The sequence below is a fragment of the Conger conger genome, chromosome 2 (assembly GCF_963514075.1).
Source record: "Conger conger chromosome 2, fConCon1.1, whole genome shotgun sequence".
NCBI lineage: Eukaryota > Metazoa > Chordata > Actinopteri > Anguilliformes > Congridae > Conger > Conger conger.
In genome coordinates, this window is record NC_083761.1 from 7874372 (window position 1) to 7946460 (window position 72089).

General features: G+C 45.7%; 4 protein-coding genes across 5 annotated transcripts in view; 3 read left to right on the forward strand and 1 right to left on the reverse strand.

The window, feature by feature from the left end:
* Positions 1–6321: 6321 nt before the first annotated feature.
* LOC133122548 (coiled-coil domain-containing protein 85A-like) lies at positions 6322–37343 on the reverse strand. The gene is made up of 4 exons (XM_061232575.1): positions 36621–37343; positions 33825–34773; positions 9339–9396; positions 6322–6865 (listed from the first exon to the last, which is right to left on the reverse strand). The coding sequence occupies exons 1-4, from the start codon at positions 36864–36866 to the stop codon at positions 6847–6849; spliced, it is 1272 nt and encodes a 423-aa protein (XP_061088559.1). The 5' UTR covers positions 36867–37343; the 3' UTR covers positions 6322–6846.
* Positions 37344–39527: 2184 nt separating this feature from the next.
* LOC133122418 (amine sulfotransferase-like) lies at positions 39528–45171 on the forward strand. The gene is made up of 7 exons (XM_061232380.1): positions 39528–39632; positions 39816–39985; positions 41670–41875; positions 42424–42550; positions 42718–42812; positions 43403–43580; positions 44439–45171. The coding sequence occupies exons 2-7, from the start codon at positions 39820–39822 to the stop codon at positions 44564–44566; spliced, it is 900 nt and encodes a 299-aa protein (XP_061088364.1). The 5' UTR covers positions 39528–39632; positions 39816–39819; the 3' UTR covers positions 44567–45171.
* A 1072-nt stretch (positions 45172–46243) lies between these two features.
* sec23b (SEC23 homolog B, coat complex II component) lies at positions 46244–61585 on the forward strand. The gene is given in 21 exon segments (XM_061230348.1): positions 46244–47406; positions 48105–48330; positions 49869–49926; positions 50017–50103; positions 51192–51243; positions 51246–51269; positions 51272–51426; positions 52762–52844; positions 53228–53372; positions 53641–53799; positions 54303–54418; positions 55031–55154; positions 55295–55375; positions 55721–55810; positions 56154–56260; positions 56822–56975; positions 57471–57548; positions 57913–58074; positions 58846–58932; positions 59558–59779; positions 60841–61585. Coding segments are annotated over 20 exon segments (2295 nt in total). The 5' UTR covers positions 46244–47406; positions 48105–48109; the 3' UTR covers positions 60931–61585.
* A 10471-nt stretch (positions 61586–72056) lies between these two features.
* Positions 72057–72089, forward strand: part of dtd1 (D-aminoacyl-tRNA deacylase 1) — a 13426-nt gene continuing 13393 nt past the window's right edge. For both annotated transcript variants that reach the window (XM_061232081.1, XM_061232082.1), the window contains exon 1: positions 72057–72089. This exon is cut by the window's right edge and continues 134 nt beyond it. The gene's annotated coding sequence lies outside the window, so the exon portion shown is untranslated.

Here is a 72089-nt window from a genome sequence, read left to right on the forward strand (position 1 = left end):
ATTGTAACAAATATGCCTCTCAACTCTTCAGAGGTTCTGGCGGTCCACAGGGTGTGCTTGATTTAATTGCTACTCTGCACTTAATTGATGAATTAATTAAAGCTGTTGATTAAACAATTAGCTCACCACACCTGGTTTTGTGGGTGTAAATTGGTTGCTGATGTTGAAAGCTGAAAACAAACTAGCACGATACTATAGCCATCTTGGACACCTGTATTAATATGCTGAATACTGGTATTAATAAGGCGCCAAGTAACACATTTTAGCCCCATAATCAGATTACTGAATGTCTCAGGCAATAGAACCATTGTGACTGACTGAAAAGTTTCAGTGGTTGATTGGTGCCAAAGGAGGGCACATAAAAATGAGAAGAAGAAATTTCTTTGGAAAAGAAAATCTGTAAAGCCAGTATATTTGTGAAATGGGAAATCATGTTCCAAGTCCACCTGCCCACTTACACCTGCACATTTTGAAATGCCTAAAAGTAAATCTGAGCTTTTCAGACTTTTAAACTGGAAAGGCAAATAGCATTACTGCTGTCATATGCAAAGCTAGGATTTGCAGCACTCAAAATGTCTCACTGATGCGGGTTTGGATGCGCTGAGCCTTAGCCAGCAAGTATACTGCACATAACTATAGTGAGATGAATACACCGGGCATAATGTAGACCTATCTGCGACGTTTATCTTTGTGCGTCCCATTATGCGTGTCGGTTCATTCATTGGGAACGAGGCGAGATGGTAATATCGCACGTGTTTCAGCGTTGAAACGTCACTGGCGAAGCTGTTTTTTTTTTTTTTTTTTTTTTTTTAATAGCCTTCATCAGCCGGGAACACGGCCGTTAAGTTCTGCCATCGTCCCATGATCCCCGCTGTCACATCATTCTGCAAAGCCAATAAAAAATTACCTTTCCTCGGATCCGGGAAGAACTCAGCGAGTCGACGCAGAACCGCAATTAAGAGTCCCCGAGTGGCACTTGAGTCGTCTGTTAAATTAATGCACAATTCGCCGTAACCCGCACCCGTATTTCATGTTTGGAAGCGATTTGTTGGACGCGGATGCGCACTGCTGGCACGTCACCAGCGCGTCCCGCCTGCCCCCCCCCCCCCCCCCCCCCCCCCCGGAGATGCAGCAGCTCCGCTCTCCCATCACAGAGACAATCTGTTTATGTCCCGTATGTTTTCAATGTGCGTGGGGGGTTTGCTGTGAGTGGAAATGCACTTCCATGATCAGTCCAGTACTGAATCAAAACAGGAAATGTGTCTGGTTCAGTTTGTACTGCATAATGGACCATTTCCATTGAAACTAAATTAGGTGGGTTACAATATCTGTGGTTGAATTCTCTAGGTTGAATTATTAGGCCTGCCTTGTAGCCCCAAAATTAATGTAACCTTCCAATGTAGCCTCCACCAACCAACTTAAATGTATTATATACTGAATGACATGTATTAATATGGATGTATTATATACTATATATATATATATATATATATATATATATATATATATATATATATATATATATATAACAGCTGTTAACCGAACATTGCTCCAGGGGGGATTGTCCCCTGCTTAGTCTAATCAACTGTAAGCCGCTTTGGATAAACGTGTCAGCTAAATGCCTGTAATGTACTGTAATGTAATGCCTTGGTACAGAGTCCTGGAAGAGACTGAAAGTAGTCCACTGTAATTCGGAGCCAGATATCTTATAGTCCACGCCAACAGCAGGGACCTGTTAGTGGAGCTGTAATCTCCTGGCACCGGTAAGCCGATACCTTCTCCACGCGCGCCGGAGCTGTCTTTGAGAGAGGCATGACTGCGATCACCCCGAAATGGTGCCTCTGACGCTGGGCGCTCCGCTGGGCTGGGCGCGAGCCAAATCCCTACCGGTGCCGGGGGGACGTGAACCCCTACTGCTGAGGCAGGGGTGTGACCCAGATTTTCTGGCTACTTGCACCCGCTACGCCCCCCCCCCCCCCCCCCAAAAAAAAGGAAACTCAAAATCTTCAAATCTTCTTTCATGATGGATGGAGTAAACATCTTCAAAACAACCCTGGGTGTTTATTTATTACTGTTCTCGGAATATGGAGGCAAATCTTTAAATCAATAGTGACAGTTTTCTCATTAAATCAGAGGGAAGAAGTTTCTCCCCCGGGGGAGCTTACTATCAATCCTGAGATATTTCTTCTTACCTTTCTGTCCGTTTTGAAATGAGACGCAACCCAGCACATAAGTGCGCCGTGTACGCGTTCGTACATCCGTGGCAGTTCAGCTCAGAGGGATGGCTTCTCGCGGTCTGGGGCCCTACAGGGCCGGTGGGCTGTTCTGTGCGTATGTGAAGATAAACCTGACTGAGGGGAATCAGTCTCAGGCTGCTGACACTTCCAAACGGCGTGATTTATTGTGCAATCAGGAAGACGACAACGACAACAACAACAACACAGGTGTTCATCTAGCACCCAGCCCGGCGCGCAGTCCAAACGTTGTCTTCCGGGGACACACGACACATTCTAATAAGGCTGATCAAAATGGAGGGAAGCCGCTATGGTTGGCATTCATATAGCGCCTTTCTCCAAAGCGCTGTACAATTGATGCTTGTCATTCACCCGTTCATACACACGCTCACGCACCCAACGGCGATCGGCTGCCATGCGAGGCCCCGACCAGCTCGTCAGGAGCATTTTAGGGGTTAGGTGTCTTGCTCGGGGACGCTTCGACACAGCCGGGGCGGGGATCGAACCGGCAACCCTCCGACTGCTCTTACAGCCTGACCGATGTCACCCCCACCATGCATCGCCTGGGGTGATTGGTCGACCCGGGAGTGACAGGGAAACGGCTCTTATTATCCTAATATTGTCCCCCACACCAGAGCTCAGCCCGGGGGGGCTCATTATCCACAAAAGTTCACATTTTACTGGATAAATGTGCTTTGTGCTGAATTAATGTCAGACTTTAATTGAAGATGAACTTTTACAGATGGCCGGAGATTAAAAATGCTAAATCTTTTTTTATATATATCTTGGGAGATACACACAAGGAGTAATTAGGAGTCAGGAGTAATTAAGCTTAGAATTATTTGTGGGGCATTGTGAATAACCTTTAAGTAAGTGCAAGTTTATTAAGCTTTTAACAAAGCGTTTATAAAGCATTTATTACTGCTTCATGAGGCGAGCATTACTGCTTTAAAACTATTCATAAATAATCACACTGCTTGACGGCAGACTTGGCAGCGATAAAGTATGTGTAACATAAAATAATGACCCGCGCATGAATAATATCGCTCCATTTATGTTTTACGCACTGCTGCACAAAGTGGTGATGTGCATCTTGCCATGTATAATTATTAAGCTACACTCAACATAAAATATGGCCTATGTCATAGGCGTCCACTTTCATGCCTGTGTGAAAGACATTTAACCTTTTTGTTACTCTGCGCTGGTTTTTATTGCATATATACCATGTGTGTGATATGCAGAGCTAGTTGGGAGTGGAGCTTAGTCAGCATATAGTCATCATTCAGTTATCACCCATTGTTCTTATACCTGACTTAAACTCTTGCCTTGTGTCCTGGCAATGCCGTAGGATGCCTGTTGTTGAAAAATAGGACCCATAAGGCATACATTTAACATGTTAATGTATACAAAAATATACAAAACAAATAAATATATATTTCAATGAAAGCCTGCCTCTTTCATATATCTGCAAGTACACATAGTTTCATCACAGACAGCACGCACACACACACACACGCATACACACACACACACACAGTATGCGTGCTACGTTGTATAATATTTCCCAGTCAGCTGTGCATAAATGTGAATATTGATTCCCTTGCAGAGGAAGAAGACAGTAAATCTCAGGTGTAATTCGGTGCATTTGTAGACGAGCTGATTGGCAGCGGGCAGGCATGGGGGGGGTGGTGGATTGATTGATTTGACCTTGTGGGAATACCCATGCAGACAGGACAGTGTGTGCTGGGGGGGGTAGGCGTTCTGCGGGGGGGGGAGGCGTGCTGCAATGCAGCAGTGCGATTCCAGGCCCTCTGCTCTGAACGTCCTGCCGGCCATACGTCTTAATCAGGACCCATCTCCCCTGGCCCTCCCTGCAGCCACACACACACACATACACACACATGCACACACACACACACACACACAGCTCCTGTTCCCCAAGCACACACACACATACACATACACACACGCATACACACATACATACACACATACACACAAACACACACATACAGGCACACACTCATGCACACACACACACACACACACACAGCTCCTGTTCCCCAAGCACACACACATACACTGGTGCATACACACTTACACACACATACCCACACTCTCACTGACACACACATACACATACACACACATATACACACACAGCTCCTGTTTCACAGGCACACACACACAAATACCAGTACACACACACTCCCCACACACAGACACACACCTCCTGTTTCACAAGCACACACACCAGTACACACACACTCCACACACACAGACTGTTTCACAAGCACACACACACACACACCAATGCACACACACACACACATCTCCTGTTTCACAAGCACACAAACATAAACCGGTGCACACACACTTACACACACATACCCACACTCCACAAACACACACATACACATACACGTACACACACACACACACACATACTTTCCCATAGAACACACAGACACAGACACTCACAAATACACACACACACACAGCTCCTATTTCACACACACACACACACACACACACACACAAGTGCCCATACACACACAGACACATAAACACACATAAACCCACACACTTCCCCATAGAACACACAGACACAGACACTCACAAACACAAACAGACAAACACACACACACACACACACACACACACACTCCTGTTTCGCTTGAAGTCAGCTCCTCGTTTGAATGCATCTGTGCAGATCCCACCTGGGCCATACATAATGGAGCAGCGTTTTTCTGGAGCGCCGTCGCACTGGGGCGGTGGAGTCGGCACGCACCGCCGTTCCGTCGATATGTTTACCCTCTAAAACCCGGCACGGCAAGGGCCCGGCCGCCGCCTGCCAAACCAATATCACATCTCGCTCGCTTTCTTGTAACAACAGCATTCCGTTCAGGACCGCGTCCTGCAGCCACCTCCTTCTTTATGAGAAAAGAATGATTCATTAAAAACGCACACCGCAGACGCTTAAGTCACAGGCTGTGTCGCAGTGAACCCAAACACGGCCGCCAAAGGGTGCGAAAGCCTGAGTCTTCACTATTCAGACGGTGAACTTCTCCTCCGTGAGCCCCGGAAAGTTCTTCTCCCCTGTGAAAATGAGCTGGTCATTACTTCTCCTCAGCTACAACAAAAGGCCGCGGCAGAACCCCTGTCTGACTTTGTGTGCAATGCGCTGTTCGCTCAACAGCTCATTAAAATGATTGTCCTGCTCTAAGCACCGACCTAAAAATAAAGCAAACGCCCGAAAGCGGAAGATTCGGTTCTTCTTGCTGCCCACCAGATAAACTGGAAATCAAACCAGAACAGACTTCAATCTATCAGCCTGGCCCATACTGCACTGCAGGGGAAACAGGAAGTCTAGGGGATGCAGAAATGACCTCTATGGTGTCCCGTTCCTCAGCTGAATGATTGTGACAGTCCTCGTACACACGTGTGACAGGCCCCAGATCTCAGCCTGTGGTAATTCCCCTGACAGTAATGCATGGAATAATTTATATGCACTGGCACTGAGCCAGCTCTTAGCTTCTTAGCAAGAATCAAAGCCTTCAACAGATACGCTTTTTACATAAAGAGGAAACTTTATTCATTTGTACATACATTTCTTCATATAATAATGTTATAATAATACTGGTAAGTCAAAAATAATAATTATTATATTTAGAAAACTAATCCATTAAACTACTCTTTACTTTGACTTTTACTTTCTTTAAAAACATAAATTTTTCATTTGAGCTCTTATATATATATATTTGTCAACAAAATCTATATATATATATTTGTCAACAAAAATTAAAAAAGGGTCACAAAAAAAAATTACAAAGTACATGTAGGTGTTTATTGTGGGGGTGGAGACAGGCCTTTTCTCCTGTCCTGTCAGGGGTAGATGAATTGAATAGGTGGTATTTAATAGCCTTAGTAGGAAACAGCAGGAGAGCATGGAGTAATGTTGGGGGTTTTCATGGAAAATTATTTTGGTCTCATCACCACTCTCGAAATTATGAATTTCCACAGAGTGAGCAGAGAGAGGGGGGGGGGTTGGGTGGGGGGGAGAGAGGGGGGGTTGGGTGGGGGGGGACAGAGAGAGCAGTAGACTGAGACAGAGAGAGAGAATTACCAGAAGATGAATTACCCCGGTGTATAATCGCTTCGGTTGACTGTAAACAATAGGGTGGACTGTTTTTTTGCGTCCCACTTCAATCGTTTCCAACACTTCTTTGTTTTTTGTTGTTGTGGTTTTTTTTTTGTCTTCACGAGAGGTAGGAAACTTTTTCTTTTTTTTTTTTTAGTTGGCAGAGAAAATCCAGTGTCTCGCTCCATTAATCCACTTGGCAGTCGTGGGGATTTAGTCCTTCTCCTAACAGGACGGCGACGCCAGGCTCTTCGTTTTGATATGTGGGAATGGAACGTGAGAGAGAGGTATGAAGGTATGAAGACTGTGGCCCCAGCGGGAGGAGGGCTTCGATCAGCGGGGTCCGGCCCTTGTCCTCGACGTCGATGCGGTAATTCAGAGAGGGCCGGAGAGGGGGGGGGGGGGGTTCACCTGGGCCTCCGAGGGGTTGGGCGAAAACATCGCACCGCCAACCTCCAGGCGGGGCTATGGTCAAGAAGACGCGTCGAAGCTGGGGTGGACAAAGAAGAAGAAGAAGAAGAGAAAGAAGAAGAAAAGTTTATCTCCTCAGAGAGAGACAGAGAGTGTGAACAGAGGCGTTAGATGTTAATTACTGAGAGTGGAGATTACGGAGGACTGGAGACAGACCACGTACTCCTCACTCCCTGGCATTGCGGGATCGATGCTGCAGGTACCTCAGCGCTCCCTCGCTGAGGGAGAGGCCGAGTTTTGACATGGCCCCCGCCCTCGTCTCCGCATCAATACCAGGGAGATAAATTAGTAAAACCTGAACAGGACGTGCTGTTTCTGATGTTGAATACCGCGTCTCTGTTTGCCAGCAGCTTACTGATACGGCCTGAGCGTCTGACCATGCTGTCTGCGTGCACGCGTGTATATATATGCTCGCATGTAAAAGTAGTGTGTGAGTGCGTGTATGTGTGTGTACATGCATGTGTGTGTATAAGCCTGCATGTAAAATTAGAATGTATGAGCATGTACTGTATGTGTGTGTGTGCGCGCATGTGTGTGTGTGTGTGTGCATGTGTAAGTGCACATGTGAACACATGTTTCTGAGAGCGAGAACGTGCATTAAAAGCTCAGCAGCAAAATTGAGATGGGGAACTTTAATATCCCAAAGGACAAATTTGCTGCCATTGAGTCATTAAATATTAACACATCCATCCGGCCTGAACCAGATTTAAGGCAGGGGTGAGGAACGGGGCGACCTCCAGCTCGCTCTGTATAAACCCAGCTTGGCAGCCACGTTTTCTTTCCCGCAGACCTTACCGGACAGAAACCTTTAACTGCGTGAAGAAATGAAAGATAATGATCTCACCTTCTCTCTGAAGGGAAGGGGTCTGACCAAACAAATCAAAGCAGGTTCACAGCACGACTACACTCAGACAGTAAGAGATAACGATGTCTGAGGGCCAAGCCGGTGTTCGGCTGCAACGGTCGGTGAATGCTTGATTTCTGCTTTCCGTTTGTGCTATCTGTAAAAAAAAAATCTTGTGCATTTCACAGCAAATATAACTTTATTTACAGCAAAGAGTGTGGGAGGCCATGAAATAATTATGCTATAAAACTTGTTTATAGAGATCTTCTAGGTTATCATTAAGATATTTGTATGAAATTCACCGAAGCCAGAGAGGAAATGTGACTAAAGTGGAGGCCGCTGAATCGACTGAACTGATGATAAGAGAGTTTCTTTAAATTGGCAGGCTTGTTATTAATCAAGCGGACCGTTTATAGCACCACGAGAAGAATTATCGGCTTGATGGCAAAGGTTTAGCCTTCTAGTCTTCTTCACTGCAGCTACCGGAGTACGTTTGTGATCCTGCTTACAAATTTAAAGGTCACCCTCATTTGATTGAGACACAAGCACGAGGAATGGTCCAGACTTTGTACAGTGCAGTCCATAATTATTTGGACAGTGACATCCAGCGACAATTTTAAAATACTTTTAAAATGGCTCTGCACTCACAGCAAATTGGATTTGGAATGAAACAATCACGATGAGGTTAAATTGCTCTCAGCTTTCATTTGAGGGCATTTAGATGCATATCGGGTGATCAGGTCTTACAGCCAATATCAGGGGACAGTCCAGACAGTCCATTGTACTGGAGTACGGAACCAAAACAACAAATAATGTGTCTCGGTCCAAAATAATTACGGACTGCAACTGAATGATACATTTTAAGACTGTGTGCATCTTAGTTTCTTTTTTTTACTGGCAAATATGACACCAGTAACAACTTGCCAATAATAGCAAAAATGCTATGATCGAATAGAATGTCAATAAAACTCGGTAAAAAATGGTCTCCGAGACCCACCGAGCATGATGTTTGTCTCCTTGCCAGTTGAAAAATCAATAAGGCTGTTCCATTACTGAGCAGGGATCATGAACTTTGACTTTGACATTCTATCGGTTGCCTTGGGCAGCGTCGTGTGTGTGTGTGTGTGTGTGTGTGTCTTAGAGAGTGTGGGAAAGTGATGTAAACCCATGTTTCTGTGTGAGCGCGTGCATGTGTGTGTGTGTGTGTGAAGCATCAATTATGCATCCGTGGGAACATTAATCATTGGAGGGACAACTGGGAAATCCTATAAAAAAGTTATTGGTTGCAAGACATGAATTCTGTGATAAGCAACAATTCAGTTGAGTAAATCCCACAGAATATTTCTTCAGTGTCTGTTACACAATTTTCTATTTGCTTATCGAGTGTTTTTATTTCCCTGAGCTGTGAAATAAGAAGGGGATCCATGCAGAAATTCATGAAAAAACATGCAAAGCCTACAATGGAAATGCAACGATTTACCTTTTGCAAACATTGTATAATATAATCATTTACAGCCCGTTTCTCTGTTGAAATAAACTACTATTCCCTCTGCAAGTTTCTCACACAGAAATACAGGCCCTTACAGCCAAGGGTACCATTGGATATGTAGTTGTCCTACAGTACACATCTGTACTGGCGGTCTCTTACCTGTCCCAAAGCTTTACACTTCTACAGTTTGTGGTGCAGCAGCCGGCTGATATCAAGGCTGTAAAAGGAAACACAAGACCGTTGAGACACAGACACAATGGGCCGGTGTGAAAATAAAACATCTTCTTTTTTTTTTTTTACACTTTCTCTTGTATCCCGTTACAGTCATGAGGGAGGTCCCACTGGAAGCATATAGTAGTTCCATTTTTCATTTCCATTTCAGGCAAACGCATAGAAAAGGGAAATGAGGGTGTTCAGACTTAAAGTAAAGGTTGAGGTTGAGTTTGGGGTCAGGCTAAGGCATTGTGATATGGCCCTTTTTTTGGAGTTCAGGTTTGCTTTCGATCACATGCAGATTCATTGTAACAGACATTTAACCCAGTGGTACCCAAATTTTTGCACCCCACTGTAACATAGAGAGTATAAGCATGAGAGTTAAAATGATTGGCATTTATATAGTGCCTTTATCGAAAGTGCTGTACAACTCATGCTTCTCATTCACCCATTCATACACACACTCACACACCGACAGCGATTGGCTGCCATGCAAGGCACCAAACAGCTCATCAGGAGCATTTAGGGGTTAGGTGTCTTGCTCAGGGACACTTCGACACAGCCCGGGCGGGGGATCGAACCGGCAACCCTCCGACTGCCAGACGACTTCTCTTACTGCCTGAGCCATGTCACCCCGCCAGTGAGTTCTTCTCACCAAGTAGCACCATAGAGCCATATAGTACAGTACTCCTGATAATAAAAAAAACACAATGTAATCAGAGACCCACAATGCACTGAAGGCCAGACAAGATTATTTTTGGACTGTGGGAAGGTGAAAAGCCAAGAAGAACTCAGGGGCCGAGAAGGCCTCCTTCACATATTCACACATCCTGATGGACGGCGTAGCGATACATCAGGTCCATGTGCCACGTATAAAGCCCTTTCACATCGTACAGATATACGACAGCAGACTGTTTTCAACTCTTTCTTTGCTGTTGCGCTACGCACTGTACACAAGGATCAGTTTTGTAGTAATGCAATCACGTCATGGTAATGTTATGCAAAACACTGGGTACTGAATCACACTCGTGGGATGGAGGAAGTCATTATATTACACTGAAAGCAGAATATTGCATTGGCTGGAAACACAGCAAGAAAAGAACGGGCTCTGTTCAATGGCTGTGAGTACTGTTGATAACTGCTACTGAGCAGTTTGAACAATGAGTCAGTCAGTGTGTGAGGTATGCTGCCAACAATATGGCTTCTTGGTTCAGACCGGGGGCAATTGTTATTTGTTTTGTATTCACATACTTTGTCTACGCTTTACCGAGCTTGTCTGGTGTATTGGGACCTTTGAAAGACTCAGGAAAAGTGAAAGCCCCACCTTCTGGTCCTCTTGGTAGGCTCAATTGCACCTGGCAAGATCAATTGGGCATAGAAGAGTATCTGAATCCAAAACAATTATGTATTTGACCCAGGTGTGACTTTAGTCCCGCGTCACGTAAAGGCATATTTGGGAAGCGCCGTGACCCGAGCATTTAGACGTGAGAAGCAGGCAGCCGAAAATCAATTCAGCCCCCCGATTAGCGCGTCTGCTGTTACTTAACACGCCTCCTTAGCCCCGCTAATTTTCCGCATGATTTGTTTTCTGTGCCTGTCAATGCGAGAGTGTTTAATCACAGTGAGGTGACTTGCCCTGCGCTTGAGGCGATACAAAACATCATTTCTAATCACAACCGCTCCACAGGGATATATTTTTGGAGGGCAGTTTTCGTCTTCCGCGGTGAAAAAAAACCAGAAAGAAAATAAACGTTGAATCAGGAGTGTTCTTTTCTTTTATTCATATGTTGCTTATATGTTGTTGTCTATTTGTGTGTCCACACAGCTGTTTGGCCCTTAGGTCCTTAATCCCCCGCATTGCTCTGGGGGGGGGGGGGATTGTCCCCTGCTTAGCCTAATCAACGGTAAGTCATTTTGGATAAAAGCGTCAGCTAAATGACGCATTATTCTTCGGAAGAAAAGGCAGTGAAATGTTGAACTGAAAAGCGGTGGGTGTGTAACTTGGTGAGGACGGGGTCGTAATGTGGGCCAGCGTTTCCAGGCACCGCAGAAGAGTCCCGAGGTGTCGCTTCCTCGCTCTCTCGCCCTGGGAGTCTGACACGGCCCCCGACGGCCGCCGCGGGCGGACCGGCGGTTATTCTGTCTGGCGCTTCCATCAGCGTCGCGGGCGGAGAGAGAGCGGGGCTGTGATGTTGGCGGTTTCCCTGGAGTGGAGAGGCACTCGAAAAACCGAGGTGTGACACAGTCGGAGTGTGGCTCTCAGCCTCCTGCCTTCTGCGTCTGAGAATGATCCACACTCCACAGAGGAGTGGAGGGCCACACACACACACACACTCGTACACGCAAACACACACTCACACACAAACACACACTCACAAACACACACAAACACACTCACACATAAACACACACTCACACACAAACACTCACAAACACACGCAAACACACTCACACACAAACACACACTCACAAACACACATAAACACACACTCACATACACACAAACACACACTCACAAACACACATAAACACACACTCACATACAAACACACACTCACAAGCACACACAAACGCACTCTCACACACACGCAAACACACTCACACACAAACACCCACTCACAAACACACGCAAACACACTCACACTCACACACAAACACACACTCACCTACACACACAAACGCACTCACACACACTCACAAACACACACAAACACACTCACACAAATACACACACCCCTATGCTCGCACACACACAGGTTAGTACAAGTAAACACACATTCCCCAACGCTGACGCACACACGTGCACACAAATACACACTCCGACGCAAACTCACACGCACGTACACACACGCCGATGCTCACACACAACCCAATGTCAGCTAAAAATGTGTTATTTAGCTGGCGCTTTTATCCAAAGCGATTAGATTAAGCGGGGAACAACCCCCCCCCCCCGGAACAATGCGGGGTTGAGGGCCTTGCTCAAGGGCACAACAGCTCTCATCGTGGCTACACCGGGGCTTGAACCACCAGACCAGTCTTATACCTACAGTCATATACATTATTCTTCTGCAAAAGAGCTCAAGCGGTTTAGCCTGACCCACTGGCCGTCGCTAACTTCCAGGCACCGGCAGAGGTGTGGGTTGGAACAAAACAGTCAGAGGAGTAAGATTACAGCTGGAGAAGTGTGGGTTGAGACTAATTTTACAGCCAAGAGGATCGCTCTGTTGTGTGCAAACCGGAAATAAACACAGCAACGCACTACTCTGCGTGAGATGCATCTGTGACTGATAAGCGAAGGTTAAGTACGATGTTTGAAGCTGAGGGAACGCAGATAGCATCCAGGACCATGACTGTGGGCAGTTTAAGTTTGGCAAAACAATGTAAAAAAATGCTTAAAAATAGGCAACCTGCTACACCATGCTCCTTGTGGGCTGAGAACTGCTTGTTTTCCACCCTCCCTTTACCTGGGAGTCAGGTGTGTTCACCCTCCCTTTACCTGGGAGTCAGGTGTGTTCACCCTCCCTTTACCTGGGAGTCAGGTGTGAAGACAGTCTGGCCAATCAGTAGCGCTAATTAGCCGGGAGAGAAGAAAACCAGGGCTGGATTTGGATTCGAGGGCCAGGGCTGATGATCCCTGCCTAACGCAGTCTTTCCTCATAACTCAACGACCCTGGTCTTTCTGTCCCATGGAGCGTAAAGGGCCGTCCAGTTCAATCTCTTTCTCATTAAGCAGAGCGACGGTCGACAAAGCCCAAATATATATATATAAAAAATAAACACGGGGGCCTTGCCGCCGCAAACGCTGCTCTCCATCAAGCCTTCGCCTCATTGGTCGAGATTGGCGTCTCGGCCAGAGTCATTTCCTGGTCTCGCATGAACTCAGCCGAGAGTTACGGCTTCTGACAACCGGATGCCGCGGAAACGACTTACGATGTCGCCGTCGCCATGACTACGGCGGCAGTTCGGGGCGACGGGGCTACCGTAGAAAGCGCGAATTTGCGCGCCTAGCTCCGCTCCCCGTCTCCTGTCCTTGAACACCGCCCCGGGGCCCAACGGTACTTTGTTTCAGGCAGCTTGTGCGAGATTGCAGCATTTCCACAAAGTAAACAATCGGATTGCTTCTAACTGAGAACAGAGAGGCCTTTCAGACTCCCTGCTTGTTGTTCGCTTCATGGCCGTTCTGGGTCTGTAGTCGTACTAAACGTTCACCAAGAGACGGATGAGATTCTTCTTCTGGGTTTTGCACCTGGGTGTGGGATATGTTGAATGTACTTTCGCCAGAAATGCTGCAATTGAACTCAGGGATACATGCAGATTTACTACTGGAGAGTACTTAAGATTATATTAAAATACTTATGTACGTTTAGTTGAAAATACGAAGCATCTTGAATCTCACAGGAAAAGGGTTAGGGTTTCATACGGGGGAAAAAAAAAGATTTTTCAAATTGAAAATGCTATGTACGAAAAAAAATCATTTCAAATACAAATACTGACACAGATAACCACTTGTTTGAGGCGTAATATGAGAAATATATCTGATTATAATGTTCTAATATGAATATGCTAGTGCCAATGCTGCAATCACTACTGACGATTGAAAGCAATCGAGTTCAGCAACAGAACCCTGAATAAAGCATTCTAAAAGCCTCCTCTTCAATGGGTTATGGATCCGAATGGGTCTGAGGGCTTTTATGAATAAATCAAATATTTAAGTTCCGCTGGCACAGTTCCCAGTCTGGGCTGGGTCGGGCCTGAAATCGCTTTATTAATTTTCCCGGGGCTGGCTTATGGCAGTCAGAGCACAGTCATTTTGCTCAGATCTTCAGAAATCTACATCAATAATTCATACTACTTGAAAAGCACGCAGGCCCATTGTGAATGTGGGGGGGGGGGGGTGGTTGGCATTTATCAAGTGGTAAGTCCTTCCAGGAAAAACAACTTGCCATTAGCACGTAATGGGCCCATAAACTGACCACCTAGTCAGGCAAAGCGGAACACATTCCCAGAGAGTCAACAGTAATACCCAGGAGTGTAGGACACTAACAAACCCAGGGGAAGGAGAAAATCTGTACATCCGATGCAGCAGACGCGCCCTGTACTCTCATTTGCAAAGAAAGACGAATGATGAATTAAATTAAAAAGCAGTAAATTAAATTTTTAAAGCCGGCTGCTTCGGGTCTGCCGCACGTCTTTGGCGTGTTTCGCTCCTCTTTGGCGTGTTTTTAACGAGCGAGGCGGCGCTCCAGCTCGCTCTGAGCCCGCGGGCGCGCACGGTCACACCAAACGCAGCTCGCGGAGCGAGGAACAAACCCAGCTCACCGTCAGGGGCCGCTTTCCTCACGCACGGCGAGAGCCATCCGGGGGGGTTCCCTCCTCTCCCGAAGCACCGAGACGGCGCCCAGCCAGGCGCGGTTTCCACGGGGACCACCGCAAAGTGCACCCCCCCCCCCCCTCCCCAAATCAACCCTCCCACTGCGTTTATTTCTGGTGATGGGCTTGTCTTTACCCCTGATATGGGACCCTGAAAATCACGATGATTCACACTCAGTGTTCAGCTCCTATGCTACAGGTTCCACTAACAGGACATAATGATGATAATGGGGGGCTGGATCTTTAAAATGTCTCAGTCTCTCTTCCAGTGAATGACGTTCCACCATGTACTGCAGTATCCAGCTTTGAAATATCAAAACTGTGTATTTTGTACCTACTGTATATTCACTTTACTGTAACCTCTACATTTGCCAGGTAGCAATGAACAAAGTTGTGCAAGCAATTACATGTCTCTTTTGCCCTTTTACATGTTTTCTCTCCCTTCATCTCTCTCTCTTCATTTCATTCCCTCCCTCTCCCTCTCTCTGTCTCTCTCTCTCTCTCTCTCATCCCCTTGCACCTATTTCTGTCACCTTTTGGCTGAATCAGATTAAAATATTGGTAAGCCAGTTTTTCTCATTTCAAGATTTGCCAGTGTAATAATTACATTTGTCAAGCAAACATTAACATAAAACAATAATAGTACTTTGTACTTGAGGGGAAAAAAAAAACATTACAAGGCTAAAATTGTAATGTGCTCAGGCTTTTTACAGTGCGGTTATAATTTCCCAGAGTGGTTTCTTCCGTGGAAGAGTTGGGCACTCCTATAGTGGAGTGGCATGTGGAGGGAAACCACTTCCGGTCCCTGAACACCCTCATGTGAGGGTGCAGTAGAGCACACAGATCCCTTCTCTCCCAGACCTCACCTCCAGGCCTCAGCACACCATCCCCACACGGCCCATTATCCCACATCAGCAGAACACTTCCTGCTTTAGAGCCTGTACGTGCATTAGTGCATTGTGGGTACAGCATTACGGAAACAGGATGCACCACAACCAGGGGCAAGTCTGTCACACTTATGGTGCCATCCAGCCAGCCAGCCATCCATCCATCCAGCCATCCAAACCCGCTTATCCTGATCAGGGTGGCAGGGGGGCTGGAGCCTATCCCAGCATACATTGGGCGAAAGGCAGGAATACACCATGGACAGGTCGCCAGTCCATCGCAGGGCACACACACCATTCACTCACACACTCACACACTCATACTCATACTCATACTCATACTCATACTCATACTCATACTCATACTCATACCTACGGGCAATTTAGACTCTCCAATCAGCCTAACCTGCATGTCTTTGGACTGTGGGAGGAAACCGGAGTACCTGGAGGAAACCCACGCAGACACGGGAAGAACATGCAAACTCCGCACAGAGAGGCCCCGGCCGACGGGGATTCGAACCCAGGACCTCCTTGCTGTGAGGCGGCAGTGCTACCCACTGCACCATCCGTGCCGCCACTACTTATGGTACGCGAAGAGAAATAGAGTATACATTTTACCATGAACCCTAGTGGCTATGGTACATGACAGGGACTCAGAGGACTGGTGGTTCAATAAGATCTCAGCACAGCTGTTGGGCCCTCCAGCAAGGCCCTTAACCCCACATTGCTCTGCGGGGAAGGTTGTCCCCTGCTTAGTCTAATCAACTGTAAGCCACATTGGATAAAAGTGTCAGCTCAATACCAAATTACTTAAAAATGCATTATATTTTATTTTTATGCAAACGATATACAGAGTTTCGTTAAATACTGTTTTTAAGTAATTCGGCCCACGGCACCCCCCACTAATTCTGCTTCTGACCACAACGTATCAGAGCTCTGTTCAGTTTCATGGAGTGTACAGACGTTTATTTTGGAGGTGCAGTAACCGTGCATTGTGTTTTGCAGAAACACTAATATCAATGTGTTTGTTTTCCCAATCCCTGATTACCGGCATGATTATATAAGCCTGTCACTCCTGCCTAAGGGAGCGTCTAAAAACTCCATGAACCCTGCTTACAGCACAATGCCAATTAGCAAAGACACGCGCACAGGAATGCAGTAACAGAGCCCAGGGCAAGTTAAGACCTGCAAATCTCTCTGTTTATACTTCCTGCGCTGTCTTTTCCTGGACTACTTTCACCCACGAGTGTTTTTGGGAGCGTTTGCGGATATTAATGACCGACAGACAAGGCAGAGTTTCCCCTGCTACATAAATCGTCCTGTAAGTATGCGGTTAGAACAGGTGCCCCACGGAAAATAAAAAAATATTCGCTCTGGGAAGCAGAGAGAGCATAAATCACTAGCCTCATGCTCTCGTGATTTTACCCACATACCCCGGGAACCCCGCAGGGGTGAATTCTCATGTGTCTCTGAACACAGGGTGCCGACGGGTCTCATGCATTTTGCAAGAGGTATGGTTCATGCCCCCTGGCACCCAGTTCATCTGCTCTGAGCTGGGTCAGCGCTGTGCGCTGTGATTGGCCGGGAGGGCAGAGAGTTACGGTCCCGATGCTTAATGACCCCGGACTCTTGTGCCCTCTGCACTCTACACAGTTCTGTTGCCCTTGACAAGGGCATCTGCCCGGAGGAATGAGTTATTATCACGCCCCGCTCATAACCGACAAACAGAGCACCGCAACAGATCTCTGTTTGGGGGTTATATGGCAGTTGGTGTCGCGATGTCCGTTTGTCAGCTAGGCCTAAGCACCTTTTTTTCCTTTCTGCCACGATGAATTGATTTGCAATTGACGATGATGAAAATGATGGTGATGCTTAGCATATTATGAGTCAAACCTATCACTCTATAAGGTCTATGTCCCTCTATTCTGGTTAAGGACATTAGAGAGATCGCGTTTTGAGGTTAAGGGATGGGGATTGAACAAGGCACACCTCTGCTAACACCACTCCCTAACAAATGAAGCCGTCAAGAACAAGCCACGTTATATTTGATTCCAATAACGTAAGCCATTCCCAACTTTTAAAAAAAGACAACAAGTTGAGGCTAATCCGGAGTGAAAAATCGCAGTCCTTCTTGACGTAGCACCTATCTTGTGCAAGTCGACATCACGGACGAACGAAATCAAACCTTGATTTTGAAATCACTCAACTCCTCCTCGTTGAAACCCTCATCAAGCGTGCGGTTAGCCGCAGACCAGAGCGTACCGCACTGGCTCCGTAACAGCAGTGGTAGTAGCAGCAGTGCTAACAGACATCAACTCGTGGCTGCGGAGATCCACAGGGACCGGGGGGGGAAACGCTGGCGGCCAACCCCCCCTCCGAAGACGCTACACCAGCCAGGGATCCACAGGCCTCTGTTTCCGCCCTCCTCCTCAGCGACCATCAAAGGCTACACTCGCGGGAGCACGCCGCGGTCGTCATTACGCGCGGATTACAACCGAGCGGCCTATTTCTCAGAGATCACACACACGCGGGCGCCGTGCAGGGGGTAGAGGGTGTGTGTGTGTGTGTGTGTGTGCGTGTGTGTGTGTACGTGTTCTCTCACTCCGCTGAATGCCCCGAGCGTCCGCTCTCGTGTCTGTAATTCATGCTGAATAAATAAAGTTGATAAAAATAGAACTTTTTTTTACCAGCATATTTTTGACAGAAAAAAAATAAATAAAAAACAGAAATAATGAAATAATCCACCCACACGTGTCAGGCACATTCCCAGCTGAGCCTTTGTGTTCTCCTATCTGGATGTGGTCCTTCCTTTGTGTTTCTCTCTTAAAGCGAAAGGCAGCTGACAGCGGTCAAGCGTTTAAGACGTACGTGAGATATTCCTAGCTTGTGATAAAGAGAAAATGCTCTCATAGAAGAAATAAAGAAATGCAATGCAAATCAGTTAGAACAGCTAACAGCTGTTGGCCTACTTTGTGGGGTCTTCCTGCAGATGAAATATAGGATACCGACGCAGCAATGATTCGACAGCATGGCATTACTCTTCATAGGTCAACTGTGCATAAGAGCCATCGTATTAGCATGTTGCCATGGCGTTAAAGACTCTCTGCAATATTGTATGATGTAGTCAAACATATCCACTCTATACATCAGCAAATAAAATCCCAAAAAAAATCTGTTTTTTAAGCCAAACTAATTATTGATATCAATACAAATAGTGTCAGGTTACAACTAGACTTAACCTTTTATGTGTTTCACAGAAAATAAACCGGCCACATGCCAGAGTAATGATCGATATGTGTTCCTATATTTGTTCGAGTAACCTCGACCTGGATAAAGGTCGAGGATGAAAGATGCATCGTTCCTGACCTGCAATGGCATGTCCTACTCAAGCAGCCGCCATTGGTGCAGTGAAACACTGGCCTCCGATGACATCTTGACCATGACTGTGGGGCAGCCCATAATTGGTCAGGTAGTTTCGGTCAACAGTAGTTTTCCTCTCCTAATTGGGCAAGAGCAACTCCCCCAGTGGAAAAGCAGTTTCACACAGGTCCTGATTGAAAAAAACAAAAAACACAACACCTGACCTGTTCTGTTGTGTTTTGTGTGCAAACTATGCGGCCGTTACAGAGGAATTCGACGACAATCAATCGGGCTAGCGTAGCGGCAGGTCTTTGCGTGACTGTGGGGGGCAGCACAGAAAACATCGCTCTGACCGTAATGAAAAAGGACTGTTTTTATTTTTTAAATCCAGAGAAAAGGCTCCACTGGTGTGGAAAGAGCTCGTCGGTGTCTCTCTGATTGCCCGGACCCCCCCTGCCGACCTACCGCTGGAAAGTTTACAAGCCGTTGATTTTCATCGTAACATTTCAAGCTACTGCAGCGGTCAGCCCTTTCCTGGTGGGCTTGCGTGATAAAATGAGCAAATTAAGGAAGACAACTCCGGGAAGGAGGTCAGGAGCGATCGATAGCGAGACGTGGAGAAGCCAGGGGTTTAGCAGCACCCCCTCTGAAGTTCGTCACTTCCAAAGGCACTGTCCTATTAGCGACGAAAGAACACAGTCTCATTCACCCCTATTTTTCCTCAAAGGTCGCACGGCAACAGCCGATTTTTCTCACATTCACTCCCAAAGAGACAGCAGGACTGGAACGTGATAGATTTCTTAGTACAGCTGGGTCAGGTTTTTAGAAGACCTTTCACCCTGAAAGTCCTTGTGGTAGTGCCTGTTCCCCTGACCTATCTGTGAGAATGAATGACCAACCTTGTGCCACAAAACCAAGAGTAAAGGCCGGTCCACAACAAGAGCGAGAACTATAACCATAACCATAACTATAAAGATAACGATGCGAGCATCCACACTGATGAACGACAACGTTCTGTAAATAGTCTCTCGGCTATGTCATCTGCCATTTTGAATGTGATGCCCTGAAAATTCATTAGGATTTTGTCAGTGTTGTATCCTTCATGAAGCTGGACAAAAATCGCTCTGAAAGTGATCCCAATGACATCGTTTGTCACTGTGATAGCTGTTATAGTTGTGCTGTGGCCATCCATTTGAGTTAGAACGATTTTTAAAAGCCATATATAAATAGTTATAGTTATAGCTACCGTTCTTGGTGTGGACAGGCCTTAACACAGCCCCCCCCCCCCCCCCCCCCCCCCCCACTCCAAAATTCAACAGCGAAGCAAAAAGAAAACGGATGTACGAAATCAGCATGCAGCAAGCAAAGCCACGAGGGTACTGATATTGGCTTTCACCTCCAAGGCCCGACAGAGAGTGGAAGGAGGAGATGCTTCCCTGAAAGTAATACGATCCAAACAGGCTGGCCAAGTGGAAAGCACTTGATGTGGTAGGGAAAAAAAACACACAGAATTACAAATGACTGGTCTATATACTAGTCAAGTGACTACGATTATGGTACAAGGACGCGGGGGGTGGTGGGGGGTTTGAATACACCTGCTGGGTAAAGACCAGAATCAGAAATGACCCCCCCACCCCTTCTCCCCAAATTAGGTTTAAATACAAATTGATTGATGGGGCTGGCCTCCAATCACGTGGCTCAGGGAACGCTGGGGGTCACGCCCCATTCCCTTCCTGCGTGTTCGACAGGGTTTAAGCGGGAGAGGCGGAGAGCGGGCGTGCGATGCGCTAAAATGCAGCATCGCCACGATCCCCTCCCCTGCCCGCGCATCCTTTTCGCTCACACAGAGAACTGAAATCCCATCTCGTTTCCGAAGCTCGCTCTAAAAATAACCACAGGAAAACACTGCAACCTGAGCTCGGGAGGGGGGGAAAAAAAGAGAAGAAGAAGAAGAAAAAAAAAAAAAACACAGTTGCAAGTTCCTCGATCTCCTCGCGCTACTGAGGAAAATGCCGGCCCCTCAGGGAAAGGCAGGCAGGTGTTGTACGCGCGGCGGTGAAAACCCTGTGATGTCAGAGCACGAGAGCTGAGAGAAACACACAGAAATAATCACGCCGGCACGATACTGATCACATCCCTTTCGCAGAATCATTGCAATCTTTCCCGCTCTGTTAAACGGGCGAGAATAGAAACGGTTACATGAGACGGTTTATCTTTTTTCCAGCTTTTCCCACGGAAGAAAGCGAAGACAGCGTGAATTAACTGATAAAAAAGGAAAAACAATTGTTAAGTGAACCATTTGCTGCCGTTTATACATTTGCAAGATAATAAAATACTGTCTTCTAAAATATATCTTAATGGACATTTTCATTACAATATTAAAGACAAGAACAGTTATTTGTATGCAACCACGCAATGTAGGAGTCGCATTTTAGCATGTACGAGGTTGATATAACATGATTATAAACTAACTGCAAATTAATGGCTGCAAATTAATACTGCATATTTACCTCCCCTTTGTTACAGTCATGACACCGATACCGATTGTTCTGTCCTCTCATCCCAGCCCTCTGTATGTCGTGACATGGTGATTAGGAATGTCACGACATTAGGAAGCCCCTCACCCTTCTCCACGCCGATTTTCATCAGCGCGTTACGTTTAACGGGCGACCCGGCCGCCCGCCATTGTTTACATATTCCTCCCGCATCCCTGCCTCGTCTTTATAACTCTACAGCGGAGCCCCACGTCTCTGCTTCTGACATCCCGTCCGCGGCCCTGAACACAATTCTGTCAACACGTTCAGGCATCAGCAAGCCCTTCCCACCAGCCCCTGCCCCCCACCACCACCACACCTGCCTCTGCAGAGACACAAACAAATTAATAGATTTCGAAAGCAAACTGTTTCCCCGCTGTGATACACGCAATTATCTTTTTCCAAGCAGTTTCCCCCTTTCCCTGTTCTGTCTCAGCCCCCCCCCGACCCGTACTGCTTTCTTCGGAAGTGACATGCAGCGCTGCCTCCATTTGCAATGTCACTAAGGAGCAACTCATAGAACAAGGCAACAGATGCTCCCTTGTGCGACCACGAGAGGGTGGGGAACTTGCCTCGACCACCGCCGATGTGGACCACCCACCTGGGTGCTGCAGCAGCAGCTAATCCGCACCGGAATGCTCGCCACACATCAGCCGAGGTGGAGAGGGAGAGAACAACTACAGGAGGAGACGGCGACAGATGCTCTGCCCTGTGACCACGAGACTGTGGAACAGCTGCGCGGTTCTCTAAAGACAGGTAAATCTCCCGCAAAATAAATCCCAGAATCCGACACTCCCGTCCCCCTACCTGAGAACAGTTACCTGAATGGTGGTTTTAACAACCTGGCAAACTGCTATTCCCTTTGATTAAACATGCAAAAATGTAATCAGACGGGATCTCTATCACCCACGACTCCACTAAAGAAGGAAAAAAAAAAACAGTCAGTTCACTGGAGATTGTGCATTCAGTTTCACGGCTCGATTAAACGCGACTCAACGGACCAACTCAACTGCACGGCGATTGCTCTTTCTGGCGGTACTCCATTTGCGTTTCCGCTTTGGTCACAACAGTAAAGTTGACACGCATTATTATGCACCCCCCCCCCCCACACCCATACCACAGAGTGCAGCACAAGAATGAAATGGATGCTTCCATGTTGTTGTTAATGCAAGATGGGCTCCGGGCTCATAATTTATAGAGGTGAAAATAATGTGACAGTGCCATTAGGCACTGCCTCACTCCGTTCTCCCTCCTGAAGACTTCTCACCATATTTCACCTGCTAAGATGTATTATGTGATACTGTATCACACTCTGTTTGGAGACAGCAAAAGGGAATTTTGCCCCATTAGGTGAAGGAAATGTATTTGAGAAGAAATATATCTCTTCCCAACACATGACAATGTAAATGCCCCTCATAATGTTCCCTCCGGTCCAAAAGTGTCTTTTAGGAGTATTCAAAGTTGAGGCATGACGTGATTAATATTAATATATTCCTCTATACAGGTTCTGCTGGGAGCACAGAAGGTTGCTAGCCCTGTTTGGCATTCTTGCTGCCTTTGAAAACCAAAGGTGGTCGTCAGTTCCTCTCTGACCAGGACGGTACAGGCTCCAGGCATAACCGGTCGGGGAACTCAAATGAGAGCAATTGTCTTCCCCGGTCCTGCCTGTTGGCTTTGCCAGGTTTGGTATGAAGTCACAGTGTACTGCATTTTCTGGTCCGTTACCTTTATATTGTGCTGCCTTTCAAAGGGAAGCAAGAAGCATTTTTTAGTCAATCCTCAACCCACACAATCAGCCAATATGGTGGCCACACCTGTCTTCGACGTGACAGATATCACAGCTTCAGTAAAATGTTTACGGTGATATCTGACCTGACCACCTCAGTGTATTTTCTCACTCACGCCACACCATCAAAATTAACACACATTTGAGATAGATTCAACAAACATAAAATCAGATTAAACCTAATCAAACTATGTGTCATTGAACAATCTCTGCTAAAAACAGAACTCTTTATGACAATGTGCGAATGCTCCTCCAGCCTTCACAGTGTGATGAAGAACCATCTGTAGCTGATTCCACCGTCCATGACCTCAGCTTACTGTAACATGCTTCTCAGGGGCCTGTTCCACAAAGTTGGATTACTCAGTTTGCTGGATAACTGCACAAAGTCAAACCGGGAACAGCTCTTTTTATTTCAATCCATATTCCAGATTTTGTTGGGGTTTTACTCGGTGCACTTACATCATTAGCATTTGGCTGACGCTCTTATCTAGAGCGACGTACAGTTGATTAGACTAAGCAGGAGACAATCCTCCCCTGGAGCAATACAGGGTTAAGGGCCTTGAGTGGCTACACCGGGATTAGAACCACCGACCTTGCGTGTCCCAGTCATTTACCTTAACCACTACGCTACAGGCCGCCCCTGAGTTTATGAGGCTAACTCAGTAATCCTGCTTTGTGGAACAGGTCCCGGGTCTTGTACCATACGACATGTACACAGCCACGTGTGCGAATGCAAGCAGCAGAATGTGAACAGCCATCTTGATTCCTCCACCGTCTTTCCATCATTCATACTAGAACACAACAGCTTGCCTCAAGAGATTAAAAAAGATAGATTCTCTTTAGATAAACCCAGCAAAACCTTCAAATGCAGGAGTGGGTGGATGCAAATCTACACAGGTAACCAAAAAAAAAAATTGTTAGATAGAAAAGACCGAGGATTTTTATACAGCAAAACCAAGCAGAACAATTTTCTGCCTGTGCCTTCTGTGGTTAGCAATGTAAACTGCCAAATATAACGGAAAATAGCACTCTGTGTGCGTGGGAGAATTTCATGTACCATTTCCGAGCATCGCTGTTATATTTATTGCAACTATTTTCAATACAAAATCATCAGCAGTCAGATTAAATAACAGAGTTAGCTGACGAGCGAAAATGGGCAGAATTATCTCACATCACGGTGCACAACCTGGTCAGGCTAAGTACCACCTGAATGAAACAGAGTCGCCCATGAAATGAGGACAACACTGTCAGATAATGCTATACTTACCGACTAAAAGCAGACCCGACAGAGAGGCAGGAGAAATTACCATATCCTGACATCTGCCCTGAATCAAACCACTCACAGCTGGACCCTGCCCGTAGCCCCAGTTCCTTAAATCCATCAATAATGCACCGCACGCTCAGAAGTAAGGGTATTAAAAGAGCCTAAAAAGGTACGAATGATTGTCGCTGGGGCGGTACCTCGTAGGTACATAAAACTGTACCCCTAGCCAGCAATATATACTTAATTTGTACCTTTTTTTTTGCTTGGAAAGCGTGATAATTTGCACCCAAAGAGAACATTACTTCCAGGGTACATTTGGGAGATGTTATCCTTGAAGAACAAAAATGTGCCTCCACCGTCACGTTATTTCTGTGGGGGGGGGGGCAGGCACCAGGTTTCTCAGCTTAGGTTAAAACGAAGCACACGTGTCACAATGCATCACCAGGCATCGGGGGGGGGGGGGGGGTATCCAGCAGGATGTGGACGTGGCGTGTTTTTATTTTGCCCCAGCAGGGCACCTCTAGGTCACCTCTCGGTCCCCCCGGGGCGTGTCAGCTTCTATCTGACTGCGGGGGCCAGGTTCACCCTTCACGTACTCCCAGGACAGCCAAGCTGAGGTCAAAGAGCCCTGCATATTTAACCAGGGTGGCGTGTGTTCCTGGAGCTGCCTGCTGCAGACCCTCTGCCCCCCCCATGCATATGCATGTACGCATTTACATACTATTGGTCGAAGGCCGCCAAGCCTCGGAGAAACTGGAACCGGGTTGGTTCTTGAAACTCTGACGTCAAGGAGGGAGGGGAGGGACGGGGGGGGGTCATCAAAAAAACAATCCCTTAGGAAACTCCCTTTTCGAGGTGTCAATGCGGTTGTGGGTAATCCGCCCGAGCCCGCAACAGAAGAGCGATGATAGGGCTGTTATTTAGCGCTGTTATTTAGCGGATGCAGCACTGTTCCTCTGCCTCTCAGCCACACTGGCGATAGCACAACGCTGCTCCCCTGTGAACAACCTACTGCACATGACGACCGGCTTACCATTCACCTGAGCCTGCAGTAGAAGAAGTACAACATTTGTGGAGCTAACGTGCTATGTTATGGACCGAAAGGCACAACATACCTACATGATGACTGGCTTGCCCGCCTCATCCATTGTGCTTTTTCAAGGGAAAAGGTTGGGGTTAATCTCACCCTCAATGCATTCCTTTGAAGTAACAGCAGTGATTGTGACAGCAGCATCATAAAATGCTCAGTTAAGTTCTAAATTTTAATCACACATTTGTGATCTCACGACATTACGTTTTCGTATTGTTAGTTACAGCTGATTAGACTAAGCGGGGGGGGGGGGGGGGGGGGGGAGGGGGCAAGTGGTGCAATGTGGGCCTAACAGCAGCATGGATCTTATCGTGACTACACCAGGGGGCTTGAACCACCGGCCTGTAGGGTCACAGTCGTGTACCTTAGCTGCTAGGCTACAGGCTACCCAATACCGTGCTCACACCTTACAGGGTTAAGTAAAAGCATTTCCTGCACGCCGGGCTGACAGGGTCCCTGCGGACTCTGAACTCAATACCAAAACCAATCCCAGCAGCTCCAACGAGAGATTGAGACAGGGCCCCCGCAAGACAGCGGAATGTAAGCCGAAGCCGGCCCTAGCCCATAATGGAGACAGAAAACGAAGGCGGTCTCAAGAGGTAAACGAAAGTTTCCGTTTAAAGATAAGAGCCCCCTTTGTTATTCGCAAGTGCTATAAAGGCTATTTTCTTCTAAGATAGAAGGAGATGACAAGCTGGACAGGAAGGCCTACTGTTTGAGGAATTTCAGCAGCAACTCTTTGCAAGAATAGACCGTGTATCACTAATCTATCCTGTTGAGAATTTTGCCTCAACATTTTATATTTTCATCACTTTCAGGTATCACTGTGGGTAAAGATGACGCCCACCCTTTTCCCTATTACTTTGACAGAAGGAATCCTTGATTTTTATTGCAAGTCTTTGCTCAGAAACAATATTAAAATTCATCAACGGCATAACTGCATAAATGGGCTACAAAAATGAATTCTGATATCTTGCTGGGTTTTTTTACCCACAATCCCTTCTGAGGAAAATATTCAAATACAAACCGACCAGCAATAGCTTACACAACCCTCGGGATAGACCACATCAAGACATTTCTGGAAAAAAAATATTAATACGCTCCTGCCGTTTGAAGATTATTGATACTGAAAAATCCCAAAGGATTCTGGGATTTCTTAGGGACTCCTTCACGCTCCGCATTTCGTCTTCAGAACTGATTCAGTGTGAGGCTCCTGTCTAAGTTTAGGTAGTCCATCTGTGGGACTCCTTAATGGGCTCGACAGAGAGTGGAAGCAATGCTAACCATTTCTTTATATCCCTGGTTAGTTTAGCTAGCTAATGTAGCTAGTTAACATTCTGCAGGAATCAAGCTGACTGAATAGCATAAATGCTAATGCTGATGATGGCAGAAAATCTCATTTAATATGGTACTTAGTGAGGTAAGCTAAACACTTTCGCTGTGCCACTGACGCAAAGTTGTATTTCATGCTGTTTATGGCTGCAGCCTGCCGCCCAAAGGGATTCGCCTGCATAAAATTTTAAAAATAAAATGACCAAGGTTTTTTCCATCTATAAAACAAACCCACTATATCTATGAACGCAATATAATTCTACGCATCACATGAATTCTGTGTGGAAAACATGATTTTATTGGAATCACATTTTGTTGGTACATGACTGGGACCCGGAAGGTTGGTGGTTGCAATGTAACTCTGGTGACGTATTGGAAAGAGGAGAACAGACATCCATTATATACTCTCCTTACGACTGCGTGAGGAACGTTTTTCCCTCATCCTTGTCTCTGAGAATAGACCAAGCCTTAATGAGGGCTCAAATCAGACAGAAGACACTTCAGAACAGGACTGCTGCATGAGCTGCATCTGCCTCCGGAAATTATGCAACAGTAATCCATCATAATTTGAAACCTTTAACGGTTAAACCTCATTTGTGTCCCACGTGAAATCATTTTTAAGCATTCTGTTTTTCTCATTTCCTCGCCCGTGGTTAAGGATACAACGCAAGAACAGGAAATGAAGTGAACACTAATGTTGCCACCAACAGTACTGGCTCTCAATCTGTCCTTAAACCAGGCAAAACCCTATCTGAGCAGCAGAAATACTGCTTTTTTCATAGACCAGGGGTGCACAACAAGAGCTGGTCCATTTCAGGATTTTGTGGTCAACCTCTACTCATTTAATAAGCTCAATCATCATCTTGATCCAACATTTGAATCATCACCATCAACAACCAGCAGTCTGCAAGTTCATCCAAAATATTTAATTTTGCTTCAGTGAACCGTCGTAGTCTACATGCCATACTCAGACGAAAATATATATATATTTTCAATCCCTTCCTATTATGTAATCATTACTGTTCTCTCAGAATGCTGAAAAGTGGAAGAACAAATCTGAGTAGAACAAGCAGCACACAAAAGGGTCTTTAACACAAACACCCAGCGGTTTGCAACAAAGCTGGAGGTGACCTGATTTCACTGAGTCTCGGGGTGATTTAACATTTCACGTCTTCAGCTGGGTAATCTGGCTCTGTTCCGAGAAGGCGCCAGGTCCATAATGGTTCAAAGTATATCACTGACGATCAGAACTTTGCAGCTAGCTAGAAAACTGAAAATTGTTCACCGATGTTCACCCTGGCTACATAATTTCATAGCTGGTTTGTGACAGTATATAAAATAATAAGTTGCTTATGCTGCTACGATGACCTATTACTTCTACACTCTCATAAATAAAGTGTACATTTTGTACTTTCAGGGTACAGATTTCCCAAATGTACCCTGAAAGGACAGTAATGTTCTCTTTGTGTACAAATGAACTTGCCAGGTTGAGGACACATCCTCCATATGAAATTGACAGTGAATATAGTACATATAAAGGTATTGATGATGATACGGCGCCCCCATATCTCTGGTTTGGTGGGGCTACCAAAATATTTTATTAGAAGGGACCTTAATGAACACCCTATGGATCCCCCTCTATAAAATGGTTTGGCCCCAGTTAAATTTGGTGTCACCGAAGCACAACATTGTAACATATGATATTAACTGCTTTATCATTGCAGCCTGTAGTGTAGTGGTTAAGGTAAATGACTGGCATACACAAAGTTGGTGGTTCTAATCCCAGTGTGGTGTAGCCACAATAAGATCCGCACAGCCGTTGGGCCCTTGAGCAAGGCCATTAACCCTGCATTGCTCCAGGGGAGGATTGTCTCCTGCTTAGTCTAATCAACTGTACGTCGCTCTGGATAAGAGCGTCTGCCAAATGCCAACAATGTAATCATTTCATAATTGATTATGATTAATAAATATGAAAGTCATGTATGCTAGCTAGTTATAAATGTATTAACAAGCCAGGTTACAAACAAATACTTGCAAATACCAGAGAATGTCTGCATGCATGTTCATAAAACAAATAACTTTGCAGGTGATTGACAATTGATATTTCTACAGAAAATGTCCCTCAACACCAGAACACAGTAACATGCCGTATAAATGTACATCCCTGCGCACAAAACGTTTATGTTTACAATGCCCACTTATGTCTATGAGTACTAGACAGCACCGATGCAGAAATAACAATATCCTTCCTGTATGCAAACCACCAAGCGGAAACAGCAACAGAATGTTAATCCTCGCTACGCTAGCTCTTGGTTTTTTCCCCCTCAAAATTACAGTGAATTACAAAATATGGGTCACAGCCATGACCCAAATTGGCAAACATGCAGAGACTCAATGCCCGGAGCATGAATTATAGATTTACACTGATGTATATTTCACCAATAAGTCAATGGGCAATACAGACATGTATGGAAAGTCCACATCGTCCTATTAGACTTTCTAAAATAGGAGAGCCAACTGCAGTCATCTCTGAGCCTGTTAGTAATTGCAACCTTTATTGTTAATAATGCTTCGTTATGAGCGGAAAGCAATATTTGGTGCAAGTCGGTGTTGGTGTTAAGCTTTTGATTCTCATAAGCAGTACTGTGAGAAACAGTCAAGCCAACTCAATCCCAGTCACAAGATCTCCTTAGGAGAAAGCATTCCGGCATTCCAGCTAACTGCTAATGGAACGGCAGCTTATTCCGAAATGGGCTTGATTTCCGGATCAATTAACCGCAGCCCAAAACGAGGCCCTGTCACATCAGCTGAGGAGATAGAAGAAGAAGATAAAAAAAAGAAAAAGAAGAAAACATGAAACCAAGGAACCTGAAAGGCCTCTGGCCTTCGTTCCAGCCCATTCCGGGAAGAAAATGCCTTTTCATTCCTTAACAGAGCCTTTCTCCCTCTCTGATTGGCAGGGGGCAATTGACTGATTGATGGCATTTTCGTCACAGTGACAAGAGTGAAAGGGAGAGGGAGAGGGAGAGAGAGAGATAGAGGGAGAGAGAGCGGGGGCCCTCTTAAAATATGCAAATAGGCGAGCTATTGGCCTCAATGCTATTTTTAGGCCGCAAATCGAAGGGGAGCATTCTTTCAAGGTCACCCCAGCGTGGAGGAGCCCGCGATGTAATGCCGTCTGGCCGCGGGGGCTGAGGAGGCACAGCGAGGGGGGGGGGGCGGGGGGGGGAATTCTGTCCGGAACGTTCCGCCGAGCCCCCTTGCGCCCGAACGCCCGCACGTGCGCTTCTGCTGAGCAATTTTCACCTGAGAGCGTTATAATGCCTACGCGCCGGAGGTGTCCGAGGACGCCACTACCTCACCGCAGAACACTCCCGCGGAGGTTAGCGAAGCTGTCGTGCCTCAGCAAAATAGCAGCGCCCTTCCCATGATGCTCTTCTCCATCCCCTTTTTCTTTTTTTTCCTTTTTTTTTTCTCCCCGGGTTGTCGGCAGGGCTTAAGCCAATATGCCAAACATGTGATTACCAAAGCCGCAAACACGATTACACTAAAAGGGGTTTTTTTTCCTCCGGACCAGTGAAGATGTAAAGTCTTACGTCGGCTTACGTCGATGCTCACAACACGCACGAGTACCCCGGGTTCGTTTCCCTTTTTTTCACTAACACCAACGGAGGGTAACATCGACGGAGATCACAAAACCGAGAAGGGGTTTGCTTCACCGATTCCTTTCCCTGCTGAAAAACAAACAGCTCAAAGCTATGTTTTGAAACAGCCGGTAGCTGGTTGACTAGTTCAGACCAGCTCCACACTCAACATGGTTTGACCAGCTCAAAGCTATGTTTTGAAACAGCCGGTAGCTGGTTGACTAGTTCAGAACAGCTCCATACTCAACATGGTTCGACCAGCTGAAGCTATGTTTTGGAAAAAAAAAAACAGCTGGTAGCTGGGTTAATGATCCTCCTTTTTAGAGTCACAGAACACATGATCAGATAGCGGGTCCATTTGGTCCTTCTTTGTAATTGTAATTGAAGATATCTAACAGCCGCGTTCTTCCTGACAGTCAACAAGCAGCCTGAAATCTAATCACCGCGAAGCAAATGGGAGCTTCTGAGGCGGATTTAGACTCTCCCCCTGTCGAGTACAGCCAACAACTTTCTCTTAGCTTCCCTCGGTCAAATAACCGACCTAGAGGCCCTTTCGAAATGCCCTCCGTTCGACACTCTAATCAACCAGGAAGGACGCTAATAAAGTCGGGATTTTAAAGGCACACTTTTACGCCCCGGTTATAGGGCTTGGGGGACAGACTCGCCCGTGCTCAAGAAGTCCATCAGGCCAGACTAAGCGCTCTTAAACTGAAATAAAATTGAAAAAGCCCCCGTCAGTCATGGCGCTTTAAAGCCACCGATATTTGTGTACAACACCGACATCACAGCGCCAGCCCTGATTTAGGCCTCAAGGGCAGAAGCGGAGAATGAACGTGTTAAGCTGGAATAGCTGAGGCTCATACTGGCTTAAACTCTCCATTAAATAAAGGGCACTTATTCTGTGACACGGTGCTGTTGTGGGGACACGGCCACATGTTGGAAAAGCCAGAAATCTGTTTTCTGCAAGGGTTCAATGTCATTCTGAACGGGTGCGCACCTTACCCAACAACAACAGGGAAAAAAATAATCCAATAATTCTATCGAAACCTCTTACAGGATAATCAAGCGGGCAGAAACCAGCATTCATCAGCAAACAATTACAAATTTCCCTGGTGAGGTATTTCAGTCTCTAGCTGGTGGGTACAGGACATGCACACACACAAAAAGAGCACCAGCTGTCGCTGGAGTTGGTGTATTCACTGTTCAGTGTAGGCTACCTGTCAGGACATTTCTCCACATATCCATCTCCTGCCAAACAGCCTTTTCAAGATAAAAGGCACAGCGAGCTATAAGAGAAGCGTCTCTTCCACTAAACAATATGAACTTGAACATTTTTCACACCCAGAACACAGACCCTTACTCAGTTGTGAACTATAAAATGTACAAAGCAAAGAAAATAACCGTATATCTGTGGTACAGAGCTCACAGAAAACACTGGAAATAAAACACAGCAGGTCAACAGATGTGTGCCTCTTTGGGACTGACCCGGCAACTGTCATCAATTCTGATTAGCAGCTTTATACATTCAAATCTTCAAAAGGGGCGGAGTTGTGCTGGGTACCCACAGCTCCTATTGGACGTATCCCCTTTGTGTCATAGAACGGAATGAATACCAGAAAGGCCACAATGCCAGCTAGCTGTGATTTGTGTGCGATTATTATTTATTTTAAGGTAAGGTCAGATATTACACTGATTTAAGTGTATTATAACAGCCAAATAACTGACAACTTTTGTTCTCTCAGCATTTTTCCTTTTCAAAATGTAAGCTAACGTTTGTGAAAAGTTTGAATATGTTGGCTAACGCTTAAAACCACACTAGTAGCCTTTGTCCTACACACTTACACATGCGGGTGCTGTTTGGTGTTGCAGGCCACATTTTAAAGTATCTGTACCACTTTACATTTCAGTGTTGTAACAGTTTAATTACCTCAGTGCGATAGCTATACATTACACCTGCTGCATGGAAAACCCTCAGCCCCTACTGTTATTACACTTAGGACCTTTTATTCCTGTATCATAATTACCGTCGCTATGATGCAAAGGCAGATAAAGTTAGATATTAATCAAACTCACGACTATTTCTTTTCAAACAGTCTCCCAAGGCTTCGCTTCACAAATGAAATATGGCCTCATGAAAGAAACTTTTAAAACTCCCAAAGTCGACCGGTTTTGGGGGAAATTAGCTGTAAATGAACCACCGCCTCTTTGCAACAGAAGGCGAGTCCTCCAGCAGTTCACCTCCTGGAACCTGTCCTGTGGCTCCGGTCAACTCTACCACTCAGCATTTCTTCTCCGGAAAATCATTACCTATCAGCTTAGGGGAGCAAAACACAAGCCCGGCTGATACTTTGATATTTTCATTTTCCCCCTGCATCGTTCACATCCACAAGACCTGTATGACAGAGCCCTTAGCGGGCAGCTGAAATGGGCCTGCACACTAATTCAATCGCTGGGCGCAGAGAAAGCCTTCAGTGCGGCCTACGGGTCTAATGTACAGGAGAGGGTCCAGCCGGAAATGAGAACTCCCAAATCTTGTTCCCAGTCCTCTTTCAAGCCTCCAATAACACGGTGAACTGGGCTACAAAATCAAATACACGGTGAAACATTTAAAAGCAATAAAGTCTGTGAAATGAGCCTTCCTCCCCCTCTTGCTGTTAATTCTCAATACTGGATCTTAAAGGCACGGGCACGTCGATCTCTTGTCTTTACATTGTGTCACCTTTAAGTGACACTGGCTCTGTATGTGCCCCGATATTTCTCACCGTTGTGTTTTACATGCTTTTGAAGCTAAAAGGTTTAGGGGGAAAAGCAAATGGCAGGAGAGAGCTGTGCGTGTGTCCATGTGTGAGTGTGTATGTGTGTGTGTGCGTGTGTGTGTGCGTCCCTGTGTGTTCATGCGTGTATGTGTGTGTGTGTGCATGCGTGTGTGTGCATGTGTGTTTGCGTCTCTGTGTGCGTGCGTGTATGTGTGTGTCTATGTGTGTGTGTATATGTGTGCGTACGTGTGCCTGCGCGTATGTGCGTGCGGTGTGTGTAAGTTGAGCCACCAGCACAGACCTCTGACCAACAACCTCGCGGTTCCCAGAGGGGACGACACGCCTAACTCAGGAAGCACAGAATGGCAGCCCAGCCAGCTGACCCCACAGCGAGTAAAATGGCCGCACCCACCGTTCATGCCGTTATAGAGGCTCCGGTGATGCGTCAGCTCCTCCCCCCCGGGCCTGCGCTGCCCCGCCTCCCTGCCGGGGCTGCCGAACTTCACGTGCTCCCCTCCCGGGCCGTACTGGTGCCTGTGCGGCTCGGGGCTCCCCAGCCCCATGCGGCCCTTCTGCAGGTGGTCCGGCGTCCCGGGGAGGGAGCGGGGCTCCGGGCTCCCGCACGCGCTCCCCACGCTGCCCCTGTGTTTGGGGTAGTGGTCGGGGCTCCCCGGCCCGGGCCCCAGCAGCAGCTTTTCGGGGCTCCTCCGCCCCACGGCCTTGCCCAGCTTCTCGGGGCTGTGGCCCCGCAGGGACCGGTGGTCGGGGGTGGAGACGGAGCCGCAGCGGGGCCGGGACAGGGGCGGGATGGTGAAGGGGTAGTCCAGGCTGGTGCTCCTCAGCCGGCCCGGGTGGTGTTCAGGGCTGGGCCCCTCGCCCCCCACCCCGTGGCTCCCGGCTCGGGGCCTCTGCAGGTGGTGGTCGGGCAGCTGCTGCTTGTGGTGCTGGTGGTCCGGACTGTCCGTGCTCCCCGCGCTGGAGGTGCTGCTCCCGTCCCCCACGTCCCGCAGGAGCCCCGTCCCCGGGACCAGCAGGCTGCTCTGACTATCGATGGAGTTTCGACAGCCCGCCGGCACGCCCGCCACGCCTCCCCCGGCGCCGCCGGGGCCCCGGTCCTCGTCCAGCATCAGACACAGCTCCTTCAGCTCCAGGTTCTCCCTCAGCACCTCCTCCTGCCGGAGCTCCAGCTCCTTCAGCCGCTGCAGGTAGAGCGTCACCTCCTTGCGCATGATGCTGGCGCTGTAGCGGCCCAGCCGCTGCCACTCGCGCGACACGCGCTTGCCCTTCTGCCGGTCGTCGTCCAGGAAACAGCAGAGGTCGCGCAGCTCCTGGTTGTCCTCCTGCAGCTTCTGGTTCACGTCCTGCGCGAGGGGGGGGGGGGGGGGGGGCGAAGGGAGGAAACGGGGAGAGCCGTGAGCAGACGCTAACGGCGTGCGCTAGGCGCTGGGACAGTTTACCGGAACACCTTTCGTTTGTGACAGACGCAACGTTAAGACCCAGACTGACCCATCTGTAAATGCTGAGTGTCTAAGTGCAGAAAGCACACTGGAGTAATAAGATCTAAAACATTCTGTGTTGATAATTTGTGTAAACTGAATGGTAAGTGGCGGTTAGTTACCATCTGCAACAACTACGACTAGTACTGATTGAGGTCTGCGAGCGTGGGGGTGTGTGTGTATGTGTGTGTGTGGGTGTGTGTGTGTGTGTGCATGCGTGCGGGTGTGTGTATGTGCATGTGTGTAGGTGTGTGAGTTCATGTGTGTGTGCGTGTGTGTGTGGGAGTGTGGGTGGATGTGTATGAGTTCATGTGTGCGTCCGCGTGTATGTGTGCGTGTGTGCATGTGTATGGCGGTGCACATGTATGTGTGCATGTGAGGGAGACACGCAGCACATAACATCTTGGCGCTTTGCTATGACATCCACTGCCTCGTGCCTCCATGAGCCGGAAACTTCAGTTTGCTCTCTGTTCAACTTGCACTGAGCCGGCCCCTGGACATCATGTCTTCGGCTGTCTAATTAGGCAAACCGCATCGGCTGCGCCCTTCTAAACGTGTCAAAGATCCAAAACGCTTCATTTTACCCCGTCTGTAATGAACCACGTCGAAAAACCCGGGGTCCTCAAATAACCTCCGCGGAGGAGCGACGTCTGGGAGGAACAGCCAGTGTTTTCATGTGCTCTCTGTTTGTCACTTAGCGTGCGATTATTGTCAGAGAAAACCTGGCAAGGACGGCGGCGTCGGCGTGCAAATCTGTCTCTCGGCGGCCTTGATGGCTTTAAAACGATGCAGGATGTATTGCTAAGTCATCGTGAGGTCAACGGTTCTGTGCTTCAGCGGGCAACACGGTAAGCTGCAAACTCTGACTTTGTGGGCGAGGCTGGGGACATGTAATCGTGTTCTATAGACCTATCATATCTTCAGCATTATATATTGTATTTTTTATCATAACATGGCTACGGTTGTCAATTTTTGTTTGTTAATTTAACTCTAATTTAACTCTAACTGTGTTTATATGCAAGAAAGTAGAACCAAATGTACTATATTGTTGTCAAATCTACCCTGACTTGATTTATGATTTAGCCCAGAATATTTAACCGTGTGGCAGACAGAGTGACATGGCAAACATTGTACGTTTCACATGTACACAGCTTGAGATATACTGAGGTAACCAAATGTAGGTTAAATAGTGTGCAACAACCTTCCTGTGAACTGGACCAACAACCTGCTGGTTAGAATATCAGTTGCCTAAAAACGGTTGACTTATGCTACCAGGTAAACCTATTGGTTTTTTCCCTGTAGGAGCTGGTAGGTAGTAGCAGTTCCTGGATGAAGTCATGCTGTTACTGCCATGATTTGACACAGTGTACGTGCTTTATTATTGTCCTTGACACTATTTATTATTCATTTAGTTTCCCTTTACAAGTTGGCTCATATGTAATGCATGCAAAATTTTGCATAATTCATAAAATGCTAAACATTGTTCACGACACGCGCATGCACACACTTTCAGATGACGTCAGCATTACATTGACTCGGATTAATAGGTCTCTCTGATAAAACTTTGAAATAACGGGTGGCAAAGCGCAAGGTTGCGGTGGCATTGCACGCGTAACAGTTACACGCCCAAAAAAAGCCGACTGAAGTTGCCGTGGATACCATATTGTGTCCACACCCCATTACCTTGCAGAAGTGTTCGGGTGGCGCCTTACCTTTAGTCCTCTGATCTCGTTCAGGTGCAGTTGGAGGCTGCGGTTCACCTCACGGATCAAATTCCCGTGTTCCAAAATTATACTCATCTTGCCGGCTTCCGCCATTCGGAGTCTCCGCACTAGGTCCTCCTTGCTCCACTTCAGCAGATCTTCGTCCGACAGCTTGGAGATGTCCTCCGCTGGACTTTCGGCGCTCTTGGACATTGTCAGCTGAACCAGAGACTGTGGCTGCGTGGGCTTCTCCATGCGTATAATTCCAATTCCAGCGAAAGTACTAACATAAAATGTTTTAAATCAAGGCACCAAACCTCAGCATCCGCTCTTGCCCAAGTCGTTGTGCAGCAATACAATTGTGCAATTTAACAGTATTGTATAGTTAATTTCTCGTCGAAATCCATTTTTTTGCTCCCGTTTTTTAGAAATGGAAAAAAAGATCCAGTGCAACAGCTTATACGAAAAGAAAGGCAAAATAAAGACTTCCGGTCCTTCCAAAGGGGAAACATATAAATTGCCCTTGCAAGTTGGTGACTTCTATTTCATTTCCCTACCCTACCGGGTCTGTGCGCAGCCGGTAGTAGAGAGACCCTCACTGACTCGCCGGCAGCTGACGCGCATACCTCCCGCCTCGTGCACAGGCTCCTGAGAGCGCGCTTCGCCAGTGCATTGAGGTGAGGAGAGCATCGGCTGCGACGGTGCGGACGGCTGAGGGAGGGAGCAGCGACTGCAGCGACTGGTAAGCGTAGCGTAGCCCACGGTGGGGTAACGCAGTCTCCTCTCTCTCTCTCTCTCTCTCTCTCTCTCTCTCTCTCTCTCTCTCTCTCTCTCTCTCTCTCTCTCTCTCTCCATCTCTCTCTCTCTCTCTCTTCTCTCCCCCCCCCCCGACGATTCCACTCGCTGCTGGAATGAACAACGGACGGATAAGTTGGTACCCACCGCCATCTGCAGGACTGAAATGCAGTTTTTTTTAAGTTACTGCTCAGATGCGTTCAACCATGGCAGCGAACGATGCGGTCCAGTAGGTACTGTAACGTAGAGCTCGCACCTTACTTTAAAACATGTGGAGAATGCGTATCTGCATCGAACTGCGAGCCACTGGGAAATAGTTGCACGTTTGACGTAGCTAATTAAAACACTTATTTTTGTTTTCTCAATTTTATCCTGATGAGTTATTCAAAACATTCAATGCCAACCCTCTGGACTAGTATATCCACCACATAAAGTACTGTGCAAAAGTTTTAGGCAAGTGTGAAGAAAATTATTTAAAATAATAATTTAAAAAAAGCATGAACAGAATAAATGAATGAACAGAAGAAAAATCTAAATCAAATCAATATTTGGTGTGACCACCCTTTGCCTTCAAAACAGCATCAATTTGTCTAGGTATACAGTTTTTGAAGGTACCTGGCAGGTAGGTTGTTCCAAACATCTTGGAGAACTAGCCACAGTCTTGTTCTGTGGATTTAGGAAGCCTCAAATGCTTCTGTCTCTTCATGTAATCCCAGACAGACTCGATGATGTTGAGATCAGGGCTCTGTGGGGGCCATACCATCACTTCCAGGACTTCTTTACGCTGAAGATAGTTCTTAATGGCATTGGCTGTATGTTTGGGGTCGTTGTCCTGCTGCAGAATAAATTTGGGGCCAATCAGATGCCTCCCTGATGGTATTGCATGATGGATAAGTATCTGCCTGTACTTCTCAGCATTGAAGAAATGCAGCCACAAACTTGCTTCACTGTTGCTCTCCAGCCCTTCGGCAAACAAACTGCTTTCTGCTACAGCCAAATATTTATTTTGACTCAGCAGTCCAGAGAACCTGCTGCCATTTTTCTGCACCTCAGTTCCTGTGTTTTCATGCATAGTTGAGTCGCTTGTCCTTGTTTCCACGTCGGAGGTATGGCTTTCTGGCTGCAATTCTTCCATGAAGACCACTTCTGACCAGACTTCTCCGCACAGTAGATGGGTGTACATGGGTCCCAATTCTGAGCTGCTGCCACTGCTGGACATCTTCCGATTGCGAAAGGAAGTAAGCGTGATGTGTCGTTCATCCTTGCCTGACCCCTCCATCTACAGTCCTCAACGTTGCCCATTTCATTGTGCTTCTTCAACAGAGCTTGGACAGCACATCTGTAAACCCCTGTCTGCCTTGAAATTTCTGCCTGGGAGAGACCTTGCTGAGGCAGTATAACTGCCTTGTGTCTTGTTGCTGTGCTCAGTCGTGCCATGGTGTATGACTTCAGACATTAAACTGTCTTCAGCTACCTCACCTTTGGCTGTTCCTCACCCAGTTTTAACCCTCTTACACAGCTGTTTCTGTTTCAGTTAATTATTGTGTTTCAACGTACATATCAAATTGATGATCATTAGCTCCTGTTTGGTATAATTGGTTAATCACACACCTGACTACATGCCTACAAAATCCCTGACTTTGTGCAAGTGTACCTAGAAACATTGATGCTGGTTTGAAGGCAAAGGGTGGTCACACCAAATATTGATTTGATTTTGATTTTTCTTCTGTTCACACACTTTGCATTTTGTTAATTGATAAAAATAAACTATTAACATTTCTATTTTTGAAAGCATTCTTACTTTACAGTATTTTTTTACTGTGCAAACATTTGTTTGCACAGTACTATACATAATTGTCTTACTTTAATAGTTCCTTAGTTGTAGATCATTCTACAATGTCTGAAAACACCTAGTAATTGTACATGTACTCGCTGTTGCCTAAAATGTGCCAATGATAAAATGTATACAAAATAACTCTTTCTTCATGCTGGATTGCTGCTGGTAAGCCTGAGTACAGAGGCATGCGGAAATGGACTTTGATATGTGACAGGGAGGAGAATCAAGCTTGCCAGTGGGATATTCATTGGGTGAAAAACAGGTTGCCTCTATATTTGCCAAGAGTTCATTGTCTTCGTAGTTCAGAGATCACTAGAAAATATCAACAGATCAAAGCACTTTTGAGATCAGAGATATTGAAGCCTTCATCGTCACTTTCCCAAAATCTGGTGAGATTTTTATTAATCTAATTTCACTTTGGGCTTGAATGGCTGGACGTTTTTTAAAATGTGTGTGTGTGTTTGCATGAGTGTGTTCATGCATGTGTGTATGTGTCTGTGTGTAGCTGTTTTCTTTCTTTGTAAGATTCACAATGTTTCCTTTCCCCCCCTTGCAATTGAACCTCATTTCAGACTGATGGCTCAGCAGGAATATAAGCTTCTGAGCAAGTCCTTGTTCGCATACAAGAGAAGCGTCTACCCTGTTGATAACCGTCTAGATATCTCTCCGGAATACATCGACAGCTTAGAGCACTTTGAGATCAGAGACAGTGATATTTTCCTCATCACTTTTCCGAAATCCGGTGAGACGGTCTTTTGATTCATTTTGAACTTAAATGGCTGCACTGAGGTTGTAACCGCTACATTTTTTTTCATGTGTAGATTACAGTGGCAAGAAAAACTAAGTGCACCCTTTGGAATTACCAACATATGTTTAAATGTGTCTTAAAATATGGGCGGATCTTATAACACAAAACATTTTTGTATTGTTCTTGTCCATCTTGGATACATCATTCACATTGTACATGAACCCCTAGGCTAATGACTTCAACAAAAGCTCATTGGAGTCAGGAATTAGCAAACCTGGAGTCCAATTAATGAAACAAGATTGGAGGTGTGGGTTAGAGGTACTTGTTACCGGCTTATAAAAAAAAAACACTCAAACATTTTGAGTTTGCTTTTCACAAGAAGCATCTGCTAATGTGAACCATGCTTCACAAAAAGAGATCTGGGAAGACCTACGGTCAAGAATTCTTGATTTGCAAAAAGCTGGAAAGGGTTACAAAGTAATCTCAAAGCATTTATAGATATTTATCAGTCCACAGTTAGACAAATTGTCTATAAATGGAGAATGGTCTATTTAGTCCTCTGGCTACTCTCCCTAGAAGTGGACGTCTAGCCAAGATGACTCCAATAGCACAACGCAGAATGCCTAATAGGGTAAAAAAAAAAGAAAACCTAGATTAACTTAACATCTCTATTCATGAGTCTACCATACACAAAACATTGAACAGGCATGGTGTCCATGGCAGGACACCACAGAAGAAGTCGCTGCTCTCCAAAAAAAAACATTGCTGCACACCTGAACTTTACCAAAGAGCACCTTGACACTCCACAACGCTACTGGGAAAATGTTTTGTGGACTAATGAAACAAGGGGGAATTGTTTGGGAGGAACACGGAGCACTACATATAGTGTAAAAATGGCAACGAAAGGGCGCCTACATGAAAACACCACCCCAGCAGTGAAGTACGGTGGAGAGGTATCTAGTATCTATGTACTAGTTCTTATCTTGTCCTTGTAGTAACCTTCCTATTGTGTTAGAAGGTTGCAGGCACCTTTTGTGTTGGTGGGTCAAATTTGACCCATGTTTTAACTCGGCAAAAAGCACACTTTCCTAGAAATTGCTTGTTGTTTTTGTCACTTTACATTATTAACCATAGTGACATCACTAGTGACAAAATTGACCCATATAGATCATAAAAAATGCAAAAAACTTTTTTTCCTAAAACCAAACTTTCTTTTGTTCAAAATAACACATTCAAATGGAACATGAACAAGGGGTTTCTCAAATCATTTGGAGTCAAGGCAGTCGACCTTACCTAAACACAGGTACCACCATGAGTATCCGTTTGTAATGCAGGAAATGTCCTGTTATTCGTCTGAATGATAATCCACGCTCAAATTCAATTGAAGGCATAGATAAATATTTGACAAAGGTTGCATCATGTTTGATAGGGCTCAAAATGAACTCCACAACATGGAGTTTTTAGAACCACACTCTCATTAACCTTTATTGCACAGGTCAGACAGTCCAGTTACAAAAGCCAGCAAACAGGAAAAGTACAGAATATGCAGAACCTAGTGACTGGGTACTCACTATTTTTCCCCTCCTTCTCTTTCTCTCCCACTCTCTCTATCCTCACCCTCTCTCTCTCCCCCTTTCTGCCTATCCCACTCTCTCTATCCTCTCCCTCTCGCCCTCAGGGACGGTATGGGGCCAGCGCATTGTCACCTTGCTATATGACGAGGACATCCCAGGCGTTCAGGACAGGCCCTCATATATACGCATGCCCTGGGTGGAGTTAAAGGAGAAAGGCTATGACTACGCCAAACGCCCATCACCCAGGCTCTTCAGCTCCCACCTGCAAGAGCACCTGGCCCCCCCAGGCCTGCACAAGAAGACGGCTAAAGTAAGGTGTCCCATGGACATCACACGTTGCAGCCTATAGGGGCAGCCTGTAGCCAATAGGGGCAGAATGTTGCCTCATGGTTAAGGTACATGACTGGGACCTCAGAGGGTTGGTGGTTCAAGCCCCAGTGTAGCTTAACCCCACATTGCTCCAGGGGGGATTGGCCCCTGCTTAGTCTGTGAGTCCCTTTGGATAAAACAGTCAGCTAAATAACTCATTATTATTTGTACTCCATATTTATGTGTTGTGTGGTAAAGTAGCTGGAGACAACATGCTTTATAGTACTGTAGGCTACCTATAGATTTACCAGAATAAACACTGGAGCTATTTACATGGAAAATAAATGATTTATACATTTTGATCAAATATTCCACATGTTAATGGACCACTGGAGGGTCAGTCTGGGCCCCCCTCCCATACCTATCCCCCCTTAAGGGCTGTGTGTGGCAGCATAGGTATTTAATCACAAAGCTCTAAATTAAGATGAATTCGATCCAGAGCTTTATTCTTATTTGTGTCACTAAGTCTGCTCTGTCAATTTCGTTTAGGTCATCTACATCTCCAGGAACCCCAAAGATGCCCTTGTTTCTTACTTTCATTTCACAAATTTCATGATCAAAATGGAGAAACACAAAGACTTGGATGAAACTATGGATAAGTTTTTTTCTGGTTGGAGTAAGTGTGTGCCAGGGTCCTGACAGCGATGAATATTAAAACGATATTTTATCTCTTTCACCGGTCTTCTCAATCGATAATATTAACCATCCTGATATCCATATTTTAATTTTCTGGTTCAGCCCCCTGAACCCTGAATGATGTATTGTTTTAACTGATCTTTCCAGTGCTTGGTGGTTGCTGGTTTGACCACATCAAGGGATGGCACAACAACAGAGACAAGTACAACATCCTCTTTCTAAGCTATGAAGAAATGATAAAGGTGATTTGGGGTGCGGGATGTTCACGTACACAACTTTAATTTATTTGTACACAAATTAAAAGATTAAACTTCCACAAGTTCCAACAAATTGTGCAAACAAAATTGAACAGTGCCTCAATTAAATGAGCACCAACAATGAAACAAAGGGTCTAATACCCGAGTGGTGGATATATTTTTTTTTACAAACAATGGACTGAAATATTCACAAATACCTTCTGGCTTGTCGTTTTAGTCCTCGGGGACAATGATGTTATTTTCTTTCATAGCTTGATTGCCATTTTCAATAATGTGATTGACACTTGCAAATCATCTCACAATGAGTGCTTCATTTAGGTTCATTGTTGTGTGATGTTTGAGGCTGTCCTTTCCATCATAAAATGTATATACTAGACAGTATTTGTGCAACAACATTGTGATATTTAGATTTCCGTTTGCTGTATTTGCAGTAATTCCACTTTTAATGCCATGGGAGTCTCTCTCCATGCATATACATGTATCATACATGCAGCCTCCAAGTGCTGTGTTTTGTTCAAATGGGTCAAATGGGTTTGGGTCAAATGTTTTACCTCTTTATTTTGTTTTCCTATCAGGATCTGAGATCTGTTGTTGTGAAGATCAGTGAGTTTGTGGGCAAAAATGCTTCTGATGCCACAATCGACGACATAGTGGAGCGAGTCTCCTTCGAGAACATGAAGGTCGATCCTCTGGCAAACTATGATGACTTGCCAGATACCAAAGTAAAAGGAAAGGGAAACTTTCTGCGCAAAGGTAAGGAAAAGATGAAAGCAAAGAAGAAGCCTCTGCTGATCAGAATGAAATCACTTCAATAGCTTCTTCAAGGTCATGCATTCAAAAAACCTTTGCTTCATAAGTATTCAAATTCAATCAATATGAACTGTGTGTTCATACCATCCTTATGATCATACCAAATAGTGAGTACAAAGGTATTGGGAGAGGTTTTGCTTATGATCACTTTAAGCACTAGATACTCATATCAGATGCCCTAATACTACCAAACGAATCCATACTGACAAAAACAATATGAATATCTCTGATGATTAATTGTTGATTAATTGTGTACTGTGCAGAAGTATTTGGCACCCTAGACTTTGTTATATACATGTTTATTTTTGTGTGTGTGTTAGTATAAAAGAACACATTTGAGATTTCCAAATATTCATTTACCAAAATATTTAATTTTATGTGTTTTATGTTTATGTCTATTTCATTTTAAAAAGTAACATATTACTGTAAGCAATTAACTAGTTTTTACATAAAAACTTGATCAAGGCTGTCTGAGATCAGAAGCAAGGAGCCAACCAAAGTCTGCTGAAGAACTGTGGCAAGTTCTCCAACAACCTCCCTGCTGATTGTCTTATAGAACTGCAGGATAGCGTTGGCTATCTGAGAGAAGTTATGCAGTTTTAACGAAGGGTGGTCACAAAAAATATTGATTTGATTAAGTTTTTAACTATTCTGCCAAATTACTAAAATGTAGTGTAAAATGTATAGCACGTTTATTTAGGACCTTTCATTGAATTATTTTTGAAAGAATCATATCTGTACAGAATGTTATACAGGTGCCTAAGACTTTTGCACAGTACTGTTTGTGTTGTTGTGATTCAGGTACAGTTGGGGACTGGAAGAACGCCCTTACGGTGGCCCAGAGTGAACGCTTCGACAAAGTCTTCCAGTCGAGGATGAAGAACTTCCCCCTGACATTCATCTGGGACCTCAGTGAGCTCCGTGACTGATGACTCAAACGGCATCTACAAAATTTTAAGAACATATATCTGTGTTGCATAGTTACTCGGTGTGTTTCATTTAGTCACCAGAGAAAACAGTCTATCCTTTTCAACATAGAAAAATAGGATGAGTATATATTGCAGAAAAAAATTACATCCGATAATAACTTTTGTATGTTCCTAAAGGGCATTAGTGCTTGTGTACTGGTTTACTAGCTCCTGATGATTTTGCTATAATGAAAGGTATCTGTACTGATTAAATAACGGCCTTTCAATCATGGAACCAGAAGGGAGGACTTCAACAAGTCTTATCTTGTTGAAAAGAAACAAAAATGAAAACAGTGGTCCTTACACACACACAAATACTGTGTACTCCTGCTCATACAGTAATTCCATATTTGAAATATGCATGTAAATGTGTGCACAAGCTCCTCTTTGACCTTTGACCAGATGTGTCTCTTTTCATTTGCTGGTGTTGCTTCAACGATTGCCGCAGTTCCAGTTATTTTAAATGGAAAACTCTACATCGACAGCTTGGGAGATAAGAGACAATGACGTTTATGAATGATGACTGAATGATTTACTGCCCCGGTTTGCCCTGATTGTTAATACAATAAAGCATAATAATAATTTGATGAAACTGTTCATGTTTCTGTTTTCTAGGATTCAACAGTTTTCGATTAGTTTTTTGAACCTATAAAGATTATGTGAAATTAACGCTAACGTTTTAGGCTGAACAGCTTAAGAGAATTTACAATAGAAATGTTCCCACCGGTAAAGACGTTAGCTCATACATTGTGTCCAACCCGTCGAGACATATATGGTACAACCGCTTTGGGCAGTGTGCTGCGCTAGGTGGCGACCTTTATTAAAACGGCGTTTGGTGAGGTGTTCTTATTCGTGGCTAAACGTGGGTATATTTGTTTGCATGCGTTACTGCCATCTACCGTATTGGAGTAGCCTGAAAGACAAAGCACTTTTGAAAAGCCGAATGATGTAACACCTGTGTAGCACACTCAAATATGATAATGTGAAAATTAAATTACTCTTTTTTGTCGGATCAGAGACCAGCTGTCCAATTCTGGATTTTCATTCATTTTCATTCAAGAATAATATGTATAGTGTATAGCTACTGTAGTACGAAAAGTAAAGACTTTTCATTGCATTGGGGAGCATATGATAATCGTAATATAAGGCAATGATGACAGCCTACTTTAGTGTGAAACATACACGCAAGGCTAGGCTACATTGTTCACAAAATGGCAGTGAAGAAAAGTAATGCTGCATGGCATGGATATGGATACTCAGGATAAGTACAGTGTCGGTCACGGCCAGGGAGCTTTGGCAACTTGGCAGATGTCCTTTGGATCTACGTAGTTGTACGTGGTCGGTGATGGCTATATGGGTGGAGCTCCAATTGTAGTAACACGTCATTCCTTCGAAGAACAGGAACCGGCACACCACATCGTCTCCATTCTGAAGGTATCGTGTTACATTTCAATTCATCTGTGTCTTTTGAGTGTATTTTTACGGTATGTGGCTGAACTAAAATTAGCTACATTCCTTGTTCTGGCATTTCTCCATTGTCATTTGTTTTTAATTCCGAAGGTAGGTTCATTGTTTGCCCAAGTTACATATTAGCTGCCTAGCTAGGACGTTAGCTAAGGGTTTTCCTGTGAAGCCTTCGATTGTAATATAGCTAGCTAATGGTGTTGGTGCTAATTGCTAGCTAATGAATGTATAGCTGATTGCGGCGATGGTATCTTTAAGCTATTGTGATACGAATTGGGACATCCGAATTGTCTCTAACACCATAACGTTGGTAGCCGTCTGTGTTGTACGTTTTTTTTTTCCCGAACTACAAGAACGTCTAATGCTAACTTTGGTCATTTAACCACATAACTTGATGGTAGACGGAGAGCTTTCCTTACAAAAAATATTTAACAAATAATAGTATAACATATAATAGTTATATTTAACTATAAACTTACTCTTTCTGATTGTCAGGCTTGTCAATAACGTATTTAGCTTGGACATGTCAGCGCCCAGTAGCACTATTTAGGTAATTTACAGTCAATGCTGATCTTGGCAAGCTTCAATGTTCGCTTCCTATGCACTAGTTGAGTCATTTATTTAACATTAGTTATATTATTTCAGTGCCAACAAATGTGGAAAATGTGCATAGGTGTGTTAGTTAGCTGGCTGTCGATCGTTATCCAAGCAAACATTCGTTTGTGTTTGTCCAGCTGCTATTTCCGTGTTGTGTAGCTAATCAATATATCGACCATATTATGCGAACTGACTGCAGGGAAGCAGTTTTAGGTTTGCTGACGGAGGCGAAAGCAGCAGATAAGATGTGCCGACTGTTGGGAATTTTTTTTTTTTTTTTTTTTAATGCGTTTCATGTGATCCTGTTTTGACAGCGTAAGAGTGCTAAAAGCTTGCTGTTTTTGTTTGCTGACCAGTGTGTCATTTGCTCAGCAAGTTCAGTTGCACAGTTGCATTTGGGAAAAACGGTAGCAAACTTTATATCAAATGAAACCGCTAGCCTAGCTAAATACCAGCTGTTAACCAGCCATCGTGTAGCGCAATAGCATTTAATTGTTCCATATTAAGGGTGAGGCTGTGTTTGCGTACTAGGTCTAAGAATAGTCGTTTGACGAATATTCTCATGGCTTGCCAACATCGTTACCTGTCAAGCAGGTTTTTCTGACGTTTACTTGCAATTCTCCGTCACCGCTGAGACGACTATAAAAGTCAAACCGTCTCTCTTAAGTGCAGATAAGCAGTACGCGCTCTAGAGGATTAACTTATTCACCTTTCGCGACTACCTCAAAATTCTGGTACAGGTATGCGTTTTATAATTCCAGTACTTGGCGTTCTAATTAGTCTTTATCATATCGAATCGTAGTAATTGCGATAACCACATCAATAACTTGTCTTGTTACAAGCGTACGTTAAATATTAGGATAGCTCTTGCTTGGCAAACTGCAGGATGGATGGTTTTTGTTTTCCCCTTAAAACAGGCAACCAGAGTTAACTGCATTCTACTTTTGCTCCTGAAAATCGATCGCTCCTAAATAATTTTTCTAGTTGGATTGGAATGCATTTAATGTGCCCCTGAATTGTTCAGTTTAGGAATAAGAGCTCATTGGAGGAAAAAAAATATATAAATGTTTGTGTAGAGTTCTGCTTTAATTGTATATTTCATTGATCGACAAAAGCCTGCACTTCAGGTGCAATAGGAGAACCCCACCGGAACATTGAGACGAGCAACAATAACACGTTGAATTGAGTCAATTTTAAAGTACGTAACACTTTTATTCTCTCTCTCTCTCTCTCTCTCTCTCTCTCTCTCTCTCTCTCTCTCTCTCTCTCTCTCTCTCTCTCTCTCTCTCTCTCTCTCTCCTCTCTCTCTCTCTCTCTCTCTCTCTCTCTCTCTCTCTCTCTCTCTCTCTCTCTCTCTCTCTCTCTCTCTCTCTCTCTCTCTCTCTCTCTCTCTCTCTCTCTCTCTCTCTCTCTCTCTCTCTCTCTCTGTTCCGTGTAGCCCTCATGGCGACGTACCAGGAGTTCATCCAGCAGAATGAGGACAGGGATGGGGTGCGCTTCAGCTGGAACCTGTGGCCCTCCAGCAGGCTGGAGGCCACCCGGCTGGTGGTGCCGGTGTCCTGCCTCTTCACCCCGCTGAAGGAGCGTCCGGACCTGCCCCCCGTGCAGTACGAGCCTGTCATGTGCGGCCGCACCACCTGCAAGGCCGTGCTCAACCCTCTGTGGTAAGCCCCGGAGGTGCCCTGTGCCCTGTGTCCTGTGTCCTGTGTCCTGTGTCCTGTGTCCTGTGTCCTGTGCCCTGTGCCCTGTGCCCTGTGCCCTGTGCCCTGTGCCCTGTGCCCTGTGCCCTGTGTCCTGTGTCCTGTGTCCTGTGTCCTGTGTCCTGTGTCCGCCATAGATTATAATGGCACTATATAGTTTGATATATATTTGTTGTAATCGGGGTGTTCTAGCTGCCAGCCGTGTTAGTTCGTAACTCGATGTATTCTTCAAGGGTTCCGATTGTATCTGTACGGTCACGCTGGGACACCGTACTGTCCTCTAGGGCACTTCCACGGCCCTGTGTTCGATCTGCACTTTGTTGTACGTCGCTCTGGATAAGAGCGTGTGCTAGATGCCTGTAATGTAGTGTAATGTCATGTAATTTAATTTAATGTAATGTGTTAGGGGTTTCATCACTCGTTCCCCGCTCACTGGGCGGGCAGCCCGTAGTCTAGCACAGGGGTGGGCAGTGCAGTCCCTATCTGTATCCGTTTCTCGATTTTAGACCAACTTCTGCTCTTTATTGTTTAATTAGCCTCAGTCATTTACATGGTCTGTCTGCGATGTAAACAGCAGCTGATGAATGATTTTGTCTTGGAGCATTTTATTGTGGTCTAATTCATGAGTGAATCGGTCATGGTGCCTACGGCTAATTAGCTGATTGAGCCAGGGTTAACTGGTGGCAGGAAAATCCTGCAAACACACCGGCTCTCCAGGACTGGAGTTGCCAGGTCTCATGGCTGTTGCTTGACTGGGACTTGTAGGGTTTGCGGCTCAAACCACAATAAGGACTGTTGGGCCCTTAAGCAAGGCCCACATTGCTCCGGGGGGATTGGCCCCGGTTTAGGCTAGTCGACTGAAGTGCCTCAAGTTTATGATCGCAGTGACAGTCTGGGCTGGGGGGGGTGGATAGGTGGGTTTAGCATTGCAAGTTGAAAACCTGTTTTATTATTCCACTACAGGCATTTAGCAGTCACTCTTATCTGTTTGTACACATTTTTTGCCCTTTTTCTATGCATGGTGTCCATTTATACGGCAGTTGAGGTTTAGTGCTTTGCTTGATGGTACAAGGGCACTAATGTGAATCCAAGCCTGCAACCTTTTGGGTATAATAGTGAAAATGTTAGTGGACTTTTCCACCCCTGAATATTCCCCAAATTTTGCAATCCTAGTTACAAGTTCCCTAACTATTACACTACACTTCCACCCAGTAGTAGTGGTTGGAGAACTGTGCTTGTAGAAGGGTTGATTCCCACGTGTGGTCTCCTGCACCGATTCGGTAAATAAAAACGTTAGGAATGTATTGTATGAAAAAGAAAATGCGAGCTATTTTAGTTGTCCAAAGGAGGGTGTGTTCTGGTATGTAAATGAGTGCGTCAGAGAGATGGTGCATGTCGGACTACACCCTCGAGTCAAGAAAGAATGTCCACTCCTTTCGTGTCTATTTTTGTTCTTTTGTGTGGTGACTTCTAATCAAATGTCTGGTCTCTTTCTTTGGCAGCCAAGTGGACTTTCGAGCCAAGTTATGGGCGTGCAACTTCTGCTTCCAGAGAAACCCTGTGAGTGCAATACACAGGCATTTTTTGTCTTATGGTAGCTCTTTGCTGTCGTCATCTCACCTCTTGTTCCCTTGTTTTTCATCGTCACAGTTCCCACCGTCCTACGCGGGGATATCGGAAGTGAATCAGCCGGCTGAGCTCATGCCTCAGTTTTCCACCATCGAGTACATCATGCAGGTAAATGCATGTTCTGTGATAGGCGGTGTGATGTCACCGGTGATTACATCATGCAGGTAAATGCATGTCCTGTGTCCTGTGATAGGCGGTGTGATGTCACCGGCCCGGTATCACAGGAGTCCGGAGTCCTTGGAATGACGACTTCTGTGCACTTTAACAGGATGCATTGCTCTCCGAGATAGCCGGTTGTATAAATAGATGATATACAAAGTACACTAATGTAGACTACTGTGCTGTACTACTGTATTAATCAAATCGGCCCTAGTCCTTATCTTTGTTGTACTCTTGGCACTTGGCAATTGTACTTCCCTCTAGAGTCTTTCGGCGCACTTGTCCCTGGTGATGGGTATGCACTTCGCACTGTTGTACGTCACTCTGATAAGAACATCTGCCGAATGCCAATTGCGTAATGTAACGTCTTCTTGGATAAGCCTTGCCGAGCAGATATGTTATGTTATGTAATATATCTGTAGAAATGGTTCTCAAAAGGCTGTTCTGACGGCCGAAGGGTCTGTGGGCTTTCCGTGCGATCGGCAGCCATTTTAAGGCTTGGATTCTGGGTGTGAGGACTTGAAGTGGAAAAACTTTGTACCCGGACGACTTCACAGGCTAGAAATAAGGAATGCTGGAGCACACAGAGCTCAGAGCAGAACACACGGTTTAATGGACGGGGGAGATTTCAATGTCTACAACGTCTTCCTTAGAATAAAAAAAAACAAAAAAAAAAACAACAGTGGTAGGGTGTAGGTTTTGAGGACTATTCCTGTATTTCGACGCCGACTGAAAACGCACATTAGTGTTAAGGCCCCCCCCCCCCCCCCCCCCCCCAAATATCCCAATTGTTTTCGGTTATAACTGCTCTACATGTGTGTTTCGCTATTTGTGGATCTCATCCACTTGCTGAAGAACTTGTGCAGTTGGAAGTGGCTTTGGATGAAAAGCATCTGCCGAATGACTAAAATGCAATGTCAGAATATCCTGTTTAGCACCTTGGAGAAACTCGCCGGGTAAAAAAAACAAAGGCACTTTGCCCCAGGCTCCTGATCTAGACGCTGTGCATAACCAGTAATGGTCTCCCCTGCCCACAGCACGGCCCCCAGTCCCCCCTGGTCTTCCTGTACGTGGTGGACACCTGTCTGGAGAGGAGGACCTCCAGGCTCTGCGCGAGTCCTGCAGATGTCCCTGAGTCTGCTGCCGCCCAACGCCCTGGTGGGCCTCATCACCTTCGGCCGCATGGTGCAGGTCCACGAGCTCAGCTGCGAGGGCATCGCCAAGAGCTACGTCTTCCGGGGCACCAAGGACTTCACCGCCAAGCAGATCCAGGTCAGGGGTCGCCCCTCGCGCACTCTGCATCATTTCGCTTGTGATCACGTCACTTTTTATTAGATTCTGTCCCATTCTGTTATATTATCGCATTCAAATGTAAAGCTGTAGAATTATAGTAACACCCTCTGTCCCCTACCCACTCTTGGCCGACCCCTATTTCCCCTACTTGAAATGCCTTGGGGGCACATCCGTGCCTTTGAATGGTGCCTGAACAAGATGAACTGCCTGGTAGCCCCACACCCTGAGAATTAATGCCCCATTCGCACCAAAACTGCGGCCAGATTGGCCTTATACGTGAAGCATTTGAAACCTGCGGTGGCCAGTCAACTTGTATGTGTGATGTCAAGGCATTAAAAGTGCTTTGACAAAAGTATTGCTTGTTTCCACTCCTTAGTCAATGTTACTTAGTCACTAAGGTATCCAGGGTGTGTTCTAATGTGGAAATGTTCTGCAGGTAGCAGTTGAAATTGTACTTCCCTCATGGGTATTTTTGCGCAGTTATCCCTGGTTATGGTTATGCAGTTTGCACTTTGTTGTACGTCACTCTGGATAAGAGTGTCTCCCAAATGCCATTAATGTAATGTAAGGTTTTTTTGTTGTTTTTTGTTTAAAAAAAAAAATAAAAAAAAATAAATATTTCTCTGCCATGATAGGCCTTTTTGTTTACAACACCAGAAGTCCTCCTACAGAAAGATAGAAAGAAAAACTTGTTAGGTCAGATTTCATTGCAGTCAGATTGAACCGGTTTCAAGTGCAGAAGTATGAAGAGACTATGTCTTGGGGGTGAAGGCAGAAATGCAAGACTAACTACTTCATCTTGAGTACAAAGATCCTGTTGGTTGAGCCAGACGGATAGACTTACAGGTGTCCCAAATCCAGCTTGTGAGACTACGGGGTCGGTGAATTCCCAAAACATTACACCCAAAGGGTTTTTTTATTCACAGTTTGGTCAGTTCAGCAAGAGGCTAAATTAACTGAATGCAGCATGAACCTGTGCTTACTAATACAAAAAATAAAGCATACAGTTGCATTTATTTCAGAATCAAAGTTCAGGAAAGATGTTGTTGGATCCAGGCCAGTGTGAGTTCTGCCGGCACACGTCAGCACGAGTGGCAGGGTTTACGTTCAGTCTGTGCCAAGGCTGATTTCACCTGAGCTGGGGTGAAATTTGGCTAAAAAAGCTGCTGTAGTTAGCCGATTGTGAGAAGGTAACCTGAGTTCAGTCCAGCTCACCTCTCCGGTTGTAGCTGTACAGCCAGTGTGTGTCACTTGACTATCTGACTGCTTTTTAATGTAGACGTCTGAATGTTCGAATGCCTTTGTGTTCCACAGGAGATGCTGGGTTTGACGCAGCCAACACAACAGGCGCCGCAGGTCCGTCAGCCCGTCAATACAGAGACACCTGTGGCCTGCAGGTACGACCTGACCCCTGACCCCTGTCACTTAATTACAGGGCTGTGGTCACTTCTCAGCTCAGTCAGTTGGAATGAAAAAAATCTTCATAAAACATTAAGCATTTTTTTTTTTTTTTTTTTTCAGTCCACAAATTTAGTTTCAGTTAATTTCTGGAACTAAAATAGAATTGCCCCATCCTGCCCTGGTACAGTACACTTTCGAAAATGGCATTAAGACAGATAGATGACTCAGTTCCTCTGTAAAACTGTCAGGCCATGACCGGCGGCTGAAGTCAAAAGCAACATTATGCAAATACACCAGACCCTGGAGCAGCCATGACGTGGGTTCTCTTGCGAGAGCCGAGTGCTGTTTTGTAATGACCTCCTGATCCTCCTCTGTGCAGGTTCCTGCAGCCCGTCCACAAAGTGGACATGAACCTGACCGACCTGCTGGGGGAGCTCCAGAGGGACCCCTGGCCCGTTCCCCAGGGCAAGAGGCCCCTGCGTTCCACCGGCATCGCGCTGTCCATCGCCGTGGGGCTGCTGGAGGTGAGGGGGGCCTTTCCATTTCACTTCGTAACCCAGCAGAAATTGACCAAATCTGCTTTTCATAACTAAACATATCTGGGGTTCTTACCTGAACATTCTATTGCTGATGCAACAGTTGCTACTGGTAACTGAAAGTGGTGGAGTTCTAGAACACTGACTTAGTCCTTCCTGGGGCCTAAATGCAGATAAGTACTGATACTGATACTGTACTGATAGTCATCCTGACCAGAGTCCTCTCTTTCCCCCTCCCTCCTCCCCCTATCTCCAGGGCACCTTTCCCAACACTGGGGCCCGTGTGATGCTCTTCACTGGCGGGCCCCCCACCCAGGGCCCCGGCATGGTGGTGGGGGAGGAGCTGAAGACCCCCATCCGCTCCTGGCACGACATCCAGAAGGACAACGCCCGGCACCTGAAAAAGGCCACCAAGGTGGGTTTCCCCATCGAGGAGTCCCCAGTCAGGGCGCGGCCTGTAGAGCAACGACCACGTGCTCACAGCGGTTCGAATCCGGCCGTCCGACATTTGTCACACGTCAAAAAAGGGAGTCACCAGTGGCACGTCATCGAGGATTAGATGCCACCAATTCCAACGGCATATTATTCATGACTGGGCGATTTTAAAATTAATTATCAAATGTTTATTTTGTAATCGCACAAACAGTCGCCGTTGTCATGCGACGTGACGGCTTCTTTCTTTTCTCTTTAATTATACCTGATGCCGCGGTAAGCGTGCTTCAGGGCTAAACATCACGTCTCTGACTGAGTGTTGCCTTGCCCTTTTTCATGTGAGCTCTGTACTTGGCTATGGAATTCCTAAGATTCCTTGCTTTCTGCATGTTTCACATTCTGTGCGGGCACGTGTATTTAAGCGTGTCCTGCGCAGGTGTGTGTGTGTGTGTGTGCGTGACGCCGTTTTAATTTTCTTCTCCGCAGTATTACGAAGCTTTGGCTAACCGCGTAGCTGCTAACGGGCACTGCATCGACATCTACGCCTGCGCCCTGGACCAGACTGGGCTTCTGGAGATGAAGTGCTGCTCCAACTTCACCGGGTCAGAACCGGCGCGTCTCAGAACATCACACCGCATGACGTTTAGCGCGCACTCCTCAGTCAAACACTGATCCAGAGTCAGTTTAGGGGAGAGAACATGAGTATCAGCATTGTCATATGGGTATCTGGGTATGAGCGCTCTCAGACAAGAGTGGACAAGCGACATGGATTGATTGATTTTATTTAACGTATTTTAAAAATATACATGAGGCGACAACCATCCCATGTAAAATTATGGGGGAAACTAGACAGTCAAGATGACTTCTGTCATGGTTGTATTAAGCCTTGGTTAGCACGGGCAGGGCTGACTGTACATGTACTGTATGTAATTTAAATGAAAAGGACAGTACGTATACACGATGTACACATTCACGGCAGCCGTTGACATTTCCCTAACTATGTAGTGCAATGTCATGTGGTTGTTATGGAGCAAAGTGTAGTTAAATAAAGTGTTTAAGTAACGTAACCTAATGGCCATTCAGCCTTTCCTACAACTAAGGTTTACCTACTGCTTAGTTTGCCTAAAAGCTCAATAGTATCTAGCGCCGTATGAAGTGTTTATTTAGTGTTTGAAGTGGGGCGAGTGGCTCATGGGGGCTTTGTGCTGTTCTAGGGGCCACATCGTGATGGGCGACTCCTTCAACACCTCCCTCTTCAAGCAGACGTTCCAGCGCGTCTTCAGCAAAGACTACAACGGAGAGTTCCGCATGGCCTTCGGCGGGACCATGGAAGTGAAGGTACAGTAACAAACCTTCACCTACCCCTGCGCCCCCCCTGACGCGCCCCCCCGGGACTCTGCACTTTGCCTTCGTCCTGTTAATCTCTGTTTGCTGTACTTATGTGTGTTCTCTTTCTCTCCCTCCTCCCCCCCCCCCAGACCTCAAGGGAACTAAAGGTCTCTGGGGCCATCGGGCCCTGTGTGTCTCTGAACAACAAGGGGCCCTGCGTTTCGGAGAATGTGAGTCCCCCCTGCTCGGTCCCTCCTCCCTCCCCTGCACAGATAATACTGTTCCTCAGGATCGCAGGGCTTTATATAACACCCTCTATTGTGTACAGTTATGAATGCAAACCGTTTAAAGTCGAATGTTTCTGTACAGCTAAGTGCAACATTCTTTTCAGGCACTCTTAAGACGCAATTTTTGTTCAGTTTCGGGCTACATTTCCCAGTTCCTTAGGCCCTGTGCTATATTTTAGCAACATATTTGGTGTGAAATATTTTCAAGTATTTGAAACAGACACTCGGTGAGCACTTTGCTAGGTGTTAGGTGTTTTATTTATATGACTCATCTTGCTTCCTCTGCAGGAAATGGGGATCGGTGGCACCAGCCAGTGGAAGATCTGCGGCCTCACCCCCAGCACCACGCTGGCCTTGTACTTCGAAGTCGTGAATCAGGTACTGATTGTATTTTTAGGTGCTCCGGTTGAATGCTAACGTCCCAGCGAGCGTGGCGAGGTTAGCCCCTGTTAGCCCCTGTTAGCCCCTGTTAGCCCCTGTTAGCCCCTGTTAGCCCCTGTTAGCCCCTGTTAGCCTAAGTTAGCCCCTGTTAGCCCCTGTTAGCCCCTGTTAGCCTAAGTTAGCCCCTGTTAGCCTAAGTTAGCCCCTGTTAGCCTAAGTTAGCCCCTGTTAGCCTAAGTTAGCCCCTGTTAGCCTAAGTTAGCCCCTGTTAGCCTAAGTTAGCCCCTGTTTGGGTTGTGTTCTCGTGCCCCTCACGGTCCTCCTCCGCTCTCCGTTCCAGCACAACGCCCCCATCCCGCAGGGAGGCAGAGGGGCCGTCCAGTTCATCTCGCACTACCAGCATTCCAGCACTCAGAGGCGCGTGCGCGTCACCACCGTGGCCAGGAAGTGAGTCTCTATCACACACAACTGCACGGGTTTCTCTGGGGTTTCTCGGGGGTTCCTCATGGTAGTGTCTGTATGGTTATAAGCTTGAGCCGGTTGGCTGACAATGCCCTTTTAAATGAGCTAGAATTGGGTTAATTGTGTTTTCAATGACCCACTACTTGTATTTCCTGGCACATCTGCCCTAGGGAAATGTAGGTGGTCATTTGTTGAAATGTGGGGGGGAGGGGGAGGCTCAATGTGTCAAAACTGGCAGGTACACTAGCTAGTGCAGCGTTTCTCACCTCCAGTCCTCAGGACCCACTTGCCAGAAGGTTTTTGTTGTAACCAGGAAGTTGCACACCTGATTTAATGACTGAGCCATTCAAACCACCAACAATGCTCTTGATTAGTTATATCAGGTGTGTGAGTTTCTGGTTATAGCAAAACCCTTCTGCTAAGCAGGTTGAGACGCTAAGCAGTGCATGTGACAGGTGCGGTGTTTGAAAGTGGCTGGGTAGGGGCGGTGTGTTGTTTTTCCTTCCCTGACCGTGCCCCCCCCCCCCCCCCCCTGCACTCGCACAGCTGGGCCGACGCACAGTCTCAGATCCAGCACATCGAGGGGTCCTTCGACCAGGAGGCCGCGGCGGTGCTGATGGCGCGCATGGGCGTGTTCCGGGCCGAGTCGGAGGAGGGGCCCGACGTCCTGCGCTGGCTGGACCGGCAACTCATCCGCCTGGTGAGCGTGACCTCTGACCTCTGACCCCCACCTGGGTCAGATACCTAATCGGTCGGATTCAATCGCTGTTCTGTGCTCCGTTGATCTTGCCTGGTGCTTTGAGCCAGCGAAGAAGGTGCGGTTTGCACTTTTTGAGAGTATTTAATCACAGGTTCCCTTACACCAGACTCCGTACACCAAACTCTGTAAAGCATAGAAAAAATATTTGAATCCAAAATAATTGTGTAAATATGTTTGACCCAGTTCTGCTTCTGACTCTTCTCACCAGGACTGATCCTAGCCCTGGGCCTATATTTATAAATATTGGGTGTTGATCTATAATCCGCTTTCCACATACCAGCCTTAGCAATTATGAGCAGAAATGAGCTAAACTGATCATGAAGCAGTACTCTCTCTACTATTCTCTACTACTCTTCATGGATACAGACCCAGCTCTCTGGTGCGTAAAACCGTAGGTACAGCATGCTAACCCTTGTGTTGTCTGTTTGCTTGCAGTGTCAGAAGTTCGGGCAATTCAACAAGGACGACCCCAGCTCCTTCCGCCTGTCCGAATCCCTCTCGCTGTATCCCCAGGTGAGGCCCGACCCGGGAGGTGACCTCCTTAAATCTGGAGCACCGTAACTGATAAACGCTACGGTCATACTGGGGTTTCAAACAGCGACCGCTCAAACCAGGGATACTCAATCTTGCCCATAAAGGGCCGGTGTGGGAGCTTTTGTTCCAAGCAGGCAGTTACACCCATGATTCTATTGTAGATCCTCCGCAAAGAGTCAAATGGGTGATTGGCAGAATCAGGTGTGTAACTGCTTGGTTGGAACAAAAGCCTGTGCAACATTCAATCCGATTTGATTCTTTTATAAGTTGACCTGCTTTTGGAAAAGCTTTTGGAAAAGCCAGGCGTAATGACCCAGATTTGTTTGTTTTTTTTCGTCTGCAGTTCATGTTCCACTTGCGGAGGTCGCCGTTCCTCCAGGTGTTCAACAACAGCCCGGACGAATCCTCGTATTACAGACACCATTTTGTGAGGCAGGACCTGACGCAGTCGCTCATCATGATCCAGCCCATTCTGTACTCCTACTCCTTCTACGGCCCCCCCGAGGTACGGCCCAACCCGACCCGAACTCCACTCCACCGGTCCTGTCCCGTCTTGTCACTGAGTGGAGATGTATTGTCTGCGTGAAGCCCTTGCAGTTTTAATTAGTGATGATGAGTGCGAGGTTTTGTGAGCCGCACAATGGGTGAAGCTGCAGTGTACTGACGATCGCTAGCTCGTTTGTTACAAGGTCACAAACGCAATGATTGGCTGAAATGAGTGGGCCACTGATGGCATATGCTAGCTCTGCCCATTTTTGGTTTTTATGCTGCCTCGCTCTCCCATTACCGGAGTGAATGCGGTTGAACTGTGTAGCGGTGCAGGTTTTGCTGTTAAATAATATTACTCATAGTGTCAGAGTTGTTGCATTTTGTGGAGTGCTTTCGGAGTTGAGGGAGTTGCTACACTGCATAGCACGTGGGCTTGCAGCATTGGTGTTTTGGGGGAACTCCGTGTTGTAGTTGTGTTATGTCCTATGGATCCTGTTGTCAGTATAGTTCTGTAGTGAAGTGCTACAGGTGTCCGTTCGGCCCTGTTGTACAGTATATCGCTGTGTGGCAGGGGTGCTCAGTGTTAGTGTAGTTCTGTAGTGGAGTGTCTGTTATACAGTATATATACAGTGTTGTACAGTATAGTTATGTAGTACTGTGTGGCGGGGTGCTCAGTGTTAGTGTAGTTCTGTAGTGGAGTGTCTGTTATACAGTGTATATATACAGTGTTGTACAGTATATGGCAGTGTGGCAGGGGTGCTCAGAGTCCTCTTCTCTCCGGTTTCAGCCGGTCCTCCTGGACAGCAGCAGTATCCTCCCTGATCGCATCCTGCTGATGGACACCTTCTTCCAGCTGGTCATCTTCCACGGCGAGGTGAGAATCGCTGCGGGGAACCCCGCTGTCCTGCCGTTCACTGCTGCAGAGAACGCAGGGCTGTCCAACCCTACTCCTGGAGCTCTACCGTCCTGCAGGTTCTCTCTCCAACCCTAACAAAGCACACCTCATTCAACCTCTAGAGATCTCATTGAGCTAGAGGTTGGTGGAATCATGTGTGCCAAATTTGGGTTTGAGGGAAAACCTGCAGGACTGTTAATCTCCAGGAAGAGGGTTGGGCAGCCCCGACTTAATGATGGTTTAGACCTGAGATCTTCAAGTCATGGTCCTTGAAGTCGAAGAACTGCTGGTTTTCCGATGACCAAGAACTGCTGGTTTTTTAACCTCCCTTTACCTGGGAGTGTCAAGACAGTCTGGCCAATCAGTAGCACTAATTGTTCTGCTGATTACCTGGCAGAAAAGGGCCGGATTTGGATTCAGGGTCCAGATATGATGACTTTCTTTCTGTTTGATCTCAGTTTGAAATGAGTTTTGCAGCAATGTCAGATGGCTGTATCAGACTGAAGGATTGTTGTAACTAGACTGAAGTGAAGTGTTGAGCGCCGGTCTTCCTCACACGTTGCGTTCGCCCCCCCCCCTCATGCGTTGCGTTTGTCCCCCTCAGACCATCGCCCAGTGGCGCAAGGCGCGGTACCAGGACATGGCGGAGTACGAGAACTTCAAGCAGCTGCTGCAAGCCCCGCTGGACGACGCTCAGGAGATCCTGCAGACGCGCCACCCCATGCCCCGCTACATCGACACCGAGCACGGCGGCTCGCAAGCCCGCTTCCTGCTGTCCAAAGTCAACCCGTCGCAGACCCACAACAACCTGTACGCCTGGGGCCAGGTCAGTGGAGCGCCCCGTTCAGTTAGCACCCCGCCCGCCCCGGTTCGGTTCAGTTAGCACCCCACCCGCCCAGCTCCGTTCAGCTAGCACCCCACCGCCCAGCTCCATTCAGCTAGCACCCCACCGCTCAGCTCCGTTCAGTTAGCACCCCACCCGCCCAGCTCCATTCAGTTAGCACCCCACCCGCCCAGCTCCATTCAGTTAGCACCCCACCCGCCCAGCTCCATTCAGTTAGCACCCCACCCGCCCAGCTCCGTTCAGTTAGCACCCCGCCCGCCCAGCTCCGTTCAGTTAGCACCCCGCCCGCCCAGCTCCGTTCAGTTAGCACCCCGCCCGCCCAGCTCCATTCAGTTAGCACCCCACCCGCCCAGCTCCGTTCAGTTAGCACCCCACCACCCAGCTCCGTTCAGTTAGCACCCCACCCGCCCAGCTCCGTTCAGTTAGCACCCCGCCCACCCAGCTCCGTTCAGTTAGCACCCCACCCGCCCAGCTCCGTTCAGTTAGCACCACTTCATCACCTCCCAACCTTTCAGTCCCAAGCCCAGTATGAAGTGGCTACACACAAATCCCAAGGATTTGTTTTGGTTGAGACAATTGAGAGAGTTGAGAATTTAGTAGGGGTTTAACAAGAGCTCAAAACAATAGTGCAGTAGTCCTTTTTGATTGGTTGACTAGGTATAAGGTCGAGGGTGTCATATGGTACTCTTGGGATTTTACGGTAGTTATGCTTGAGTGTACATGGCACTCTTCGGACTGGAAGGGCCAAGTAGTCAGTATAGCACGATATTAAAAAAAGATAGATTTAATGACAATATACACTCAAAATGGATGGATCATATGCAAAGTAAAAATTCTGCATCATCAGTCTTTGACTTGGTAAAAATAAGGATAAGGAAGGGGCCAAGGTCAACGGCTCCTGTCATGGGAGCGTAGGGCAGAGCTGCCAAATGCATCCTTTACAAATGATTCATTATTGAACAGGCATATTTTTGTACTTGAGCTCTACCCCCGACTGCTTCCTGTCTGTGTGCTGAGGTCGACGTCTGTTTCTCCTCTGACAGGAAACCGGAGCCCCGATCCTCACAGATGACGTCAGTCTACAGGTGTTCATGGATCATCTGAAAAAGCTGGCTGTGTCGAGTGCGGCCTAAATCTCAGGCCCAGGGCCATGATGGAGGACAAGACTTCAAATTTACCATTTTAACATTTCAAATCCATAACGTACCTTCCGAAGGGTTACAAAAACTGTTGGATCATATTTAACCTGTAACTTCCCCCCCCTCCCCTAAAGACACACGGTACCTTAATCTAGCTGTTTTGGCTAGTTTGGTTTTTATCGTTTTTAATATTTACATTCTCTCGTACCTGCTGAATTTGTCTGACTTTATATGTCTGTCTTTTTGTTTTGTTTGTTTTTTTTGTTTTGTGAGCAGGCAAACGAGCTGCTGACGACACTTTAAGTATATTTTCTTTTCTGCTAGTCAACCTTGTAAAAATAATTATGCTATAAAATGTTCTGATAAATGCAGATCTGTTCTTTATAGTCATACTACTGCTGAGAATGAAGAACCATTAAAAGCTAACACGTCGATGAAGAACATTAGCGACTCGAGCAATGCTTCATGGAGCCATGGCTGCAGCATTTTGTGCCCAGAACCGCATCGTATTGTAAAACCTTTGCGACGGTCGACATTTGCATTTTTGTACATTCCAAGACATTTCACTGTTGCACTCCTGACTTCTGATGCATTTGTTTATACTGTAATATGTATTCCTACATTAAATTTTAATTCTTCCTTAAACAAATACTTTCATTGTGGTTTGTTTGTGTTTGTTCAATTCTGTCAGGATATTCTGCTGGGGAGAGAGATACACTCAGGGAGCACTTAATAAGTCTAATAAATACCTAATATTTAGACTTCTGCTGCTGTAGCCTATCCACTTAGTTATGATGCTTTGGGTGTTCACAGGTGCTCTTCTGCATACCACTGTTGTAATGTGTGGTTATTTGCATTACAGTCTTCGACCAGTCTGGCCCTTCTCCTCTGCCCTCTCATTAACAACGCCTTTTTGGCCAGCAGAACTGCTGCTCTCTAATGTTTTTTTTTGTGTGGTTTTTTTCTCTCTTTCTTTCATACCATTGTAGGGACTACAACTTCCACATTCCCACAGGAAAATTCTGCGACGTCCACCACGAATGACGTCTAACTTGGTTCAGCCAATCCCGTAATGGCGGGAGCAATAAACGGTCCCGTATAAGAGCAAGACACGTTCTTGGGATCTCCCTCTTCTCTTCTGGCTCTTCTGCTTCTTCTGTTCTTCTGCTTCTTCTCTTCGACGCACCCCTTTTGGCCAGTCGCTTCAGCTCATCTGCTCCGAGACTCGGACAGAGGCTGAATGCTGCACAGCGCACTACCAGGCCTACGGACACACCCAGTTACCTCGCGGTAACTACGTGGCCTATAGTGAGTGGAAATTGTTGTACGCGGAACGCTACATCAGTTTACCCCAATAAAGCCCAACAACGAAACAGCAACGAACTTTTACACCTGGAAAAGGACCAGCGGATCAGACGACAACGCGCTGCTAAGACGGGAACACCCCAGCCTGCGCATCTCTCCCGGACACCATTCACAGCACCATCGCCGCTTCTACAAGGACAGCATGTCTTTTGGATCCAGCAATGCGTATGGACTCAGTAAGAAAACAAACATTCAGGCATAGCCAGTGTTTAGTTTAGTCTTAACTGTTTTTGTGAATCTGTGTTTCAATATTTACCATCCAACCATTGTAATGTGTTTGGTTAGCTACATATATATGTACGTGAATTGATTCGCCGTCTTTTGCGCATATATAGAGTAAAACTACGCAAGTAGTCCCTTCTCACAGCTAACTCTAACTCATTACCACACCCAGAACTCTAGCGACACGCGCGCTTGCGCGCGCCACACACACGCACACACACATACCAAACTAAATGTCCTTACTAACTTCCCGTTAGTTTATCCGTTATGTGTTTGTATGTTTGTTTAATAAATATATTTTATTAAACCCCGGTGTCCGTTTTGGAATCGCATAGACATGAGAGCCGAGTTAAAGCAGTCTTTCGAAGAACTTCCAACCTTCAGGTTATCGGTATGTTCAATCATTAATATTGGTTATTTTAATTAATTGAAATACTATATTTGTGGTTGGATATTTCTGATAACAGTAATTTTATGAGACTGATTACTTTTCGCAGTTATACTGCAACACAACGTTTAACTGGCGCCCCGGTTTCGTAGAGAGTAAAATCCCTGCGTTATTTGGCGGCCCGTGCAAGGACCCTACATAATTTGGAGTCCCGTGCGAGGACCCCTACATATTTTGGTGCCCCGTGTGAGGAAGACTAGCTTTGGCTCAAATTTCATGTCTTGTGACTTCATAACGAATTCCCCATCCTAATTTGGAGCTCTGCATGAGAAAGACGAGCTTTGGCTCATGTCACGTGACTCCAGAACGAATTCTCGGCATTCTTTCTCAGCTAAATTGCCACCTGTGCAATTTTTTGAAAATACCGCTAGATGTCACCCTTGTACCATTTTTGAAAGCCTGCATGAGCCGCTTTCTCAATATACTGCCCCCTCGTGTAACATTGTGGCATTACATTCGTAATCTTACACGGTAGTTTGTTGATTGGCATTTACCTTCCGGTATAATACGTATTATCAATAATAGTATTATTAGCCGCACTGTATTATTAATTATAATTACTTGGTCAAAGTAATTTTAATAATTAATTGAATTTTACATTTAAATCCAAATTTAATTGTAATTTCAACCAATCACATTCTGGTATTTAGGATTAATGTGATCAGCATCACAGTTCCTATTTTACGGTCTGAATATCCGCCATATGTTTGTTCATTTTGCTGTTGTTGCATTGCAGTACCGCTAGTGCAACTCGAGTCCCTGTGTGATGCTATAGCTACCTTGTACTATAGTTATAGAGAATATTCAAAGAGCGTTTTAAATTCTTTATCCTTCATCACAACTTGTATGTTGGATTGTGATATTGGGAAACAATTCATTGCCAACTGTTAGGAGCTCAAGGCCCTTGTCAAATTGTTAACTTCAAGAGTACCCTCTTAAGTTACTGATTTTAGCTTTTAGCTTTATTTGGCTTGAGATATGGAACCCATATCTATTGATGAGTACCTTTCCTTTTTAGCCCAAGGTTTAGCACCTGGCTACATAGCTTTCCTGAATCAGATGAACCTCACTGATTGTAGGAAAGAAATGTTCTCATTAATCAACGAGAAAGGTCACTCCCCCAACCATTCAAAAGACCCAATTCTAAGTTGTCTGGTCTTGAATTTTGCCAGACAGATTAGTCTTGCTCTTCAGAGCAACAAAAACTTAGACTCAGAGATGGCATACCTCAGAGGACAACACACCAGTGTTTTACTTGAGCTTCAAACTGTTGGCAAGAAAGCAGTACAATACTTGCGTGATCTGCATTCAGCCGAATCAGATCTTTGTTCCTACAGAGAGGAATTATTTCAGTTGAAGAGTAGATGCCACAAGCTACTGCATCCACTCTCTTCTGTAAGCCTGCTTTCTCAGGCTTGCCCAACTCCAGCTTCTCCTGCTTCCTCCTTACACCACAAGGCAGGGGAAGGGGGGTCACAAATTGATTCGGGTTTGTCAGATCCCGGTTCCACAACTTGCTCTGATGGACACTCGTCAGTCTCCTCAGATTGCAGTGCTGTTGACCACCCATGCAATGGTTTGCCCACCTCTTCCCTGGAGAGGGAAAGGGGGGACTCCATCCCAACGGTGGTCCATCTCCGCAAGGGAGAAACAGTCAGGCAAGTACATGACTGCACCTTCCATGCCCACCCCTCTCATGAGGAGGTCAGGGAACCCTCCCGTGGACACGGTAGAGGAGATCTAACGTTATTAATTGGGCACACAAAAAGCAACGCTAATCCCGCTAGCTTTCCCTTTATAACTGAGAGGATAGGTGACAGCTCTGTACAGTACACTGACAGCGACAATTCATCTTCTGCCAACCATTGTGAGAATGACAGTTTTGTAGCTCCACCCCCTAAACCAAACCGAGGACGTCGAGCTCTGCATGAAACGCATTCACATTCAAATGTGATTTCAGTCTCTCCTTCTCCAAACAGGCAGACTAGTGCAACTTCACATGGTCTTCGCTTTGAGGAGCTAGAGGCCATGGCGAAGTATGTCCACACATTTGACCCGAAGGACTCCGAATTTAACATTCAGAGTTACTTGAGGGAAGTTGACTACTGTCTCTCGGATCTGCCCAGGGCAACCGATCGAGAAAAGGTACGACTTGTATGGAAAACCTCAACCAGAGAGATCCATACATTTATGGAACAACTTCCACCACAGGTTCGTTCCAGCTATCCCAAGGTTTGTGAAGCGTTGGTAGCTGAGTACCTGCCACGGTTTGATCAGGCCACAGCCATGATCAAATCTGTGGAGGTTAAACACAGCCGTACAGAAAGACCAAAAGACTTTTACCAACGTCTTAAACATGCTTTTTTCCAGGGCAGAAACGGACCAGGCTTAGATGAAGATCAACCCTTCAAATCCCTTTTTGTGCACAACCTGCACCCCTGTGTCCGAACTCATGTTTCACTGTTTTCAAGGGGCCAGCACTCAGCCCTTGAATTAAGAAATGAAGCCCAAATGGTCTGGGACACTTTAAGGATTGTGCCCAGGAACGAGGTATTGGAAACAGCTGAGCACGTTGTTCCAACCAAGCCTGCCGGCACTTCCCAAGTTGCCCCATTAAAATCGAATGGCTCAAAACAACGGCATGTGAGTAAGTTCCCGGTTAAGAGCCACCGTGGTCGCTTCTCACACTCTGATTCCAGCCGGAATTGGAGAGAAGACCGACCCGGTAGGCCCAAGCCTCAGAGTCACCAGCATGACTCTGATAGGGAAGATACCTTGTCTGAAGAGAGCTTCTTCAGTTCCTCTGAGGACAACTAAAGCCTCTAATCTTTGTTCAGTAGTGTGTATGCCTTGAGTAACCACTCCAAAGAGCTATCTGGTCTTGTTCAACCTCCATCAAAAGACGTTGAATAAGACTGATCTATAGCCGTGGTCTCCTCACAGGCAGACTCCCAGCTGAAGCTTTGACCACTTTCTTTTGCACACCTTTCCTACCAAAGGGGGGTGGCAAAATAATCTGGTAGTTTATAGCAGCCACTTAGATTTGCATGTAGCAGCAGCAAACGCAGATCGTAAGTAGGTACTGTAGAGTTAAATCCGACACCTGCTATAACTCATAAACGTTCATTGCTTCTTTCTACACCTACTGAACCATCGTAAAGTATTGCATGTAGAAACTACAGTGTAATCTTTACAAGTATATTGCCACACCCCAGTGTGCCTTACTCCACCTCTTCCCCAAGCAAGACAAGACCACTTGTGAGCTTACCACATCATTTAGAAATGAGACCACCTCTCCATTTCCTTCCTGATGACACAGCCATAAGGTTAAGCTTGGATACAGAAAGCTGCCCTAATTTGAAAATGTCCCCACATATTTCAGATGACAACCCTCGTCAGCAACCTGACTGTAGGGACTAGAACAATTGGTCAGTCTGAACAAGACTTCCAAAAAGACTACAGCCTCTCCATCCTAGACCCCTACATCATCTGAACATTTTCATGGCTGGGTCATTCCTGTTGGTGCTCCACCTTCTGGACACCATCCAATAACTAACAAAACACCTGAACTAACAAAACGACTAACCCTTTCACCAAGGTTTCTCATGTTTTGTGACAATGTATTCACTGTTCGACCTTAGTGTTTCACATTGTTTGTATCATGTGTTTTAGACCAGTTTAGTTAATTGTTGATAAATGCCTGGATGTTTGTCAGTCAATTGTGAACTGTGTTACCGACCCAATGTACTTGACCTGTGGACTGTGAACTGACTTTTGTGCTCTCGAGGAACACTGGCTTCAGCCGCATCCTGAGACCACAGGGGGGATGTAGGGACTACAACTTCCACATTCCCACAGGAAAATTCTGCGACGTCCACCACGAATGACGTCTAACTTGGTTCAGCCAATCCCGTAATGGCGGGAGCAATAAACGGTCCCGTATAAGAGCAAGACACGTTCTTGGGATCTCCCTCTTCTCTTCTGGCTCTTCTGCTTCTTCTGTTCTTCTGCTTCTTCTCTTCGACGCACCCCTTTTGGCCAGTCGCTTCAGCTCATCTGCTCCGAGACTCGGACAGAGGCTGAATGCTGCACAGCGCACTACCAGGCCTACGGACACACCCAGTTACCTCGCGGTAACTACGTGGCCTATAGTGAGTGGAAATTGTTGTACGCGGAACGCTACATCAGTTTACCCCAATAAAGCCCAACAACGAAACAGCAACGAACTTTTACACCTGGAAAAGGACCAGCGGATCAGACGACAACGCGCTGCTAAGACGGGAACACCCCAGCCTGCGCATCTCTCCCGGACACCATTCACAGCACCATCGCCGCTTCTACAAGGACAGCATGTCTTTTGGATCCAGCAATGCGTATGGACTCAGTAAGAAAACAAACATTCAGGCATAGCCAGTGTTTAGTTTAGTCTTAACTGTTTTTGTGAATCTGTGTTTCAATATTTACCATCCAACCATTGTAATGTGTTTGGTTAGCTACATATATATGTACGTGAATTGATTCGCCGTCTTTTGCGCATATATAGAGTAAAACTACGCAAGTAGTCCCTTCTCACAGCTAACTCTAACTCATTACCACACCCAGAACTCTAGCGACACGCGCGCTTGCGCGCGCCACACACACGCACACACACATACCAAACTAAATGTCCTTACTAACTTCCCGTTAGTTTATCCGTTATGTGTTTGTATGTTTGTTTAATAAATATATTTTATTAAACCCCGGTGTCCGTTTTGGAATCGCATAGACATGAGAGCCGAGTTAAAGCAGTCTTTCGAAGAACTTCCAACCTTCAGGTTATCGGTATGTTCAATCATTAATATTGGTTATTTTAATTAATTGAAATACTATATTTGTGGTTGGATATTTCTGATAACAGTAATTTTATGAGGCTGATTACTTTTCGCAGTTATACTGCAACACAACGTTTAACTGGCGCCCCGGTTTCGTAGAGAGTAAAATCCCTGCGTTATTTGGCGGCCCGTGCAAGGACCCTACATAATTTGGAGTCCCGTGCGAGGACCCCTACACCATTCTCTGCAAACAGTGTGAAAATCTCAGGAGATCAGCAGTTTCTGAGATACTCAAACCGCCCTGTCTGGTACCAAAGTCATTTAGATCACATTTGTTCCCCATTTGGTATGAACAGCAGCTGAACCTCTTGACCACGTCTGCATGCTTTTATGCATTAAATTGCTGCCACATGATTGGCTGATTAGATATTTGCATTAACAAGCTGCTGTACAGGTCTACATTAAAAAAATGCTCACTTAGTGTATTGTCATAGGCCAAAACAAATTAAGTTTGCTGTTGGAAGTGGGGGCGGCACGGATGGTGCAGTGGGTAGCACTGCCGCCTCACAGCAAGGAGGTCCTGGGTTCGAATCCCCATCGGCCGGGGCCTCTCTGTGCGGAGTTTGCGTGTTCTCCCCGTGTCTGCGTGGGTTTCCTCCGGGTACTCCGGTTTCATCCCACAGGCCAAAGACATGCATGTTAGGCTGATTGGAGAGTCTAAATTGCCCGTAGGTATAAGTGTGTGAGTGTGAGTGAATGGTGTGTGTGCCCTGCGATGGACTGGCGACCTGTCCAGGGTGTATTCCTGCCTTTCGCCCAATGTATGCTGGGATAGGCTCCAGCCCCCTGCGACCCTGATCAGGATAAGCGGGTTCAGATAATGGATGGATGGATGGATGTTGGAAGTGGTGTTGGTGGGCCAATAGGGGGCAATCTTCCCTCTGGTCAAATAAGCCCCATTATAGTTACGGGAACGCTGTGCAGTAGGAGACGCTGTCTTTTAGATGAGATGTTAAACCGAGATCCTGACTCACTATGGTCAGATCCCATGACAGTTATGTAGAGGGTTCGCTGGTGTCCTGGCCAAATTCCCAAACTGGCTTTCATAACCTGCCACCTAATCATCCCCTGATATAGTTGGCAAAAAAATAACTGAGGTCTGCTTTCCGGCTCAAAATGGCTGAAGTGCATCGCCCAGATGGATGCTACACATTGGCGCAAAAAGGGAATTATACATTTAGATCTATATATTTCTATATTCTTTTTTACTGCATATTCTTTTTTACTTTTTCTACTGGAAGGGCAGTTGTTGAATTGCAGTATGTATGTTAAAACATTATTTCATTTTGTTGCTGTATTAAACCGGGAACTGCTGTTTATGCTGTTGCAATTTATGTATTTATTTATGTATTTTTAAATTGGGGTTAATTTCCATAATTACTCGTTTCTAGTACTTTCTAAGATCCCAAGCAAGTTTTATGTTTTTTTTTAATGTATATTATTTATACGGGGTAGGTTGACTGAGCACGCGTGCTCTTTTACAGCTTTATTGGCAGCAGGAAAAAAATATACTAACACTGAGTAGACCAAATTTTATTAGGCCCAGTTCTTCCTCCGAGGTTGTAGGTGGTAGTGCGTTTGTAGGATCATCGGAGCTGCAAGGCAAAAGAGGGATGATTATAATGACGCATTGCGGTTACGTCGCATTACGCAGCCAATGAGACGGACCTTAGTAAACGTAAGATGGCTGCGCCCATGAATGACCAAGATTAGTTCTGTCAGCTTCAATACACGGATCATTTTGCGAATATGATGGCTATATAGATATTTGCCTTTGGTCGTACATAGAAAAGCGTGTGTTTCCAAAATGAATTTGAAAGACGTAACAAAATGGAATATGCGCGTCTCGATGGTGTATGCCTTAGGTGTTTGGACAATGCTTGGCTCGTACGGATATTACCGTTTTTTCCTCGTCGGGGATGAAAAGGATAAGACACAAGATACGGCTACGGAAGGTGTGGTTTATTTATTTTAGCCGTGGTAACGTTGCAATCTACTGCTTGCTCTCCAGTCACTGACCTTGGATAGCTTTTTGATGAAAGGTAGTGCGCAGGCGTTTAAAAGTTAAACTTGTTAGTGTAATGTTTTCATTTGCCTTTGATGAGTATCTCCTAGACTTAAAGGTTTGAGGTTTGTGTATGTGTACTGTATGATCCGCGACACGCTTTGATAATTTATTTTTTTCTGCAGACAAGGAACACCTCGTCGACAAACGTCGGACCGAAGAGGAGACAGAGCTAACTGAAGGCTTCCATACCAAAAGCACAGTCCAATACAGGGAGCATTTTGTACCGTATTCTACAAGACTTTTAAATTTTTTGAAAACCCTAAATGGAGGTGCTGAAAAGTGATGTTCAATGAAAAAAAAAAAAAAGCATTTTCTTACTTATAATTAATTGAAATTACAACAGAACATTCAATTGTGTGTTTTAAAAATTCAAATTCAGTGTATACGTTGGCTATAAATTACCTTTTACAAATGTCTGGAGAATAATCCCTTCTTGAACTGGAATGTCCAGGACCTACCATGTCCTTTACTTGCATCAACCATCATGATCTGTGTTGAATGAAACAAAGGTGTAACCAAAAGATTGAGCAATGTTCTGGCTCTGAACTATGCATTGTTAATGGAACTTTATGGAAGAGAGCACTTGAGCCAAAATGGCTGTTGTGCATGCAGAGAAGGATTAACTGTAGAAGAGGTTTTTTATTAGTCTAATGATAGAAGCCTCCTGGAATGAAAAATATGCACTTGCTCTATGTACCAATGGGAGTATCCCTTAGTCATATGCAACATTTTCTAATTGAGTGCAGCCACTTACACAACACAGTAATTTAAACTGAATGGAAAACAAAAGACAATGATCATTCTGAATTCTGAAAAGATTTACAGAAAATAAAATATGTTGATAATGGAGAATATGGCAAATGGTGAATATCAATAAGTGTGCCTTTTATTTGATGAAATTATTGAATTTTATGTGACAATAAAATTTATGATGTAAGTTTACATGAATTTTAGATTTAAAAAATACATCTTGGAGTGTTGTTGTACTTCAGTTATATCCTAATGATATTATATTTATGAAATAATATTTCCCCTACTCATTCATTATAATTGTTTAAGTGCTTTTTAAATTGGCAATTAGAACTACATTACATTGCATGGCATTTAGTAGATGCTCTTATCCAGAGCGATGTACAATGAAGTGCAGATCAAACACAGGAACAAGTGTGAAGAGGACCCGAGAGGACAGTACGGTTCCGAGTCCTAGCGTGACCATACAGATACAATCAGAACCCTTGAAGTATTGCTTGTACGCCCATCATTTGCAGGTTCTAGGAAAGGGAAATCTTTGGTGCCAAAAAGGCGTGACATTTTTTTTTTCATAATTAAATGGGGTTTTTTGTTTTTTAGAATATTTACTTGTAAAAAATATTGTTCACCTAGTACCAATTATTTTATGTATGCATATGGTTCCAGTGTTATGGTTAAAAGTTAGTGAATACAGTTGGTGAAAATCTATTTTGGGTGTCCTGTAAAGTTTGCCAAATGCCACCTACACCCTTCTGGTTCCAAGCCCTCTCAATCCTCTTCTGAACGTCAGTTAATAACCAAGTGATGAACCTTGTTTGAAGCCAGACTTTAATGCATCCCACAGTGACCGTGCTATGTTGTACAGTATGCTAAGTTGGCTAACTGCTGAAACTTTGTAATGAAATGTTGAACAGAAGGCGAACTACTAAAATGAGTTGCTTCAAATGCTTGTGGCATTAAAAATAGAAATAAAGTTCACAAGTTATTTCCCAATAACTTTACCAACGTACTGCATGGTCATTGGAGAGCTCCTCTCTGGTTTTCATGTGAAAAGTGATAATATCACAATTTTTTAGAAGTATCTCTATTATTTATATAGACAATAATTTTGTTTTTCTTCTTAAAACGTACACTGCCAAAAATGTAGCTGAGACGTATGACACGTGAAGACATAAACTACAAAAATGTATAAAGCTTATTCTTTGTCTTCGATACTTTTAATGATTAGCCATGGAATGTACACTGAAATGAAACTCTTGTATCAAACGCAGCATCTTTGGGATAACGCCCTAACCTTACGTAACCTTGGAGACCGTGTACTCGGGTGCAGTTTAACCTGTTTTAACTGCATATTGATGACTGCTGGACGAGATTATGAATGATTATGATGCAGTGCCATTTTGATAAGCAAGGGGGCGGTGATGAAACA

Coding starts and splice junctions, on each gene's coding strand:
- LOC133122548 (XM_061232575.1), bottom strand. CDS start 36,866: ATGGAGAAGCCCACGCAGCCACAGTCTCTGGTTCAGCTGACAATGTCC. Junction 34,774..36,620: donor ACGAGATCAGAGGACTAAAG/GTAAGGCGCCAC, acceptor CCCCTCGCGCAG/GACGTGAACCAGAAGCTGCA. Junction 9,397..33,824: donor CCTCTATAACGGCATGAACG/GTGGGTGCGGCC, acceptor TTCCTTTTACAG/CCTTGATATCAGCCGGCTGC.
- LOC133122418 (XM_061232380.1), top strand. CDS start 39,820: ATGGCTCAGCAGGAATATAAGCTTCTGAGCAAGTCCTTGTTCGCATAC. Junction 41,876..42,423: donor TGCACAAGAAGACGGCTAAA/GTAAGGTGTCCC, acceptor AATTTCGTTTAG/GTCATCTACATCTCCAGGAA. Junction 43,581..44,438: donor GGGAAACTTTCTGCGCAAAG/GTAAGGAAAAGA, acceptor GTTGTGATTCAG/GTACAGTTGGGGACTGGAAG.